This window comes from Oncorhynchus clarkii, chromosome 5, assembly GCF_045791955.1.
Source record: "Oncorhynchus clarkii lewisi isolate Uvic-CL-2024 chromosome 5, UVic_Ocla_1.0, whole genome shotgun sequence".
Lineage (NCBI taxonomy): Eukaryota > Metazoa > Chordata > Actinopteri > Salmoniformes > Salmonidae > Oncorhynchus > Oncorhynchus clarkii.
In genome coordinates this window covers 90,562,018-90,633,419 of record NC_092151.1, presented here as the reverse complement: position 1 = coordinate 90,633,419, position 71,402 = coordinate 90,562,018, and the positions used below count along the sequence as shown (strand labels likewise).

The 71,402-nt window shown below is 45.4% G+C and overlaps 3 protein-coding genes and 1 non-coding gene across 5 annotated transcripts; 1 reads left to right on the top strand and 3 right to left on the bottom strand.

Annotated features, from left to right (window-relative positions):
- Positions 1–17,950: 17,950 nt before the first annotated feature.
- LOC139409554 (ectodermal-neural cortex 3) lies at positions 17,951–34,256 on the bottom strand. 2 transcript variants are annotated; one of them, XM_071154866.1, is made up of 3 exons: positions 33,987–34,256; positions 27,934–29,753; positions 17,951–19,107 (listed from the first exon to the last, which is right to left on the bottom strand). In XM_071154866.1, the coding sequence occupies exon 2, from the start codon at positions 29,744–29,746 to the stop codon at positions 27,977–27,979; it is 1,770 nt and encodes a 589-aa protein (XP_071010967.1). In that variant the 5' UTR covers positions 29,747–29,753; positions 33,987–34,256; the 3' UTR covers positions 17,951–19,107; positions 27,934–27,976. The 2 variants fall into 2 exon arrangements, with proteins under 2 accessions (XP_071010967.1, XP_071010968.1); XM_071154867.1 differs by having other exon boundaries at positions 17,951–19,104; positions 33,987–34,250.
- Positions 34,257–44,157: 9,901 nt separating this feature from the next.
- On the top strand, positions 44,158–59,721 carry LOC139409552 (lon peptidase 1, mitochondrial). The gene is made up of 18 exons (XM_071154864.1): positions 44,158–46,675; positions 47,377–47,465; positions 47,844–47,963; positions 48,096–48,378; positions 50,285–50,346; positions 50,671–50,800; positions 51,005–51,088; positions 51,283–51,503; positions 51,891–52,029; positions 52,200–52,378; positions 52,502–52,589; positions 52,721–52,843; positions 53,882–53,998; positions 54,945–55,085; positions 55,507–55,672; positions 57,428–57,654; positions 57,915–58,079; positions 59,035–59,721. Exons 1-18 carry the CDS (start codon positions 46,115–46,117, stop codon positions 59,182–59,184), a joined length of 3,045 nt encoding a protein of 1,014 aa, XP_071010965.1. The 5' UTR covers positions 44,158–46,114; the 3' UTR covers positions 59,185–59,721.
- Positions 59,722–60,000: 279 nt separating this feature from the next.
- Positions 60,001–63,182, bottom strand: LOC139409553 (large ribosomal subunit protein eL36-like). The gene is made up of 4 exons (XM_071154865.1): positions 63,052–63,182; positions 61,234–61,328; positions 60,554–60,688; positions 60,001–60,141 (listed from the first exon to the last, which is right to left on the bottom strand). The coding sequence occupies exons 2-4, from the start codon at positions 61,324–61,326 to the stop codon at positions 60,052–60,054; spliced, it is 318 nt and encodes a 105-aa protein (XP_071010966.1). The 5' UTR covers positions 61,327–61,328; positions 63,052–63,182; the 3' UTR covers positions 60,001–60,051.
- LOC139410319 (small nucleolar RNA SNORA63) lies at positions 60,814–60,943 on the bottom strand. Its single transcript, XR_011634482.1, has one exon. It is a non-coding gene; the product is annotated as a small nucleolar RNA SNORA63 (small nucleolar RNA).
- Positions 63,183–71,402: the final 8,220 nt, after the last annotated feature.

The following is a 71,402-nucleotide window of genomic DNA, read 5'->3' as shown; positions in this document are numbered from 1 at the left end:
ACTGGCTGACTGGCTAGCTGACTGACTGACTGGCTGGCTGACTGACTGACTGGCTGGCTGACTGGCTGACTGGCTGGCTGGCTGACTGACTGGCTAGCTGACTGACTTGGCTGGCTGACTGACTGGCTGACTGGCTGGCTGGCTGACTGGCTGGCTGACTGAGGGTTCAGGGAGAGGTGGTGGAAAGGACACCTTTGAAGCCTTTTGGGGGTCTGTTCCTTTCTGGGGGTCTGTTCCTTTCTGGGGGTCTGTTCCGTTCTGGGGTCTGTTCCTTTCTGGGGGTCTGTTCCGTTCTGGGGGTCTGTTCCTTTCTGGGGGTCTGTTCCGTTCTGGGGGTCTGTTCCTTTCTGGGGGTCTGTTCCTTTCTGGGGGTCTGTTCCTTTCTGGGGGTCTGTTCCGCTCTGGGGGTCTGTTCCGTTCTGGGGGTCTGTTCCGTTCTGGGGGTCTGTTCCTTTCTGGGGGTCTGTTCCGTTCTGGGGGTCTGTTCCTTTCTGGGGGTCTGTTCCGTTCTGGGGGTCTGTTCCGCTCTGGGGGTCTGTTCCGCTCTGGGGGTCTGTTCCGCTCTGGGGGTCTGTTCCGCTCTGGGGATCTGTTCCGCTCTGGGGGTCTGTTCCGCTCTGGGGGTCTGTTCCGTTCTGGGGGTCTGTTCCGCTCTGGGGGTCTGTTCCTTTCTGGGGGTCTGTTCCGTTCTGGGGGTCTGTTCCTTTCTGGGGGTCTGTTCCGTTCTGGGGGTCTGTTCCGTTCTGGGGGTCTGTTCCGTTCTGGGGGTCTGTTCCGTTCTGGGGGTCTGTTCCGCTCTGGGGGTCTGTTCCGCTCTGGGGGTCTGTTCCGCTCTGGGGGTCTGTTCCGCTCTGGGGGTCTGTTCCGTTCTGGGGGTCTGTTCCTTTCTGGGGGTCTGTTCCTTTCTGGGGGTCTGTGCCTGTGATTGGAGAGCCAAATCTTTGTGTACTCAGCTGTGCCCTGGGGCGAGACTGTAGAGCCCTCCCTCTGAGCCTGTTCAGCCCAACTGGGAATCCTTCCCTGTTTTATTAATGAAACTCACAGAGGAAATGTCAATTAAAGCCCACACTGCTTCCCAAAACAAAGGCTTTTACTGTGGCTTTGTGACAAACGGGAAGGAAAATAGTTTGTGCCACACTCAAATAAGTCCAAATACGCCCAGCTTGCCTGGAATGTATGTTTGCAATGCTAGTCCATTTGGTTAGTAGCATGAAACCCTTTGTGATGTCAAGTCTTCATATCAATGATGCTACCTCAAAACTCCACCACCCCCCCCCCCCCCCCCCCCCCCCCCCCCCCCCCCCGTCACATCACTCTTAACTGTATTTCATCTGGTAAGAACACATTCTGTTTCACGTTAACGACGTGAACATAGAAGAGATGTGAAGACTTTCTGCGGGATGTGTTCTAGTGCTTTGTTTTACAAACTTGTTTACTGGGTGGATTTGCAAGGCAGGTATTCCATCAGCTCTCCGATGATGAACTTCTTATTGGGGCACGGACGAGGAATGTGAATCTAGAGGCAAATTGTAGTAAAATCACAAGGGTTTGTTTTTTTTTCTGGACTGACTTGACAGTAATTGCTCTGAGAGCACCAGGGCTAAAGGTGTGTGTTTTAAAGTGCAGCCAGCCAGCCAGCCACGCCCAAACCTGAGGCCATTAAACTGTAACACAGAGCCGGCTCCATCAAAGACATGAACCAACACAATAAACTCCCTGTTAGTACGTCTGTCAGCAGGGCTTTGCCTAGCTACCCTTTCGCTCTCTCTCTCTCTCCTCCCCCCTTTTCCTCTCTTTTCTCTGCAATTTACTGAGTAATTGCTCCATTGTGTAAACAGCGATTACCGTTGCCAAACGTTGCTTGGCCTGAAAGCTCCTTCCTGTCACAACTCTCCTACATTACTCCTCCTGCGCCTCTGTTCAAAGCCCAGGCTGTTGCCTGCACAGTCAGATTTTAAAAATAAAAACCTCTCCAGTTCCTCTGGCCAAGACGGAGGCTGTTTGAACTAGCTTGAAGAAGCGGCAGGAAGACACACAAACCTCCCTCTGTGTGTGTGTGTGTTTCTAATGCAGATTTGATTGCTTTTTTTTACTGCTCTGAGTCAAGCTTGAATGACACAGCATTACCTTTGTTTAGACAGTGGGAGAAACATTTGTGGGCCGTGCAGGTTGTTTGGAGAGAGAGTCCTTTGCTGTAAAGGAACCGTAAAGGAACCGTAAAGGAACCGTAAAGAAACCGCAAAGAAACCGTAAATGTTTTTATATACCAGACCGATATGAATAAGGTTGAGACCACTGGTGCACACATGTCCACATCCTGATTCAACCCAAACCCTAACCATAACTTCCTGTCCACATCCCGACTCAACCCTAACCCTAGCTTCATGTCCACATCCCGACTCAACCCAAACCCTAACCCTAGCTTCCTTTCCACATCCCGACTCAACCCTAACCCTAGCTTCCTTTCCACATCCCGACTCAACCCTAACCCTAGCTTCATGTCCACATCCTGACTCAACCCAAACCCTAACCCTAGCTTCATGTCCACATCCTGACTCAACCCAAACCCTAACCCTAGCTTCATGTCCACATCCTGACTCAACCCAAACCCTAACCCTAGCTTCCTTTCCACATCCCGACTCAACCCTAACCCTAGCTTCCTTTCCACATCCCGACTCAACCCTAACCCTAGCTTCATGTCCACATCCCGACTCAACCCAAACCCTAACCCTAGCTTCCTGTCCACATCCCGACTCAACCCAAACCCTAGCTTCCTGTCCACATCCCGACTCAACCCAAACCCTAACCCTAGCTTCCTGTCCACATCCCGAGTCAACCCAAACTCTACCATACCTTCATGTCCACATCCTGACTCAACCCAAACCCTAACCCTAGCTTCCTGTCTACATCCCGACTCAACCCTGACCCTAACCCTAGCTTCCTGTCTACATCCCGAACTAACCCTGACCCTAGCTTCATGTCCACATCGACTCAACCCTGACCTTAACCCTAGCTTCCTGTCCACATCCCGACTCAACCCTAACCCAAACCCTGACCCTAACTTCATGTCCACATCCCGACTTAACCCTAACCCTAGCTTCCTGTCCACATCCCGACTCGACCCTAACCCTAACCCTAGCTTCATGTCCACATCCCGACTCAACCCAAACTCTAACCCTAGCTTCCTGTCCACATCCCGACTCAACCCAAACCCTAACCCTAGCTTCCTGTCCACATCCCGACTCAACCCAAACCCTAGCTTCCTGTCCACATCCCGACTCAACCCAAACCCTAACCCTAGCTTCCTGTCCACATCCCGAGTCAACCCAAACTCTACCATACCTTCATGTCCACATCCTGACTCAACCCAAACCCTAACCCTAGCTTCCTGTCTACATCCCGACTCAACCCTGACCCTAACCCTAGCTTCCTGTCTACATCCCGAACTAACCCTGACCCTAGCTTCATGTCCACATCCAGACTCAACCCTGACCCTAACCCTAGCTTCCTGTCCACATCCCGACTCAACCCTAACCCAAACCCTGACCCTAACTTCATGTCCACATCCCGACTTAACCCTAACCCTAGCTTCCTGTCCACATCCCGACTCGACCCTAACCCTAGTTCCTGTCCACATCCTGACTCAACCCTAACCGTAACCCTAGCTTCCTGTCCACATCCCGACTCAACCCAAACCCTAACCCTAGCTTCCTGTCCACATCCCGACTCAACCCAAACTCTAAACATAGCTTCATGTCCACATCCCGACTCAACCCTAACCCTACCTTCCTGTCCACATCCCGGCTCAACCCAAACACTAACCCTAACTTCATGTCCACATCCCGACTCAACCCAAAGTTTAACGTCATGTCCACATCCTGACTCAACCCTAACCCTAGCTTCCTGTCCACATCCCGACTCAACCCAAACTCTAACTATAGCTTCATATCCACATCCCGACTCAACCCTGACCCTAGCTTCATGTCCACATCCCGACTCAACCCAAACCCTAACCCTAGCTTCCTGTCCACATCCCGACTCAACCCAAACCCTAACCCTAGCTTCATGCCCACATCCTGACTCAACCCTAACCCTAGCTTCCTGTCCACATCCCGACTCAACCCAAACTCTAACTATAGCTTCATGTCCACATCCCGACTCAACCCTGACCATAGCTTCATGTCCACATCCCGACTCAACCCTGACCCTAGCTTCATGTCCACATCCCGACTCAACCCTAACCCTACCTTCATGTCCACATCCTGACTCAACCCGAACCCAAACACTAACCCAAGCTTCATGTCCACATCCCGACTCAACCCTGACCCTAGCTTCATGTCCACATCCCGACTCAACCCTAACCCTACCTTCATGTCCACATCCCGACTCAACCCTAACTTCATGTCCACATCCCGACTCAACCCTAACTTCATGTCCACATCCCGACTCAACCCTACCTTCATGTCCACATCCCGACTCAACCCTAACTTCATGTCCACATCCCGACTCAACCCTAACTTCATGTCCACATCCCGACTCAACCCTAACTTCATGTCCACATCCCGACTCAACCCTACCTTCATGTCCACATCCCGACTCAACCCTACCTTCATGTCCACATCCCGACTCAACCCTACCTTCATGTCCACATCCCGACTCAACCCTAACTTCATGTCCACATCCCGACTCAACCCTACCTTCATGTCCACATCCCGACTCAACCCTACCTTCATGTCCACATCCCGACTCAACCCTAGCTTCCTGTCCACATCCCGACTCAACCCAAACCCTAGCTTCATGTCCACATCCCGACTCAACCCGAACCCAAACACTAACTATAGCTTCATGTCCACATCCCGACTCAACCCTAACCCTACCTTCATGTCCACATCCTGACTCAACCCGAACCCAAACACTAACCCTAGCTTCATGTCCACATCCCAACTCAACCATAACCCTAGCTTCCTGTCCACATCCCGACTCAACCCTAACCCTAGCTTCATGTCCACATCCCGACTCAACCCAAACCCTAACCCTAGCTTCATGTCCACATCTTGACTCACTCCTAGTTTCATGTTCACACCCCGACTCAACCCTAACTTCATGTCCACATCCCGACTCAACCCAAATTCTAACTATAGTTTCATGTCCACACCCCGACTCAACCCTAACTTCATGTCCACATCCCGACTCAACCCAAATTCTAACTATAGCATCCTGTCCACATCCCGACTCAACCCAAACACTAACCCTAGCTTCATGTCCACATCCTGACTCAACCCAAACTTCCTCACCCCTGGATCTAAATGGAATGTCCCTTCCAAAACATTATACATTTTCCTACGCTTACCTTACAGTACCTACTAGCATTGTTGTAGTACTCGAGTCCAGGATTTAGACTTATTGCGGACTTGAGTCATAATTTTCATGACTTGTGACTCGACTGGGACTGGACCAGTGGTGAATCTCTCTCTTTTGCATAATTCAACATACTAGCTACAACAGCAAATGTTAGATAGCTGTATTATCTATTGAGATGTGCAGATGTGCAACACTGTTATGAAATGTATAAATGGTTAGACTGCTACTTTTGGGACACCGCAGGGACTTGTGACTCGAGTATGTAGGACTCAGACTTGAACACTAGGGACTTGTGACTCGAGTATATAGGACTCAGACTTGAACACTAGGGACTTGTGACTCGAGTATATAGGACTCAGACTTGAACACTAGGGACTTGTGACTCGAGTATATAGGACTCAGACTTGAACACTAGGGACTTGTGACTCGAGTATATAGGACTCAGACTTGAACACTAGGGACTTGTGACTCGAGAATATAGGACTCAGACTTGAACACTAGGGACTTGTGACTCGAGTATATAGGACTCAGACTTGAACACTAGGGACTTGTGACTCGAGTATATAGGACTCAGACTTGAACACTAGGGACTTGTGACTCGAGTATATAGGACTCAGACTTGAACACTAGGGACTTGTGACTTGAGTATATAGGACTCAGACTTGAACACTAGGGACTTGTGACTCAACTATAAAGGACTTAGACTTGAACACTAGGGACTTGTGACTCGAGTATATAGGACTCAGACTTGAACACTAGGGACTTGTGACTGGACTTAGACACAAGGTTTAGTGACCTGACTACATCACTGACTCCTAGTACCTACTTGACTAGATCACTGCCTCCTAGTACCTACTTGACTACATCACTGCCTCCTAATACCTACTTGACTACATCACTGCATCCTAGTACCTACTTGACTACATCACTGCCTCCTAGTACCTACTTTGACAATGGTGCTTCCAGCGGTTTGAAAAATGGTGGATATGGGTTTGAAATGAAGCAGGTTTGGAGACCGCTCCTCTGCTCCTGCGGTTAGGCCGTCTCAGTCAGACACTGTTTACTTACCCAGCCCCACAGAAGCCAGAGGGGAAGAACAGACAGACACACAGACAGGGAGGGGGAGAGAGAGAGACTGAGATGATCGGAGGAGACGAGGGCCACAGACAAACCTCTGACATTTGAATGGTTTTGATACCTTATGAATCCTTATGCGACCCCAACAAAGTTCTCCAAGCCACCTCTATAATCACGACACACACATACCACTCATACTCCAACCACAGACTCACCTAGGAATTCAGCCCAGAGCTCCTTGTAACAGTAGACTGGAGACTGTGGTTCAACACACCGCCTATCTTCTCTCTAGCCCCGTTTACATCTGGTGGTAACATGCGTCCTTCGTTCTGATCTCTGTACTGATCTTGTCCGTTTACACTTCATAACATCTGATCGTAAATAAGTTCCCAATGCATATTTTAATTGTCTACACCTGTCTGAAAATGTGGGCACAACCAGATACAGGGAGAATGTTAGTGCCAGGTATTAATGGGGCCTTGTGTGTGCTCTGCAGCCAGACTACCTTACTAGCCACATCAAGCTCACGGGCCAGCTCAGCAGACAAACATTGGCGTCAAAATATGGCCCTGCAATTATATTTTTGTATATTATAAAACAACAGACAATCCTGCAAGTACTTTGGAATAAAACACATTTCCCTGCACCGATCCGGTGTATGTGACAATAAAACACATTTCAAGACATTTTGGTGCAAAAGGATATGAACAGACAGTCTTCCTTCCTGTTGGGTCTAACTCTGAACCCCCCCCCCCCCCCCCTAACCACTTACAATTGGGCAAACATTCGCCATAGCAATATTACAATGTTGAGATATTGCTCAAACTGAACCTTTCTGACTGTTTCAGAGAGACATGAAGTGTGTAGGCGCTAGGGAGGTTTAGCAGAGGGGTCCATTTGATTGGCCGTCTCGCAGTGGGGGCCCTCAGTCTTGAACGCAGGGGCACCCAGGGGAAATGAGTGGAAGTCCATTCTGAACTAATTTGTGGCCTTTGTGCCTGGCGAGGCTACCCCAGCTGTGTGTCTCAGGCCAGCAGACACACGCCGATATTTGTTGTGGAGAAGCTGAATATCCCCACCATGTCAGTTCCAGCTCACTGCCCCCATTCTTAGGAAGGCCACAACAAGCTCTAAACGCACGCACACGCACACACGGACACACACACACGGACACACACCCCACCGTCCAGATTGGGGCGACAGTTTGCATTCTTAATCTCCTCCCTCCCTTTCATTCTTTGGCAGCCAGTGAGAGACTTTTGTCTCTGACCGAATTTCAAACGTCTATTTATGCGACGCGGTTTAATGGTGTCGTCGGGCAGAATCTGTTTGAAATGTAAAAAAAAAAACATTTTACATGACAATGGGTCCATTGAGTAGCCCTGCTCATCCCGCTAGCCTCTGCCAGATCCCCTTTTCAGAGCAAGATGTTTCATCTTCTTATGCATGTTTGCATTGTGTTAGGAAATCCATAAATGTAAAGGTTGATCCAGCATGATGCCACAAACATGTCCATGAGAGAGCAGCCAAACATGACTGGACAGGTTTTGAGAGAGCAGCCAATCATGACAGAACAGGGTTTGAGAGAGCAGCCAAACTTGAGAGAGCAGCCAAGCATAACGGAACAGGGTTTGAGAGAGCAGCCAAACATGACTGGACAGGGTTTGAGAGAGCAGCCAATCATGACAGAACAGGGTTTGAGAGAGCAGCCAAGCATGACAGAACAGGGTTTGAGAGAGCAGCCAAACATGAATGGACAGGGTTTGAGAGAGCAGCCAAGCATGACAGAACAGGATTTGAGAGAGCAGCCAAACATGACAGAACAGGGTTTGAGAGAGCAGCCAAACATGAATGGACAGGGTTTGAGAGAGCAGCCAAGCATAACGGAACAGGGTTTGAGAGAGCAGCCAAACATGACTGGACAGGGTTTGAGAGAGCAGCCAATCATGACAGAACAGGGTTTGAGAGAGCAGCCAAGCATGACAGAACAGGATTTGAGAGAGCAGCCAAACATGACAGAACAGGGTTTGAGAGAGCAGCCAAACATGAATGGACAGGGTTTGAGAGAGCAGCCAAGCATGACAGAACAGGATTTGAGAGAGCAGCCAAACATGACAGAACAGGGTTTGAGAGAGCAGCCAAACATGAATGGACAGGGTTTGAGAGAGCAGCCAAGCATAACGGAACAGGGTTTGAGAGAGCAGCCAAGCATGACGGAACAGGGTTTGAGAGAGCAGCCAATCATGACGGAACAGGGTTTGAGAAAGCAGCCAAGCATGACGGAACAGGGTTTGAGAAAGCAGCCAAGCATGACGGAACAGGGTTTGAGAGAGCAGCCAAGCATGACAGAACAGGGTTTGTTGAGGATAATGTCATATCTAGTAGGCACAGTTTTTTTTGTGCTGTTGTTGTTTACATAGATTTGTGGGGTTCGTTTTGAAGTTTTTCATTGGCTTTGAAAATAATTCATGATGTTGTGTCACATGTATGTGAATGTCTGTCTCATATCTCTAGACATTTTATTCTGGATGTTCTTAAGAGCAATATGTTTTGTACAAACAAAGGCAACTGTTTTTATGGAATCATTTTCTGGTCAAATACCTTAAATGTTATTTTAGATTATTTTGTAGTTTATGATAGAATTATGTTTGAGGGGTATTATTTGATAATAAAAACTGAATTAAAATCACCGGAATGATGATGTTTTGAGTTTCAAGATAGATGCAAAATAAATCTAGACAGCTGCACCAACTTTGTCTGGTCTGCCCTCTCTCCTCTCCCTCTCTCCTCTCCCTCTCTCCTCTCCTCTCCCTCTCTCCTCTCCCTCTCTCCTCTCCTCTCCCTCTCTCCTCTCCCTCTCTCCTCTCCCTCTCTCCTCTCCCTCTCTCCTCTCCCTCTCTCTTCTCCTCTCCCTCTCTCCTCTCCCTCTCTCCTCTCCCTCTCTCCTCTCCCTCTCTCCTCTCCCTCTCTCTTCTCCTCTCCCTCTCTCCTCTCCCTCTCTCCTCTCCCTCTCTCCTCTCCCTCTCTCCTCTCCCTCTCTCCTCTCCCTCTCTCTTCTCCCTCTCTCCTCTCCCTCTCTCCTCTCCCTCTCTCCTCTCCCTCTCTCCTCTCCCTCTCTCCTCTCCCTCTCTCTTCTCCTCTCCCTCTCTCTCCTCTCTCTCTCCTCTCCCTCTCTCTTCTCCTCTCCCTCTCTCCTCTCTCTCTCTCCTCTCCCTCTCTCTTCTCCTCTCCCTCTCTCCTCTCCCTCTCTCCTCTCCTCTCCCTCTCTCCTCTCCCTCTCTCCTCTCCCTCTCTCCTCTCCCTCTCTCCCCTCTCTCTCCTCTCCCTCTCTCTTCTCCTCTCCCTCTCTCCTCTCCCTCTCTCCTCTCCCTCTCTCCTCTCCCTCCCTCTCTCCTCTCCCTCTCTCTTCTCCTCTCCCTCTCTCCTCTCCCTCTCTCCTCTCCCTCTCTCCTCTCCCTCGCTCCTCTCCCTCTCTCTTCTCCTCTCCCTCTCTCCTCTCCCACTCTCCTCTCCCTCTCTCTTCTCCTCTCCCTCTCTCTTCTCCTCTCCCTCTCTCCTCTCCCTCTCTCTTCTCCTCTTTCCTCTCCCTCTCTCCTCTCCCTCTCTCCTCTCCCTCTCTCCTCTCCCTCTCTCCTCTCCCTCTCTCTTCTCCTCTCCCTCTCTCCTCTCCCTCTCTCCTCTCCCTCTCTCCTCTCCCTCTCTCCTCTCCCTCTCTCTTCTCCTCTCCCTCTCTCCTCTCCCTCTCTCTTCTCCTCTTTCCTCTCCCTCTCTCCTCTCCCTCTCTCCTCTCCCTCTCTCCTCTCCCTCTCTCCTCTCCCTCTCTCTTCTCCTCTCCCTCTCTCCTCTCCCTCTCTCCTCTCCCTCTCTCCTCTCCCTCTCTCTTCTCCTCTCCCTCTCTCCTCTCCCTCTCTCTTCTCCTCTTTCCTCTCCTCTCCCTCTCTCCTCTCCCTCTCTCTTCTCCTCTTTCCTCTCCTCTTCCTCTCTCCTCTCCCTCTCTCCTCTCCCTCTCTCTTCTCCTCTCCCTCTCTCTTCTCCTCTCCCTCTCTCCTCTCCCTCTCTCTTCTCCTCTTTCCTCTCCCTCTCTCCTCTCCCTCTCTCCTCTCCCTCTCTCCTCTCCCTCTCTCCTCTCCCTCTCTCTTCTCCTCTCCCTCTCTCCTCTCCCTCTCTCCTCTCCCTCTCTCCTCTCCCTCTCTCTTCTCCTCTCCCTCTCTCCTCTCCCTCTCTCTTCTCCTCTTTCCTCTCCCTCTCTCCTCTCCCTCTCTCCTCTCCCTCTCTCCTCTCCCTCTCTCCTCTCCCTCTCTCTTCTCCTCTCCCTCTCTCCTCTCCCTCTCTCCTCTCCCTCTCTCCTCTCCCTCTCTCCTCTCCCTCTCTCTTCTCCTCTCCCTCTCTCCTCTCCCTCTCTCTTCTCCTCTTTCCTCTCCTCTCCCTCTCTCCTCTCCCTCTCTCTTCTCCTCTTTCCTCTCCTCTTCCTCTCTCCTCTCCCTCTCTCCTCTCCCTCTCTCTTCTCCTCTTTCCTCTCCTCTCCCTCTCTCCTCTCCCTCTCTCTTCTCCTCTTTCCTCTCCTCTCCCTCTCTCCTCTCCCTCTCTCTTCTCCTCTTTCCTCTCCTCTTCCTCTCTCTTCTCCTCTTTCCTCTCCTCTTCCTCTCTCCTCTCTCTTCTCCTCCTCTCCTCTCTCCTCCTCTACTCTCTCCTCTTCCTCTCTCCTCTCTCTTCTCCTCCTCTCCTCTCTCCTCCTCTACTCTCTCCTCTTCTCCTCCTCCACTCTCTTCTCCTCCTCTCCTCTTTCCTCTTCTCATATTTTCTCCTCCTCTCCGGGGAGATAACCCAGCTGTTTTAGGGAGAGGAGGAAGGGAAGGATGATGAGGGGGAGGAGGATTCTCCCAGCTGGCAGTTCCAATGCCCCTCTCCCTCTGCAGCCGTCCATCAGGGCTGGGCCACAGCCTCATATCCTCCTCCAAACGCCCCCAAAGAGGAGCATCTCCACTGCGGTACACACCCGGCAGTGCCCCTTTACCCAGAGCAGGCCCTTAGGGCTCCAGGCAGCGTAGCCTCAAACAGCATCTCAGACAGAGTCAGGAAAGGGAAATGGGGATATGGATGAAAGACTGTGGGTGTCAATCAGAAATCTACAAGTCAAATGTTTCTCTCTAAGGAACTGAATTCACAGTTCTCACCCAGACTGTAGTTAGGGAGGCGTTGATTTATTCGTACAATCTGTCCTCCATAGAGAGGTGTCAACAATCAAGCACAGCATACTGTACAGGCCAGGCCGCCCACAGCTTTTCTCAGGAAGTAGTTCTCAGTAGGCTGCCTTTCAATGAGGCTGTCAACCACACTGTCCACGCACCACTGATCTGAGAACAGTTCCACAGGCCTGAGTCCTCTCCTGACCACTGAGAATAGAATCTGAGTAACTCTATGCCTGACCTACAGTTGAAGTCGGAAAGTTTACATACACTTAGGTTGGAATCATTAACACTCGTTCTTCAACCAGATTATTTCACTTATAATTCACTGTATCACAATTCCAGTGGGTCAGAAGTTTACATACACTAAGTTGACTGTGCCTTTAAACATTTTTAAACACTTTGAAAATTCCAGAAAATGATGTCATGGCTTTAGAAGCTTCTGATAGGCTAATTGACATCATTTGAGTCAATTGGAGGTGTACCTGTGGATGTATTTCAAGGCCTACCTTCAAACTCAGTGCCACTTTGCTTGACATCATGGGAAAGTCAAAAGAAATCAGCCAAGACCTCAGAAAAGAAATTGCAGACCTCCACAAGTCTGATTCATCCTTGGGAGCAATTTCTAGATGCCTGAATGTACCACATTCACCTGTACAATCAATAGTACTCAAGTATAAACACTATGGGACCATGCAGCCGTCATTCCGCTCAGGAAGGAGACGCGTTCTGTCTCCTAGAGATGAATGTAATTTGGTGCAAATCAATCTCAGAACAACAGCAAAGGACCTTTTGAAGAAGCTGGAGGAAACAGGTACAAAAGTATCTATACCCACAGAAAAACGAGTCCTATATGAACATAACCTGAAAGGCCGCTCAGCAAGGAAGAAGCCACTGCTCCAAAACCGCCATACAAAAGCCAGACTATGGTTTGCAACTGCACATGGGGACAAAGATTGTACTTTTTGGAGAAATGTCCTCTGGTCTGATGAAACAAAAATAGAACTGTTTGGACATAATGACCACCGTCATGTTTGGAGGAAAAAGGGGGACGCTTTTGCAAGTCGAAGAACACCATCCCAACTGTGAAGCACGGGGGTGGCAGCATCATGGTGTTGGGATGCTTTTCTGCAGGAGGGACTGGTGCACTTCACAAAATAGATTGCATCATGAGGATGGAAAATTTATGTGGATATATTGAAGCAACATCTCAAGACATCAGTTAAAGCTTGGTCGCAAATGGGTCTTCCAAATGGACACTGACCCCAAGCATACTTCCAAAGTTGTGGCAAAATGGCTTAAGGACAACAAAGTCAAGGTATTGGAGTGGCCATCACAAAGCCCTGACCTCAATCCTATAGGAAATTTGTGAGCAGAACTGAAAAAGCGTGTGCGAGCAAGAAGGCCTATAAACCTGACTCAGTTACCCCAGGTAGGTGTTTGTCCCCCTGTGTGCTGAGGGTGTCGGGTTCTTGTCCAGTTCTGGCATTTAGGTTGCCATAGACTAGTACATGTCCCTGGGCCTGGAAATTATTGATTTCCCCCTCCAGGATGGAGAAGCTGTCTTCATTAAAGTATGGGGATTCTAGTGGGGGATGTAGGTAGCACACAAGAGGACATTTTTCTCTGTTGAGATCATTTCCTTTATCATTTCTAACCAGATGTCAAATGTTCCTGTTTTGACTCATTTAATAGACTGGGTTTGGTCATCTCTATACCAAATTAGCATACCCCCGGAGTCCCTTCCCTGTTTTACACCTGGTAGTTTGGTGGATGGGACTACCAGCTCTCTGTATCCTAGAGGTCAACCAGTGGGTCCATCTCCTCTATACAATTTTTCTTGTAGGATGACGATGTCTGTATTTCCGATTTCTTTGATGAAGTCCAGGTTCCTGCTCTTTAGGCGAAAGGCAGATGACCTCAGGCCTTGGATATTCCAGGATAAGATGGTGAAGGCTTTGTGTTCCATAAAGGCAGATGACCTCAGGCCTTGGATATTCCAGGATTAGATAGAGAAGGCTTTGTGTTTCATAAAGTGTCCAATGTTAGTTGTGTGGTTTGGCCTCATACCAGTAAGTGTGAGTAGAGCCTGCTGAGCATCTGGTACATGCCATTGGCCTGGGCTAGTGTAATAGTGGGGGTTGGGCCTGTTTGCCTGCTCACGGCCTGGGCGTATGTGTGACTTTCATGTTGAGGCCCTCTTTGCGGAAGTGGGGGGACATGAGGTGGGCAGAAAGGGCATAGGTCTGATCTGAGGGGGTCTAAATGGGGTGTGGGCGTTGTAGTGCCGTTGGATTGATTAATGTGACGACTGCTGTTCATCGAATGATAAACAGTTTATAATTACGTGATTAAATAAATCAGGTAATTATTAACTAAGTAACCTGGGGCACCATGGGAAAAGTTTGGCTTTATTGAGTCAAAGATTTTACAACAGTCGCTAATTAATTAATTTCCTCTACAGTCTCATTTTACAACAGTCGCTAATTAATTAATTTCCTCTGCAGTCTCATTTTACAACAGTCCCTAATTAATTAATTTCCTCTACAGTCTCATTCTGAACGTTGAATAATCCAGGAATATGCACAAACCAGAGCCCAATTAAATACGTCCGTATCACACCAATCGAGTTGATTATTTATTTACTAACAAGTAAATAACTAATAACAACTAATGATAATATAAGATACACATACAAGAACACACAGTCTAGGCTATTGATTAGAACTTAGTACAATGAAACAGGTCCCTAATGGACCAACACAATATGACACGTGCTACCCAAAATGGGGATTTAAAAAGAGGGAGAGAGAAAAGCAGACCTGGGTACATTTGTAAACTTGCCCTGAACTGCCGCTCTTATGGGTCAGAGTATAATGATGTAATTACAGGTCAAAGGTCTCCGATGGGCTGTCTTCGTAAGACCGGGTTTCGGCTTCTCCTCTGATGGCGCCACTTCTTCGGTTACCGGTTGTAACTCTCTTCATTGTCCTCACGCTGTCCGTGTCCTTTGTTTTAGTGGTCTGTTTCCTTGCCCTTGTTCTGAAAAGGGGTCTTCTGAGGACAGCCAGCCGTATAGACCAGGGCTCCAGCATAAGAATTAAAGCAGTGTAGAAACACGATTCCTTGGAGAGTGGTAACCGGGTGGTCCTGCTTGAATTCACCCTCTTAGACACAGCTACTCAACAGTAGCATTGATTGTTAAAAGGTACCTTTGTCTTCTTCAACCTCGTGTTGCATTTTGTGGTTATAAACTAATCGGACCTTGGCTGCAGCTCGTGGTCACCTAGTCGTGATAATTCTTAACTCACGTTTTATACCCTTGGGTCAGAAATGGGCGTTTCTGCCTTTAGGGCAAGTTCTCTGAGTGTAACTAGTTACGAGGCTGGAGGTCTGGACTTTACTCAGATCCAATTTAGACAACTAACGTCGCATTTCATCTTTACAAAAACATTCTCTTTGATCTGGATATTTTCCACACAATGTACAAAATGCAAACATCAGGTTGTGAAACAATGTTTTTGTTATAACGTCGTCATTTAACTTTTAATAACATAACAAAAACGACATTCATTTTCATATTCCATCTATCGTCATTACTACCATGTTGGCTGACGAAACATATTGTCCCAAAGCCCATTTATTGCATGTTACTGTTCCCGAGGTAGGTTCTCCATAGGCCCATCATACGTTCCATTCCTCCACAGTGAGAGGACAAAGGGATTTTGTGTGCTACCTTCAGATTTACAATGGGTGTGAGGTGTCATAAAACCCCCACCTCCATATCTCTCCCCCTCTAGCGGGTGTGGCACGGAACCCAAACCGGCTGCGCGCACGTGCGCCATCGTGCATAATGTATTTTGTCCCCCCCACACCAAACTCGATCACGACACGCAGGTTAAAATATCAAAACAAACTCTGAACCAATTATATTATTTTGGGGACCGGTCGAAAAGCATTAAACATTTATGGCAATTTAGCTAGCTTGCTGTCGCTAGCTAATTTGTCCTGGGATATAAACATAGAGTTGTTATTTTACCTGAAATGCACAAGGTCCTCTACTCCGCCAATTAATCCACACATAAAACGGTCAACCTAATCGTTTCTAGTCATCTCTCCTCCTTCCAGGCTTTTTCTTCTCTTGACTTTATATTGCGATTGACAACTTTCATAAATTAGGTGCATTACTGACTATGTTCATCTTTCAGTCACCCACGTGGGTATAACCAATGAGGAGATGGCACGTGAGTACCTGCTTCTATAAACCAATGAGGAGAAGGGAGCGCGATCTGCGTCAGAAATAGAACTGACTTCTATTTTAGCCCTTGGCAACGCAGACGCTCGTTGGCGCGTGCAATAATTGAATAACGTAGATTTCTAAATGTATTTTGCAACGCTCGCGCACCCGACGCGTCAGCCTGGGAGAGGTGTAGTCAGCCTGGGAGAGGTGTCTCTTGTAGGAGTGTGGTCCACATGGTAACCTGACCAGAACAGGCCAGGCATGGCAGTCATGGGGGGGTTGATTGGTTTGGGGGGGGGGTGCTGTGGTCTGTAGGTCCTCTCGGCGTGGGGTTCGGCGGTGGAATATTAGAGCTGTCAAACCCACAAGCGGCTCTTGGCATTGCCGTTGGCTGCATAAAGTCGCATTAAGAGAAATCCCATGTAGACAAGTTTGACCACTGGAATGTAAAATGTACACTAATCGATTAGGCTGATAACAATCCTCATTTCATTTTCAATTTGAGCTGAATTATTTCTACACTTTCTCATTCTAAACATCAGCTATGATGCGGGTGTCGGCAGTTAACGCTTGATCCGATTGAGGGCTCTACTCGATCCGTATTGCTGAAGCGTTATAGATTTTGCACAAAAAAAAAGTAATTCCCGATTGAGCCTACATGTGCAGCGTTTAACATGAATTCCATCGCTGAATTTCCACGATTACGGATTGAATAGTCCGTAAATCTAGGTCTAAAGATTCAGGCAACCCAATCACCCTCTGTCTGTGGTATTGTGTGCCATCCGCTGTTAAGCGCGTTCTTCTACAAGGACTCATCCCTGTTGCTGTATGAGAGGAGAGGTATGAGGTCTAGCAGCTGATTACTGCGCTACATTAGATATTCTCTAAAGGTACTAGCTAATGATGCATTATGGTTGCAGATGCCAGGGAGTTTCAGACCACATACCTCGCAGCCAGCCATATAGAGTAAAATCATACCGGGGGGGGGGGGGGGGCAAGAGATGTTCCTGTAACAAAGAAAGGGCATCTGTCATCTAAGGTTCAAGTATGTTGACATCGCACCATGTGATCGTTCTCTCCATGCAGAACCAGTCCTCAGGTAACACAACCTCATGGCAACAAGGGTTCATGACAAAAAAGGTGGCTTGGTCTCACCAATCTTTGTGTCCCTGTGAAATGCCTTTTGGGGGGGGGGGGGGGGGGTTACTTGATTAACTACAGCGATCTGAAAAGGCACAGACCATCTTTTGGAGCCACAATTTACTCTCAAACTACAAATTGTTTGAAAGTATGTAATTTGACTTAGTTTGTGTGTACACATTGATATGGAGACAACGTGTGCCTTCAAATAAAAAATAGTTCTGTCATTGAGCTGTTCTGTGTGGACCCCAGGAAGAGTAGCTGCTGCTTTTGCAACAGCTAATAGGGATCCTAATAAAAATGTAGTTGATTTAACAGCTCAGGTATTTGACCCAGCTGTGACTGTTAGTTTGAGCCCAACCCACTGTTGAGACGAATGGAAACAGGGCATCCCTGTTAAAACACAAACTTCCTGGAATTTCCATTTGGAAAATGTTCCAGACGTGCCCTTAGACAACTATATAATCAGGCAGGTACTATGCTGTTCACTTCACAGCTGTAACATTCTGTTCATTCCTAGAAATAAACTTGTGTTTTTCAACCAGATTAGTATGACATACAGTGAAGTATTAAAACTACAGCGTTGAAAGTAAACGGTAGAAAATGCCATTCTTTAAAACAGTTGGTTTCACAGGTATAGACTTTTCTGACGTACATCTGTCTGTTTTTGTAGAAAGAGGAACAGCGTGCATGTAGCTTAGCGGTGAAGCGCATTGGGCCAGTAACTGAAAAGTTGCTGGTTCAAATCCCCGAGCTGACTAGGTGAAAAAATAAATTATGTCGATGTGCCTTTGAACAAGGCACTTAACCTCTAAATAACATGAATGTTTGCTGTCAAAATTAGAAGAAAAAAAACAAGACAATTCCTTCTGTAAATCATACACTGTTTAAAAACCTCAACAGGCCGAAATATTAGGGTCCGGCGCAAATACTACTGAGATCGGAGTCATGGTAAAGGGTCACTTTTATAAAAGATGTTTCAGTTGACAAACGAACATGAAAGACAACTTGGCAAAGCATAGCTGTGAAGACACCCTCGGGTAGATACGAGTTTAAACTTCAAGACAGATCCTAAAAATGGGTCTAATTGCATTCGAGCCATCCTGTGAATGTTCTGTTAGTGAGACAGTCTGTACAGTCAGAGCTCAGTTTAACATCCTCTTTCAGGCCATTTCCAGGGACCGAAAACACACACACAAAAAAAGGTTGCAACAGGGGGTACATCCAAACTACGCACAAACACATAATTGCATAAACCCTGAGACATACAACAGGCAATTAGTCAAATTGTGATTTTTGTATCTTCAGCCATGAGTCACATTCCTTGCAGTGTGTTTTAAGTTGAGAAAGAAGATACAAATTTAGTTGACCAAAATTGAGGGAAGTTCGAGTCCAAGTCTAAAAATAAACAGGAAGATTGTTCTATGCACAAAATCATACACTTCACTTCCCAAAATTAACTCCCTCCTAACGTGGGCAAGGCCTCCTTGAGTTTGTCACTAGTTCAACAAATGCCACCTGAGGAACACAGTCAATAACCCAGTGTTTGGAGGAGCCCAGTGGCTCAGACCCCATGCCCTTCTCTGTCAGAGCAGGAGAACCAATGTCACATCACAATCAGTCCTGTCCTCGGCTGCAGTCATTCTGGAGTTGATAAGTCTCTGAAACGTAGAAATAGAATCCATAGAACAGATTCTGTTTGTATGCTCTGATCATAGTGTCAGTCGATCAGTCATAAACACACTATGAGCCCCAGGACTCAGAGGGATGTACAGTACGGCATCCATGTTCCTCTGTAGTACAGTCCCAGCCTGGCATTCCTTAGGCTGCAGCACCCCCCCTTCCCCAGTGGTCTGGTGCAGCTCAGGCCAGTATCTCGATGGAAAGTTACTCAGCAGAGGAAACATCAGATTAGGCGGGCTGGGAGGGACAGGCCGCTCCTCTCCTCACCCGACCTTAGGCCCAGTTTAGCCACACTCCTGCTCTGCAGCTGGGGACATGTGATTCTCTTCTGACTGCAGGCCTGGAGGGCAGGGTTGACAACCCCTCCACTGCATTCCACAGCCACCGAAGGGAGACAAGCCTGCATTCCAGACACCACTGCTGAGAGAGAAAGAAGATAAGCGTTAGGCATACCAAGAACTGAGTTTGTCCATGAGAATCATTCACATTTCTGTGAACACTTGCCACATGTCTAGCAACAGCTCATATACAGGAAGTGATAATGCAGATACTGCAGTGTGGACCATTATAACAGCTCATCAGTATAGTGTCTTATCATGCTCATCAACATACCATTATTCATGCTTTATGATGGAGAGAAATTCCCACAAAATGTAGGATTGGAGTTGTTCCCATTACAAAAAAATATATTGTATTGCTGTAATATTATTACAAATAAAAATAGAAAAAATAAAATTGTATGCCTTAACCCTAATTTTGGCATAAACCAATACACATCCAGGCTTATCATGATTCTAGACTGACAAGTCTCATCGCAGAGCAGAACCTGGGTATCCTCTCATCTCAGAGCAGAACCTGGGTATCCTCTCATCTCAGAGCAGAGCAGAACCTGGGTATCCTCTCATCTCAGAGCAGAGCAGAACCTGGGTATCCTCTCAGAGCAGAGCGGAACCTGGTAATACAGCAGGAGCCTGAGTCTCCTCAGTATCTGCTACTGAGGCTACAATCTCACATCACAGCTACAAAGGCCTGTACCCATTTACCACGAGGACTAGAGAGCGGCTGCTGTTCTCATACTATAGTGCAAACATATTACACAACACATGTAAAAACTGTTTTGTTTATGTTGACTAATATGCTAATAACACCACATCAGCAGGCCTGATGAGACTTTCCACTGCAGCAAGTGTTTGTGTGTGTCACTGTGCGGGTGTCCTGGCACAGTCCCTGCAGCTCTTTTTAATAAAACATTTTCCACTAGTGTAGACGACGAAAGCCGGCACCGCCAGGGTAGACGATGAAAACGGGCACCGCCAGGGTAGACGACGAAAACGGGCACCGCCAGCACCACCAGGGTAGGCGACGAAAGCCAGCACCACCAGGGTAGACGATGAAAACGGGCACCGCCAGCACCACCAGGGTAGACGACGAAAGCCGGCACCGCCAGGGTAGGCGACGAAAGCCAGCACCACCAGGGTAGACGAAAGCCGGCACCGCCAGCACCACCGGGGTAGACGACGAAAGCCAGCACCGCCAGCACCGCCAGGGTAGACGACGAAAGCCGGCACCGCCAGGGTAGACGACGAAAGCCAGCACCGCCAGGGTAGACGACGAAAGCCGGCACCGCCAACACCGCCAGGGTAGACGACGAAAGCCGGCACCGCCAACACCGCCAGGGTAGACGACGAAAGCCAGCACCGCCAACACCGCCAGGGTAGACAACGAAAGCCAGCACCACCAGGGTAGACGACGAAAGCCAGCACCACCAGGGTAGACGACGAAAGCCAGCACCACCAGGGTAGACGACGAAAGCCAGCACCACCAGGGTAGACGACGAAAGCCAGCACCACCAGGAGTACTACCCTCTGCTGCCAGCCACCCTATCACTGTTTCACAAGTACGGCACCTTTAAATATAGTTCTCTTTCTATTTAAAGTCAGGTTTCACATTGAGCTGCATTCACATTGCAAAGCAACTAATCTCAACTCGGTCCCAATGAGGTGAAGTACACTCCCAAACCTCAGAGATCCACGATCAGACAGGCTCGTCTGTGTGTCTCAGCCCGTCTCTTCTTCATGTTAGTAAAGGGTCAAACAGCCATAAACTCTCCTCTGTGTTACCTCACAGTTGGCTTTTCACCTATTTCCTAACACCAGCCCATACCAGTGAGTCTGGTTAGTCCACTGCAGACAGTAAGCCAGAGAGTCTGCACCCTTTTCTCTATATAGTGTACATCACTTTTGGGCTTGGCCTGAGTGTACACAGAATCAGGAGTTGACTGTAGTTCCAGTCCCGGGCGGAAGGATGTATTTTCACCAAAACCCTGCAGCCTCTACTGTCAATACTGCTACCCCACAATGCACTGGACCATGGCCCATCATTGCTCCGTCTCTGTCCAGTTCCTTGGTCTCCATGTTAAATCATTGTTAGCTACAAAGAAAATCTCCAGAACAAGCACGTGTTTAATGATAAGAAATGCATCAAAAGGCTCCACACCCCCCAGTCATAAAAGAAGTCACATAAATCCAAAAGGACACCCGCTGCGTCAAACTGAAGTAATCAAGTGGCTAGTTTCAGTTTGGCAAAGTGTCCCTCTCCCTTGAAAAGATCTGCTCATTAGACACCACCCCCCGACCCCTTGTCTGTGAGGTAAAACAGTCAGACAGCATACTAATGCAAATGAGCACATCGTCTTACCAGAAGTTGAGCCTGACAAATTCTAACATAAAACATTGTTCCTAGCAGACGCTGGCCTGAGACTAACAGTGGGACAGAGAATACAGCTGTGGCAGACCAATGATACATGCTTCTGAGGGATACATCGTGTAAAGGGTTCGAAGAAGCCCTACAGCGCTGCCGACTCATCTGTTTTAAAGTGATCATCAAATTATAGTCTGAGGATTAGTCGGCCATTTTAAGCACATCCTCCCTTTGTATTCCGCACCATGGAGAAAAGGCCAATAAAAACCCTATTAGTTTTATGCAAATGATGCTGCGCCAAGGGCCATAAACGTGACAGATTGATTACTCTGGAGACTCAAGACAGTGTGGGCACGTGCCCCGAGTTCACCCTCGCTCTCTCCGGGGGGGGGGGGGGGGATGCTGAACACAGATGCCATTATAAAAAGGCTCATTCAGAGCGTTCCTGGTGGGCTTTAATAAAACATTAGTATTGAGCCTCTCTCCTCCCTCCCTCCATCTATCCTCTCGGCCCTTTCTTTAAAACAGCAGTCTGGGGAGGCCCACTGAAGCCTGCCCACTGGCCTATGACCCAGCCCAGGTGTGCCCCATCACAGAGCCGCCCCACCGCCTCAGGTTTCAGTTGGAACAGTTCAAATGGGCCTCTGTTTCTGGGATGTTTGTGAGAGGGGGAGCAGAGAAAGAAGAGGGGAGACAGGAGGGGGAGCAGAGAAAGAAGAGGGGAGACAGGAGGAGGGAGGGGGGGGGTGAGAACAAACAGCCATTGCTAGGCCTGTTGGGTTTTCCGGGGAAAGATCTCCGGTTACATTCTGTCTGCCTATAGTCCTACACCAGCACAGTGTTGGGGCTAAGCTAGGATACCCCCCCCCCCACATATGTCAGCTAAGACCCAACTCATGATTAACTACTCTAGGGTGCTATACAAGCACAAGGGAAAACAGAACAAATCCACAGGAAATAATGTCATTACAGCAGAGTTCCTATTCTTTTACTCAAAAATAGCTCAATTAACTCTGTGGTGTAGAATAAGGGTTGAGTGTGATTGTGTCATTCTTACTGTGTAGAATTTAAAAACAAAACACTCAAAACCACACCCATCATTATATTTTCCTGCATGCTCTATTGCAGTTGCAAAATATGTTTGTTTAAAAATCTAATGTTTTTGCATTAATCTTATGCAACACAAAGATAAAAATAACATACATTTTTCTAAACTAATCCAAATCTGTTTAACTTATTTCACCTGTTACTGAAATGGTTGTTCCAGTTTAGACAGTCATTTATTCATCTTCCTAACCCGTCCTTCTGAGGTGAATCCAGGAGGGGTTTCTGTTTTGAGTCTGGCGTTTACCTATTCTTTTCCCTTTCATACAGTATTCATTTTGTTGCACTGTGTTAAAACGGTTGCACTGGTTCCTTGCTGTAATATTACTGGTGGAATTGTTTGCATGTTCCTGCTGCCATGTGTGATTAACGGAGCTCACTCAACAAATCTACACTTTGACCTCTGCTCTACAATAAAACAGATTGTTTCTCGTCTAGACTAGGAGTCTACGACAAACCATAATACGAGTGTTTACAGTCACAAATTGTTTTTTTCCCATCAACAGTGAGTGAAAGGATTGTAGCCTGAATCTGTGGTCAGACCCATCTGGAGAGAATACAACTGAAAACTAGCTGATCATTACACTAGAAGAAACCGCCAAGACAACTCAAATCTCCCCACTCCAGCTCAAATCTCCCCACTCCAGCTCAAATCTCCCCACTCCAAATCATTACCAATGGAACTGAAAGCCACACCTTTATTCCTCTAGAATTAGAAGGAAACGGGTGGTGTGTGTGTGTGTGTGTGTGTCATAAGCATGTAAAACACAGTAATAATAATTTTCACTTGTATAAAGGCTTTTCATAACAGAAAATAAATCTCAAAGTGCATTAAAAGCTAAACAAATAAAACATTTATAATTGGAGATGGAACGTCTCCATCTGGCTTGGGATGAAAGGCTCGGAGTTGAGACCGTTTGTATTGGAAAGGCCTCGTCTCTTCAGAGGAGGAAGCATCAATAGTACAGCCAGAGAGAAGCAGTGTGACAAATTGACCCAGAGCGCCTCGCAGGCGGTCAGTTCCTCCAAAGGACCCGCTCCTCTGTAGGTACTGGTCCTCCATTGCCGAACATGTAGCACCCACCTGTGTGCACTTTTTAGCAGCCGTGGTGTCACAAACAGCCACCACATTTTGGCAGTGGTTAAACGTCGCCTTGGAACTTTTTTTCGTGCTCAAACTCCTCCTCTTTCTCTATTTTTTCTAAACAGAAACAGGGTGGGCCTTTGGTGTTTCATCGATGTGTCATTCTGGTCGCGACCGACGTAGTTAGTTGGTTAGCTGTAGCGAGCCAGCCAGCTGTAGCGAGCCAGTAAGTCCTCCAGTATGTGTTGATGTTATTTCACAGAATTTGTTTTTGAACAGAAGCTGTAGAGAGCGGTAAGAAATGGCCCTTCTGTAGGAAAAAATAAAACGTATTCATCCATTTTCTTTTGTTTTAAAGCGTTAAATGACCTGGTATGATGGTGCATTGATCAGTTATACCGTTTAAAGACCCCCAAAATATTTTTACTACAAATGTGTAGTGAACTCTCTAGCAGCCAACTGGAGTGTTGTCGACACGAGGGAGAGAAAACCCTATGTTTTTTTCTACCCTGGTTGAAAGTTTTCAGCCTTGGGAGCAACATATTCTTGTTACAGCGAGCGGCTCCTGGCTGCCAAGCATTGCAAAATATATCTCCTCATCTCAGTTTCGCTCTCACTCGCCATCTCCCCTCCACACTGCCTTTCCCTTACTACCCTGTTCTGTAGACCGCTGACATGGTTTAGATGCAAGCGTCGTGTGTGTGTGTCAGTGGAGGCTGGCACATAATGTCTGGAACTGAGTAAATAGAATCGAACACATGGAAACCATGTGTTTGATGCCATTCCACTAATTCTATTCCACCCGTCACCACAAGCCCATCCTCCCCATTTAAAGTGCCACCAACATCATATGGTGCACACACACACACACACACGTTCAAAAGTTGAGTCACTTAGAAATGTCCTTGTTTTTGAAAGAAAAGCCTATTTTTTTTTGTCCATTAAAATAACATCACATTGATCAGAAATACAGTGTAGACATTGTTAATGTTGTAAATGACTATTGTAGCTGGAAACTGCTGATTTTTTAATGGAATATCTACATAGGCGTACAGAGGCCCATTATCAGCAACCATCACTCCTGTGTTCCAATGGCACGTTGTGTTAGCTAATCCAAGTTTAGCATTTTAAAAGGCTAATTGTTCATTAGAAAACCCTTCTGCTATTATGTTAGCACAGCTGAAAACTGTTGTGCTGATTAAAGAAGCAATAAAACTGGCCTTCTTTAGACAAGTTGAGTGTCTGGAGCATCAGCATTTGTGGGTTTGATTACAGGCTCAAAATGGCCAGAAACAAAGTACTTCCTTCTGAAACTTGTCAGTCTATTCTTGTTCTGAGAAATGAAAGCTATTCCGTGCGAGAAATTGCCAAGAAACTGAAGATCTCGTACAACGCTGTGTACTACTCCCTTCACAGAACAGCGCAAACCGGCTCTAACCAGAATAGAAAGAGTGGGAGGCCCCGGTGCACAACTGAGCAACAGGACAAGTGCATTAGTGACACCTCACAAGTCCTCAACTGGCAGCTTCATTAAATAGTACCCGCAAAACACCAGTCTCAACGTCAACAGTGAAGAGGCGACTCCGGGATGTTGGCCTTCTAGGCAGAGTTTCAAAGAAAAAAAACATCTCAGCCATATCAAAGATTAAGATGGGCAAAACAGACACTGGACAGGGGAACTCTACCTAGAAGGCCAACATCCCAGAGTCGCCTGTTCACTGTTGTTTTGCGAGTACTATTTAATGATGCTGCCAGTTGAGGACTTGTCGGCCTACTGCCAGTCATCCTCCCAGTTTGGTTTCATGTCAAGTCAAAAACACTAGTTTACCTACAGCCATCTTTACCTCGGCACTGTTTTGAGAAAATGTTGAGCCGCTCACTGCAGCTGCATCGATAAAGCCAGCCAGCCATACAAACATCCTTCCCTCCCGCTCCCAGATCCTCCACATGGTCCTCAAATCAGCCAACACCGCTAAACTGCATTTGTTATTTAATTTGTCATCAGGATTGGAATGATTTTAGTAGCGTATTTTATACTGAAAATATAAAAACGCAACATGCTAAAATTAACAATTTTACTGAACTACAGTTCATATAAAAGGAAAATCGGGCATTTAAAATAAATTCATTAGGCCTTAAAAATGTGATTATCTATGGATTTCACGCGACTGGGAATAGACAGACAATAGACATCTGTTGGTCAAAACAAAAAGTAGGGGAGTGGATCAGAAAAACTGTCAGTAACTGGTGTGACCACCATGCAGCGCGACACATCTCCTTCACATAGAGTTGATCAGGTTGTTGACTGTGGCCTGTGGAATGTTGTCCCACTCCTCTCACACGCTGCATGGTGCATCCCACACGCTGTCATACACATCGATGCAGAGCATCCCAAACATGCTCATTGGTGACATGTCTGGTGAGTATGCAGGAGGCCATGGAAGAACTGGGACATGTTCAGCTTCCAGGAACGGTGAACCAATTTTTGCGACATGAGGCTGTGCATTACAATGCTGAAACATGAGGTGATGGATGAATGGAACAGCAATGGGCCTCTGGATCTAGTCACGGTACCTCTGTGCATTCCAACTGCCATCAATAAAAGCTTATTTCTGCTCATACCATAACCCCACCGCCACCACACAGCGTTGCCATCAACAAACATATGTTCACAACGTTGCCATCAACAAACCGCCATACATGCTGTCATCTGCCCGGCCCAGTTGAAACTGGGATTATTCCATTAAGAGCACACTTCTCTAGCAGGCCAGTGGCCATCGTAGGTGAGCATTTGCACTGAAAAAAAATATAATAATAATATTTTTTAATTGGTTACGACGCCAAACTGCAGTCAGGTTAAGACCCTGGTGAGGGCAACGAGCACGCAAAAATTATTCTTCTGCTGTCTGGGTGGCTGGTCTCTGACGATCCCGTCCCATTGGAATACTGACAATTTCTCTAAAATGACGGCTTATGGTAGAGAAATCAACATTCAATTATCTGGCAACATCTCCGGTGGACATTCCTGCAGTCAGCATGCCAATTGAATGCGCCAAAAACTTGCGACATCTGTGGCATTGTGTGGTGAGACAAAACTGCACATTTTAGAGTGGCCTTTTATTGTCCCCGGCACAAGATGCACCTGTGTAATGATCACGCTGTTTAATCAGCTTCTTGATATGCCACACCTGTCATGTGAATGGATGATCTTGGGCAAAGGAGAAATGCTCACAAACAGGGATGGAAACAAATTAGTGAGAATTGTTTTTTCGTGCGTACGGAACATATCTGGTATCTTTTATTTCAACTTGTGAAATATGTGACCAACACACTTTGCATGTTCATTTCTATTTCTGTTCAGTGTAAATTGTGGTTGCGACTGCCATACCAAACTGACGCCCCTGTTGCCACATCCTAGGACCTAGAGGATAGAGCCTGAGGCCAGCTCGCAGATATTGCACACTCCTCACCAAGGGACTGTAGTGTATTGCAAGCACAGGCCTGAACTCTAGGTCTTGCTCCTGTGCTGAAAGTGATTGAGGGCTAGAGCGACGTGGAGCGGCTCTGTGTCTCTGTAATTACTGCCAGGCTGACATTCATATTTCCTACTGCTCCATAAACTACTGACTTCTCCATGTTTATCATCCAACACCCAGCCAGAGACCCAGCCAGAGGCCCCGATTAGATAATGTTGTAGTCATCGGCAACCATGACAACCATGACAACAGAGGACTGAAACGGTTTGTCGGTCCCTTCGATGTCCACCTGTGCCTGGGGTCACTGATACCGGACTGACAAGAGAGGACAAATGACTGATCTCTGAACCTTGTCTTTAGGGAGTGTTGTAAAGTCCTCGAGCACCTGGAAAGCTCAGTCAACTATTTGTATTAAGGCCATAGTGTAGTAAGGGTTGAACAACTATGAAGGAGAGTGATGCTTTAATATCGACTGAGACCAGAGTGGAACAAAGTGACTTGACCCTCTTCCTACCAACTGTCCTCCAGATTTATAGGATTTGGGTCAATCTAGAGGGGGACGGATGCGTTACCAATTCATTTTTTTTTTCTCCCATTAGTTTGTTTCCATTGCTGAAGTTCGATTTTAAACACATGGATTCGTTTTGTCTGTGATTCATCTCTTTAATAGCTCTGCGGAGACAAACCGTCTCCTCATTTGCATGTTTAAAAAAAAAAAAAAAAGATATGTCCTTGCCTGTGCCGCCCTCTTAATATGGTTTATCAATTTTATCTCCCCAACGACTTTGAGACACTGCAATTTCCATTCTTATTGTTTTTAAGAGTTTAACCTGGGTCTGTGTGACCTGTTATGTTTTGTCCGTGTTTGAAGAAGCAACTCACCAATGATCCTAACAGCCATTTCTTCCTGTTGCCCCGTCCGTCACTACGCTGAGAGGTACTTCCAGGTGCTGACGAAAGCTGTGGGAATCAACGAGTAGGGCACGCTGGTCACGCTGTCCCACGAGTCTGTAGAGGGGTCGTAACAGTCCAGGGTCTTGCACCTCTGAGCCCCAAAGTATCCCCCCACCACGTACAGCCGATTGCCCGACGCCACCGCGTGACAGCTGATCCTCTTGGCCATCACATCCCCGAACTTGGACCACTGGAACGTCTCACTGCTGAAGCGGTAGGCCGAGCTGGCCGAGAACTCTGTGTCTCCACCGATCACTACGACGTGGTTGCCTACGACAGCCGCCGCCGTGTAGCGCCAGAGCTGAGGGCAGGAAGCAGGCACCGTCCACCTGTTCTGGACCGGGTCGAAGCACTGCACCTTGGGAAACTTATCTCGGTTGACGCTGGTGCCCCCGAAGACAAACAGCTTGTTCTTGGCCCCCACCACTGCAGCATTGCTAACCCCCTCTCTGAGAGGAGCTACGAGGATCCACTTGTTGGTCTGCGGGTCATACTGCTCCACCTGTTTGAGAGAGACTGACGGAGAGGCCGGGAAGGAGCCGGCCAGAGAGGTGTGTCCACCTACAACGTACAGGATGTGGTCGAGCTCAGCTGTCCCGTGTCCGAACCTGGCCACCAGCATGGGCGCTGCTTTGGACCACTCATCATGCAGGGTGTCATAGACCCACATGTCTTTGGAGGCTCCGTTCTCAGAGCCTCGCCCCCCTGTCACATAGACCTTGCAGCCAATGGCACAGGCGCTGCACTCCTTACGGGGGCTGGGGATGTCCGTTTTGGGGGTGATCTCCTTGGTCTTGTTGTCAATCATGTACACCTTGTCACACATGAAGGTCTGACCTCCCAGGAGAAGCAGGGCCTGGCTGACCTTCCTGGGCCTGGCGCAGAACCCCGTCACAATGCCGTCGTTCTGGAGGATCCTCATCTTACATCGCACTGCATCCTCCACGATCTCCCGGCCCACTTTATGTCCCATCACCAGCTCCTCAGAGGCCACGTTCTTCAGCAGGTATGTCTCGGGCAGCAGGGCCAGACGCACACAGCGCAGCAGCTCCGGAAGATCACCCAGCCTCCTCTCTATGTCCGCCTTTACCCAGTCTATCACAGCCTCGTACACCAGGCTCTCATCCTCCACCTCCAGTTCCTCGCTGAACACAAGCTCCTGAACCTTGTCTTTAGGGAGACTAAGGAAGTCCTCCGTCTTGTTGAGGGTGGCAAAGTTGGCCAGGCACATCCTCCAGGAGAGCTCGTAGAGCCGCTGGCACTGGTGGGCGTCCGACAGCAGCATCATGCCCAGGCAGTTGGACGGTGCCAGGTTTTTCTCTAGGAACTCAGAGCAGGCGTCTCGGATGTCATGAAACTGGAGCATGTCCCCGGCCTCCAGAAGGGACTCCGCGTTCTCCTCGTTGATGATGACGCGGGCCGAGTAGGCATAGTCTAACAGCAACTCCAGCACCTCTGGGTGCAGCGAGTCGTGGAAGTTGACCTCGGCATCGCGGCTCTCCCTCAGGCCTCCGTTAAACATGGCTTCAAAGTAACGGCTGCAGGAGGCCAGCACTGCACGGTGGCAAGGGAAAACCCGGTTCCCGGCCCTCAGGACCACGTCAGTGAAGACTCTTCGCTTACGGAGCAGGTTGAGCTGGGTCAGGAGGCTGTCCGCATGAGACGTCTTGTGGAATAGCTGGATGTTCATGGAGCCAGAGCTAGAGCGGGACTTCCTGTTTTCGTGGTTGCTCACAGACATCTTGGACCTGGAGGGCAAACAAACACAATGTTAGTAAATATATCTATATATATTGGTCTAAAATGTCATTATGAATCATCAATTTCTTTAGCTTTACAGGCTTTACATATTGAAATATATTGAAATATGTTCCGCTCTCATTACAGACTTTACACACATTCCTGTTTCATGTGTGAGTAGTTTTGGGGTGGGGGTGCTGTACTTTTTATTTTGACCTTTAACTAGGCAAGTCAGTTAAGAACAAATTCTTATTTTCAATGAAGGCCTACAGTGGGTTAACTGCCTGTTCAGGGGCAGAATGACAGATTTGTACCTTGTCAGCTCGGGGGTTTTGAACTTGCAACCTACCGGTTACTAGTCCAACGCTCTAACCACTAGGCTACGCTGCCGCCCCCCCACTCTAACCACTAGGCTACGCTGCCGCCCCCCCACTCTAACCACTAGGCTACGCTGCCGCCCCCCCACTCTAACCACTAGGCTACGCTGCCGCCCCCCCACTCTAACCACTAGGCTACGCTGCCGCCCCCCCACTCTAACCACTAGGCTACGCTGCCGCCCCCCCACTCTAACCACTAGGCTACGCTGCCGCCCCCCCACTCTAACCACTAGGCTACGCTGCCGCCCCCCCACTCTAACCACTAGGCTACGCTGCCGCCCCCCCACTCTAACCACTAGGCTACGCTGCCGCCCCCCCACTCTAACCACTAGGCTACGCTGCCGCCCCCCCACTCTAACCACTAGGCTACGCTGCCGCCCCCCCACTCTAACCACTAGGCTACGCTGCCGCCCCCCCACTCTAACCACTAGGCTACGCTGCCGCCCCCCCACTCTAACCACTAGGCTACGCTGCCGCCCCCCCACTCTAACCACTAGGCTACGCTGCCGCCCCCCCACTCTAACCACTAGGCTACGCTGCCGCCCCCCCACTCTAACCACTAGGCTACGCTGCCGCCCCCCCACTCTAACCACTAGGCTACGCTGCCGCCCCCCCACTCTAACCACTAGGCTACGCTGCCGCCCCCCCACTCTAACCACTAGGCTACGCTGCCGCCCCCCCACTCTAACCACTAGGCTACGCTGCCGCCCCCCCACTCTAACCACTAGGCTACCCTGCCGCCCCTCCACTCTAACCACTAGGCTACCCTGCCGCCCCTCCACTCTAACCACTAGGCTACGCTGCCGCCCCTCCACTCTAACCACTAGGCTACCCTGCCGCCCCTCCACTCTAACCACTAGGCTACGCTGCCGCCCCTCCACTCTAACCACTAGGCTACCCTGCCGCCCCTCCACTCTAACCACTAGGCTACCTGCCGCCCCCTTCTTCACTATTTATATTTTGAACAACTTTTACTCCACTACCACTCCTAAACAAAATTATTTACTTTTTACATTTTCCCTGACATCCAAAAGTACTTGTTACATTTTGAATGCTTAACAGAACAGATTTTTTTTTTTTTTTTTTAATTCACACACTTATCAAGAGAACATCCCTGGTCATCCCTCTACTGCCTCTGATCTGGCAGACTCACTAAACACAAATGCTTGGTTTGTACATGTTGGAGTGTGCCCTTGGCTATCTGTACATTTTAAAAACAAGAACATTTGTGCAGTCTGGTTTGTTTAACATCAGGAATTTGATTTGTCTTATACTTTTGATACTTAAACATATTTTAGCAATTACATTTACTGTTGATACTTCAGTATATTTTAGCAATTACATTTACTGTTGATACTTAAGTATATTTAAAACCAAATACTTTTACTCAAGTCGTTTTTTACTGGGTGACTTTCACTTTAGTCATTTTTATGAAGTTATCTTTACTTTTTACTCAAGTATGACAATCGGGTACTTTTTCCACCACTGCTGATATGCTGGGTGCTCCGCTTCCGCATCCTTGATCGCCTTTGTCTGGTCACTTGTTTAGACTACAAACTTCATGTTTTACACCAAACTGTTCTTACTATTGCATCACCTCACTAGGCTTTTAATAAGCACAATGTCATGTTCTTTCTTTTTCAGGAGGGGAGTAGGCTACATGCAACTATTTACATTATCAACATATTCGTACAAACTTTGCCGTCAGTATTTCAAACATAAACACGATACAAAACAGTCAGTCTAGTGATTTCATGTTCTTAGATGCTGAGTTACATGCAGCTATTAACTCTCACCGCTATATCAGCATATGGCCTAACTATGGTACGGAGCGATGCATAACGAATGCGCCCATTTTCAGACTATTTTTACCGGTCTGGATGGGTACAGATATACGTTCCGCTGCAAGACAGACACGCAGTCTAATTGGCGACTGTACATTACTTTTCCCATCATCATTGAATAAGATGCGCAGTAGGCAGACAAGTCGTGTTTTTGTTCTTCTTCCAGGAACTACGATATGGCAGCAACTATAAAAAGATTAGCCCGCATCACACAAAACGCGTCCAAACTATACGGGACTGGGTCTTGCTTGTGCAACTACAATATCAGTTAAAACAGACAGAAGGTTATAGCCTTCATAATATACATGTTTTGGATTTTCGTTCAAATCGCCAAATGTTGTATTTTATTTAAGCTGTGCAGAAATATGAGTCAGAGAGACATAAGCTACATCATCGTGGTTAAAACGAGAGTGCGTAAAGAGATACACGTGAAGAGGAGGAGCAGCTACGAATGCGTAAAATAACGTGTGCAGAACGTGATCCGGATCCGAAGTTTTAACAGAGGTTTCTGGAAGGGACCGGGCGTGGGCGAAAACGTATCTGTAGCCACGGCCTTGTCTTTACACTGTAACACTCAGAGGGGGTATGTGGTATAGATGTGGTAGAACTCTCTTGAGCAGATCTTTCAAAGGTGCACTAGGGAGATATCTCTCGGCAATTTCCTGGTTCCTAAAATTCTAATGCCCAATTTCAGTTTGTTACAAAACAATAAAGTGTTGTGTAGATAAATCATTGTACCATCTAAAACGTATTTTTTTAAAACGTAAATTTAAGTATTGAAATAGCGCACATAGAACAAATCTGCTTCTTAGACTTGCTTTCAATGAGAGTGACAGATCTATAACACACATGTACGTCTATGTGAATTTGGTCAGGTTGCCCAAAAGTGTATTATTGGACCTAGTTTGTGTTGTCAAAGTGGTGTAAAGAAGCTCTTACCCTGCCAGCATAGATGTTAAAGCATTGAAAATTAACCCTGACACTCCCATCCTGAATAAATACAAGCCTGGCCACAAAATGTCATTAGTCTATAAAGCTATCATCTCTTATCAGTAGGATGGATCCGGAAATGAACTCTGGACTTGGAAGATGAAAGGATACATGATAAGGTTTGTGTTTACACACTGGCAACAAGGGAATCAAAAATCTGTCAAAATCTACCAGTAATCAATTATTTACTGGCAAATGAATAAAAATATAATTTAATTCTCATTAAATACCTAGTTATATTACATAACCAGGTGAGGTGAATAAGCATGCTACCTGGGTGTGGACATCCCTTTCGTGGCTTTTATCAGCAGTTTACGCCTATGAATCACCGTGCCGACCTCCCATGACTGTTCCCTCCGTAACTCGCTCATTTTAGACGGTGCCATGGGCAACGCATTCACGTCCCTGTGTAAAACCGAACACCTTATAGAACATCCCCTTCAGGCTATAAATTGTCCGAATTGTGCAACACTAAAAGCAAATTATGTAACTTTAAAAAAATATTCATTCATAATATTGTTTGATAGCCAAAATGCAATTCAGAATCACTGAATTTCTTCAACAAATGATATACAATTAAATTGTAGTTATTTCAGAAAACATTTCATCGCTTGACGGCAGAGGGAACTGTTAAATAAATTGAAATATTCATACTTCATGCGGCTGTCCCAAAAACACCTGCAAATCAATACATTAATAGAATAAGGGATAAGAAAAATACAAACATTGTGCTTAACCAAACGACCGAGGAGCAAGGACTCCAACACGACACAGTGAAATCCCATTCGTTTCGCGCAGTCTTTTGTGCATACTTATTAGTAGCCGCCAAAGATCTGGACAGTCGTTAAATGTAAACCATGTCCAGCATGCGCTCAGTTTCTTCCGAACTTAGATCAGCCTGGCAAACATACACGGCTACAATTGCAAGCTCCGGATCAACGGATCGGATGTTACAAGCAGATAGTTATATTTCGGAAGTACAAGAAGTGTCAAACAAGAACGTATCTCTGTGATCGAAACAAATCCTTACCTAAATCGTCTTGGAGCAAAGCAGGAATATCCGACCGAAACACAATGCAATGGGCACCCAACTTCTTCGTGAGTTTAATGTATTAGTTCACGAAATAGCTTTCTAAGTAACGAAGTTCAGACGATGTTTCTCCTAGAAAGCTGAAACACTGGTAACCCATCTGTTTTATTTCTCTGTGTTTTTAATACACAATAAATGTAAACGTTTGCAAAGTTGTTCACAGTGCGTCTGCGTTGTAGACCATATCTACAGCTGTAACGAAGCACAAGTTACAGCTCCATACGCACCTCCTACTCATGTATGCTCTCGTCCAATCACAGCAGAGAAGAAAGTTTGAGATTCCCCCCCCTGAACAATTGAATAATAGACTAATATTCTGCTATTTTTTAAGTGATATCTTTTTTATTTAATCTTTATAGGCAACTAGGCAATTACATATCCATTTTGTGACAGATATTGATAGAAAACATGACCAATACTTAGTCAAGCTGTTTTTATCATTGTTTATTTAATATATATGATTTATTTAAATGAAACAGTTTTATAGGGGTTTGCTATACACTTCACCAATATGCTTGCATGTCTACAGACAAAAAAAGAGGGCTATTGTACTACTACCCACTTACATGTACAGTACACATTGTAATGTGAGGTTGGTCAAAGTCCAGTAATACAGACTATGGCTCATTGTTTTTTGGGAAATTCTTGTAATTTTCTGAAGGATTTAGTATGGTAATCAGGGATGTAGATTAGGGGAATTAGAAGTTATTACTGTGCCATTTAGCACACATTTTTGTTACAACACTGAATGGATTTATGCTCAGAGAGTAATCTCTGGAATGGTACATTAATGCCGAACTCAAAATTCCCCAATAGTATGCCATACCAACAAAACAAATGTAAGCACATAGAGAGAGAAACCCAGATAGAGGCAGCATCTATCAATCACATTTATTTTATTTAGACCTTTTTACATCAGTAATTGTCACAAAGTGCTTTACAGATACCAAACATAAAAGAGCCAGCAATGCAGAGGTAGAAGCACAGTGGCTAGGAAAAACTCCTTAGGCAGCATCAGACTGTCCCAATCCAGAGGAGGAGAGGATCCCTCACCTTCCTCCCTGTCTACCTGCCTGCCTGTCTGCCTGTCTACATGTCTGCCTGTCTACCTGCCTCGCTGTCTACATGTCTGCCTGTCTACCTGTCTACCTGACTTTCCTAGTTAAATAAAGGTTAAATAATAACATTTACAAATAAGAAAATACCTGCCTGCCTCCCTGTCTACATGTCTGCCTGTCTCCCTGTCTACCTGCCTGCCTCCCTGTCTACATGTCTGCCTGTCTCCCTGTCTACCTGCCTGACTCCCTGTCTACATGTCTGCCTGCCTGCCTGCCTCCCTGTCTACATGTCTGCCTGTCTCCCTGTCTACCTGCCTGCCTCCCTGTCTACATGTCTGCCTGCCTGCCTGCCTCCCTGTCTACATGTCTGCCTGTCTCCCTGTCTACCTGCCTGCCTCCCTGTCTACATGTCTGCCTGTCTCCCTGTCTACCTGCCTGACTCCCTGTCTACATGTCTGCCTGCCTGCCTGCCTCCCTGTCTACATGTCTCCCTGTCTACATGTCTGCCTGTCTCCCTGTCTACCTGTCTACCTGCCTGCCTCCCTGTCTACATGTCTGCCTGTCTGCCTGTCTCCCTGTCTACCTGCCTGCCTCCCTGTCTACATGTCTGCCTGTCTCCCTGTCTACCTGCCTGCCTCCCTGTCTACATGTCTGCCTGTCTCCCTGTCTACCTGCCTGCCTGTCTACATGTCTGCCTGCCTGCCTGCCTCCCTGTCTACATGTCTGCCTGTCTCCCTGTCTACCTGCCTGCCTCCCTGTCTACATGTCTGCCTGTCTCCCTGTCTACCTGCCTGACTCCCTGTCTACATGTCTGCCTGCCTGCCTGCCTCCCTGTCTACATGTCTCCCTGTCTACCTGTCTACCTGCCTGCCTCCCTGTCTACATGTCTGCCTGTCTCCCTGTCTACCTGCCTGCCTCCCTGTCTACATGTCTGCCTGTCTCCCTGTCTACCTGTCTACCTGCCTGCCTCCCTGTCTACATGTCTGCCTGTCTGCCTGTCTACCTGCCTGCCTGACTACATGTCTGCCTGTCTACCTGCCTGCCTGTCTACCTGTCTACCTGACTTTCCTAGTTAAATAAAGGTTAAATAATAACAATTACAAATAAGAAAATACCTGCCTGCCTCCCTGTCTACATGTCTGCCTGTCTCCCTGTCTACCTGCCTGCCTCCCTGTCTACATGTCTGCCTGTCTCCCTGTCTACCTGCCTGACTCCCTGTCTACATGTCTGCCTGCCTGCCTTCCTCCCTGTCTACATGTCTGCCTGTCTACCTGCCTCCCTGTCTACATGTCTGACTCCCTGTCTACATGTCTGTCTACCTGCCTGCCTCCCTGTCTACATGTCTGCCTGCCTGCCTGTCTCCCTGTCTACCTGCCTGACTCCCTGTCTACATGTCTGCCTGTCTACCTGACTGCCTGCCTGCCTCCCTGTCTACATGTCTGCCTGTCTCCCTGTCTACCTGCCTGCCTCCCTGTCTACATGTCTGCCTGTCTCCCTGTCTACCTGCCTGCCTCCCTGTCTACATGTCTGCCTGTCTCCCTGTCTCCCTGTCTACCTGCCTGCCTCCCTGTCTACATGTCTGCCTGTCTACCTGCCTCCCTGTCTACATGTCTGCCTGTCTCCCTGTCTACCTGCCTGACTCCCTGTCTACATGTCTGCCTGTCTACCTGACTGCCTGTCTACCTGCCTGCCTCCCTGTCTACATGTCTGCCTGTCTCCCTGTCTACCTGCCTGACTCCCTGTCTACATGTCTGCCTGTCTACCTGACTGCCTGCCTGCCTCCCTGTCTACATGTCTGCCTGTCTACCTGCCTGCCTCCCTGTCTACATGTCTGCCTGTCTACCTGCCTCCCTGTCTACATGTCTGCCTGTCTACCTGCCTGCCTCCCTGTCTACATGTCTGCCTGTCTCCCTGTCTACCTGCCTGCCTCCCTGTCTACATGTCTGCCTGTCTACCTGCCTGCCTGACTACATGTCTGCCTGTCTACCTGTCTACCTGACTGCCTCCCTGTCTACATGTCTGCCTGTCTACCTGACTCCCTGTCTACATGTCTGCCTGTCTCCCTGTCTACCTGCCTGCCTCCCTGTCTACATGTCTGCCTGTCTACCTGACTCCCTGTCTACATGTCTGCCTGTCTCCCTGTCTACCTGCCTGACTCCCTGTCTACATGTCTGCCTGTCTCCCTGTCTACCTGCCTGACTCCCTGTCTACATGTCTGCCTGTCTACCTGACTACCTGCCTGCCTCCCTGTCTACATGTCTGCCTGCCTGCCTGTCTCCCTGTCTACCTGCCTGCCTCCCTGTCTACATGTCTGCCTGTCTACCTGCCTCCCTGTCTACATGTCTGCCTGTCTACCTGCCTGCCTGCCTGCCTGTCTCCCTGTCTACCTGCCTGCCTCCCTGTCTACATGTCTGCCTGCCTGCCTGCCTCCCTGTCTACATGTCTGCCTGTCTACCTGACTGCCTGCCTGCCTCCCTGTCTACATGTCTGCCTCCCTGTCTACAGGTCTGCCTGTCTACCTGACTGCCTGCCTGCCTCCCTGTCTACATGTCTGCTTGCCTGCCAGCCTCCCTGTCTACATGTCTGCCTGTCTACCTGACTGCCTGCCTGCCTCCCTGTCTACATGTCTGCCTGCCTGCCTCCCTGTCTACATGTCTGCCTGTCTACCTGCCTGCCTCCCTGTTTTACCTGCTTCTCTGTCCGTCCGTCCGTCCGTCCGCCCGCCAGCCTGCCTGTATTCTCACCTCACTGATCTTTCGTAATAAGAAAATACCTGCCTGTCTACCTGCTTCCCTGTCTTCCTGCCTGTCTTCCTGCCTGTCTTCCTGTCTGTCCGTCCGTCCGTCCGTTCGTCCTGCCTGCCTGCCTGTATTCTCACCTCACTGATCTTCAAAGAGACCTGGGACCTGTGTTATGTTCCCCACCAAAGAGACCTGGGACCTGTGTTATGTTCCCCACCAAAGAGACCTGGGACCTGTGTTATGTTCCCCACCAAAGAGACCTGGGACCTGTGTTATGTTCTCCACCAAAGAGACCTGTGTTCCCCTCCACCAGCTGCCTGGGGTCTGATACTCTGATACGACACCGGGCTCACACATTTCCATCTGTGTCCCTCTTACTGTCAGTCAACAGCTGCATTTGAAGATTGCCAACTGTTCCGGCTGTAATTCAGATCCCATCACTTCCTTTGTTGATGGGAGTTTCAACAATCTTGGAATCGCTCTTTGATTCCCTCAAAGGATTCTCTAAGAGAACTCTAAAGGTTGTTTATGTTAGATGCACTCATAAACATACCTCTTGGGTAGGGGGGGGGTTACATTTTCAAACCCTTGTTTTCAGTTATTCTTAAAAATATATATTTTTACAAATTTAACTAGGCAAGTCAGTTAAGAACAAATTATTATTTACAATGACCGCCCACATTTTTACCTTGTAAGCTCAGGGATTCGATCTAGCAAATGTTCGGTTACTGGCCCAACGCTCTAACCACTAGGCTACCTGCCCCCCCCCCCCCCCCCCCCCCCCACAAGCATGCCAGTAAGAGATTAGCCAATAAGCAGACTACTTTAATGAACTCATCTAGGGTAAATTTATGTTCTGCACTTACTGTCATCCAATGTGAAGGCTGTTGTGATGGAGACGGAGAACCCCCCCCCCCCCCCCAGAACGTGTGTATGTGTGTGGTGGGGGGGGGGGGGGGGGGGTTCTCCGTCTCCATCACAACAGCCTTCACATTGGATGACAGTAACATTCTATTGTGGCCCCTACTCTACTGTACTACATACCCATTCACTTCTAGCAGGTGCTGTCTCCAGTGAGGTCATCCTGTCTGAAACAGAGGAGGTGTTCTATAAGGTTGTATGGACACACCAAAACAATGCAGACTTTAGTGAGAGGGTATTAACATATGGAGCTGCAGTCCTCTGTCAGTCTGTCTGTTATGGTTGACTGGACTGGGCTGATTCACTTATTTTTTTAGACAGTAATTGTTGGACCACTGTTACTTGTTGGTATAGAGCAGACCATGCACTATAATCATACTATCTAGATAGGATATTGTTTATTAAGCTGTTTCACAAAGTCTTGTTGTTGTTAATCACCTGACACACGGCAAACAAGATGATATTTGTGAAAAAGGAGAACAGTAACCCTATTGTAAGGTGTTGTATGTCGTTGTAAGGTGTGTTGTATGTCGTTGTAAGGTGTGTTGTATGTCGTTGTAAGGTGTGTTGTATGTCGTTGTAAGGTGTGTTGTATGTCGTTGTAAGGTGTGTTGTATGTCATTGTAAGGTGTGTTGTATGTCGTTGTAAGGTGTGTTGTATGTCGTTGTAAGGTGTGTTGTATGTCGTTGTAAGGTGTGTTGTATGTCGTTGTAAGGTGTGTTGTATGTCATTGTAAGGTGTGTTGTATGTCATTGTAAGGTGTGTTGTATGTCATTGTAAGGTGTGTTGTATGTCATTGTAAGGTGTGTTGTATGGTGTGTTGTATGTCATTGTAAGGTGTGTTGTATGTCATTGCAAGGTGTGTTGTATGTCATTGTAAGGTGTGTTGTAAGGTGTGTTGTATGTCGTTGTAAGGTGTGTTGTATGTCATTGTAAGGTGTGTTGTATGTCATTGTAAGGTGTGTTGTATGTTATTGTAAGGTGTGTTGTATGTCATTGTAAGGTGTGTTGTATGTCATTGTAAGGTGTGTTGTAAGGTGTGTTGTATGTCATTGTAAGGTGTGTTGTATGTCGTTGTAAGGTGTGTTGTATGTCGTTGTAAGGTGTGTTGTATGTCGTTGTAAGGTGTGTTGTATGTCGTTGTAAGGTGTGTTGTATGTCATTGTAAGGTGTGTTGTAAGGTGTGTTGTATGTCATTGTAAGGTGTGTTGTATGTCGTTGTAAGGTGTGTTGTATGTCATTGTAAGGTGTGTTGTATGTCATTGTAAGGTGTGTTGTATGTCGTTGTAAGGTGTGTTGTATGTCGTTGTAAGGTGTGTTGTATGTCATTGTAAGGTGTGTTGTATGTCGTTGTAAGGTGTGTTGTATGTCATTGTAAGGTGTGTTGTATGTCGTTGTAAGGTGTGTTGTATGTCGTTGTAAGGTGTGTTGTATGTCGTTGTAAGGTGTGTTGTATGTCGTTGTAAGGTGTGTTGTATGTCATTGTAAGATGTGTTGTATGTCATTGTAAGGTGTGTTGTATGTACCATGACAATATCAAATTGTACCACCCTAAACCACGTGTTGCTCTGACTGACATGATGTGAGTTGTGATTCCCTGCTGGATTTCAGGGCAGAAAATCATTTCATCAGCAAGGATAATCATAACATTTCGATGCCCTGCATTGAACTGGATTATAGCACCCCCTTGTGGTAAAGAAAGGCAGTGATTCATGAAGAAAAATGGACTTGTCTTTATTTGAGTAAATGACTGAGGGATCTTTGTTTCAATCAATGTATACATCAAGACAATAAAGACAATGATATTTGATGGAGGAACAAAATTATTGTAAAAAGTCACTTCAAAGGGTATTGGGCCAACCTATGCATGTTTGTACTTCATTGACAAAGTCTCTCAGACCATGAGAAACAAGATTCTCTGGTCTGATGAAACCAATATTGAAATCTTTGGCCTGAATGCCAAGCGTCACGTCTGGAGGAAACCTGTCATCATCCCTACGGTGAAGCCTGGTGGTGGTGGCAGCGTCATGCTGTATATGGCAGCATCATGCGGTCTCTACCTTCTTGCCCTTTGTCTGTGCCCAATAATGCTTGTACCATGTTTTGTGCTCCTACCATGTTGTGCTGCTGCCATATTGTGTTGCTACCATGTTGCTGTCATGTTGTGTTGCTTCCGTGCTGTATTGTCATGTGTTGCTGCCATGCTACGTTGTTGTCTTAGGTCTCTCTTTACGTAGTGTTGTGTTGTCTCTCTTATCGTGATGTGTGTTTTGTCCTATATTTTTATTTAATTTATTTAAATTTTTAATCCCAGGCCCCGGCCCCACATGAGGCCTTTTGGTAGGACGTCAATGTAAATAAGAATTTGTTCTGAACTGACTTGCCCAGTTAAATAAAGGTTAAATAAATATAATAAAATGCAGGAGTGTCTTCAGGACAAGTCTCCCATTGTCCTTGAGTGGCCCAGTCAGAGCCTGGACTAGAACCCGATCGAACATCTCTGGAGAGACCTGAAAATAGCTGTGAAGCGACACTCCTCATCCAACCTGACAGAGCTTGAGAGGATCAGCAGAGAAGAATGGGAGAAACTCCCCAAATACAGATGTGCCAAGCTTGTAGAGTCATACTCAAGAAGACTCAAGGCTGTAATCGTTGCCAAAGGATCTTCAACAAAGTACTGAGGAAAGGTTCTGAATACTTACTGTATGTACAGTTGAAGTTGGAAGTTTACATTCACCTTAGCCAAATACATTTAAAATCAGTTTTTCACAATTCCTGACATTTAATCCTAGTTAAAAGTTCCCTGTTTTAGGTCAGTTAGGATCGCCACTTTATTTTAAGAATGTGACAAATCAGAATAATAGTAGAGAAAATTATTTATTTCCGCTTTTTCTTTCATCACATTCCCAGGGGGTCAGAAGTTTACATACACTCAATTCGTATTTGTTAGCATTGCCTTTTAAATTGTTTAACTTGGGTCAAACGTTTTGGGTAGCCTTCCACAAGCTTCCCACAATAATTTGGGTGAATTTTGGTCCATTCCTCCTGACAGAGCTGGTGTAACTGAGTCAGGTTTGTAGGCCTCCTTGCTCGCACACGTTTTTTCAGTTCTGCCCACAAATGTTCTATGGGATTGAGGTCAGGGCTTTGTGATGGCCACTCCAATACCTTGACTTTGTTGTCCTTAAGCCATTTTGCCACAACTTTGGAAGTGTGCTTGGGGTCATTGTCCATTTGGGATACCCATTTGCGACCAAGCTTTAACTTCCTGACTGATGTCTTGAGATGTTGCTTCAATATATCCACATAATTATGTTTCCTCATGATGCCATCTATTTTGTGAAGTGCACCAGTCCCTCCTGCAGCAAAGCACCCCCACAACATGATGCTGCCACCCCTGTGCTTCACGGTTGGGATGGTGTTCTTCGACTTGCAAGCCTCCCCCTTTTTCCTCCAAACATAACGATGGTCATTATGGCCAAACAGTTATATTTTTGTTTCATCAGACCAGAGGACATTTCTCCAAAAAGTACCATCTTTGTCCCCATGTGCAGTTGCAAACCGTAATCTGGCTTTTTTATGGCTGTTTTGGAGCAGTGGCTTCTTCCTTGCTGAGCGGCCTTTCAGGTTATGTCGATATCGGACTCATTTTACTGTGGATATCGATACATTTGTACCAGTTTCCTCCAACATCTTCACAAGATCCATTGCTGTTGTTCTGGGATTGATTTGCACTTTTCGCACCAAAGTACGTTCATCTTTAGGAGACAGAGCGCATCTCCTTCCTGAGCGGTATGACGGCTGCATGGTCCCATGGTGTTTATACTTGCGTACTATTGTTTGTACAGATGAACGTAGTACCTTCAAGCGTTTGGAAATTGCTCCCAAGGATGAACCAGACTTGTTGAGGTCTGCAATTTATTTTCTGAGGTCTTGGCTGATTTCTTTTGATTTTCCCATGATGTCAAGCAAAGAGGCACTGAGTTTGAATGTAGGGCTTGAAATAGATCCACAGGTACACCTCTAATTGACTAAAATTATGTCAATTAACCTATCAGAAGCTTCTAAAGCCATGACATAATTTTCTGAAATTTTCCAAGCTGTTTAAAGGCACAGTCAACTTAGTGTATGTAAACTTCTGACCCACTGTAATTGTGATACAGTGAATAAGTGAAATCATCTGTCTGAAAACATTTGATGGGAAAATTACTTGTGTCATGCACAAAGTAGATGTCCTAACCGACTTGCCATAACTATAGTTTGTTCACAAGAAGCGTGTGGAGTGGTTGAAAAACGAGTTTTAATGACTCCAACCTAAGTGTATGTAAACTTCCGACTTCAACTGTAAATGTGAAAATTCTGAACCAGTTTTTGCTTTGTCATTATGGTGGTATTGTGTGTAGATTGATGAGGTCGGGGGGGAACAATTTAATACATTGTAGAATAAGGCCGTAAACAAACAAAAGTTGGATAAGGTCAAGAGGTCTGAATACTTTCTGAAGGCACTGTACTGTATGAAACTGAGGTACAGGAACTGGTATTAGGATTGGTCCACTTAGAACAGCATCTATACCCACTACTGTTCAACCAGTATTTTACATTGAGAGAACATTATATGCCTCAACAGCTTGGTTCAAATCGATAACTAAATGGTTTCATTAATTTTCATTTATTTGCTCCACCCTGTGACCTGTAAATATGTGCATCATCTAACCTTCTATTTTTTTTGGCATAACATCATTTTTTTTTGTTGTCAATTAAGTTTCCAGTAACATTATGCTTTGCGTATGCTTTTTCTCTTTGTCTATGAAACAATTAAATCTCAAAGAAATCATTTTAAAATAAGACAGTCAATTACGTTTATTGGATGCAGTATTCCCTGCCAGCATAAAGATAGAGTGGGATGGTGGTTGGAAGAGCGCGCTTGTTTGAAATGTACAAGCATAGCGCTAAGCTATTGATAAAGAAGAACATCAAGACCAAGCAGCTGCTTTTACAAGTGGGATACACTGTTGAGCGCTACATCCCGAGGGTTCCTGCTGATTGTACTGTGATTGTGACAGACGGTTAAATTGGCGTCCCTTGAGAAGGCAAGAACAAGATGTATGTTAGGAGAAGTGCAGTATTATCATAAGGATAAGTATACTTTGGATGATAACGGATGAGGAATGGAGGGAAAAGGAGGTCTAAGAGAGAGAGACCGAGAGAGAGAGAGTCAGAGAGAGAGACAGAGAGAGAGAGACAGAGAGAGAGACAGAGAGAGAGAGAGACAGAGAAAGAGACAGAGAGAGAGAGAGACAGAGAGAGAGCGAGAGAGAGACAGAGAGAGAGAGAGAGAGAGAGAGAGAGAGAGGAAGTGGGTGAGCTTGAGTCGGTTAAAAATGGCGGGGAAAAGGGAGATGGTTTGTTAAAGAAGAATGGTAGAAAGTGTAAGCAGAGGGAGCTGAAGACAGGAAGAGAAATGGAAGTGAATGAGGGCGACGTATCGGGTGTGGTGAAGTTCTCGGAGCCCGAGGCTAGCACCAAGGGCCAGGATAAAGATGAGTCTGTGACAGTAGGATTTACGTTTTTGGGAAAAAGTGGACCCTTGCCTTTTTGGCTGATCCATTTGTGGTTTCAGGGTGAGTGAAAACAGAGTTGGGTGCTGTGGAATCGGTGAGGGTAACCAGAAGTCGTCTTGTGATAATTGTTTGTGTTTCTGCTGGTTATAGGGAGGAGGCACTCTGCGTTAAACGAATGGGGGCAATTGTTTTGTTCTCAAGGAAAGGGAGCCATTAAAAGAAGTGATTACTGGGGTAGCGGTAAATGTAAAAGTTGACCAACTGAATGGGAAGAGTCCCGGTGTTTGTGATGCTTGCCGTTTGGTGCGACGCAGACAGGGTGGCGTGAGTGGTGAAACACAAGAGTTGTCTGTTCTTTTGAGTTTTGATGTTGTCTCTTTGTCCTACAAAGCGATGTTAGAATATATAAGTTATCCTGTGTGAGCTTTTGTGCCGAATACATTACATTGTTACAGGTGCCAAGCTTATGGTTATGTGGCAACAGTGTGTAGGAGGTGTGAGAAGTGTGCAGAGGGGCATGAGAAAGGAATGTATAGCATTGGGGAAAGTAGTGGTATGGGTAAACTGTCGGGGAGCCCATGGGGATCAGAAGTGTCCCGTGCAAGAGAGGCAGGTTTAGGTTTCCAGATTTAGAGTAGTGAGGAAGTTGCCATATGCTGAGGCAGTGAAGAAAGTAGAGGACGATGGGTCAAGGGGGAGGGATCCTGAAAGGAGTGGTGTGAGTAGTAGATCTGTACCAGTACAGAGGGATAAACCAACAAGTGATATATGTTTCAGTAATATTGGATTTTTAGCATTTATAGCAATGGTTGTCAACTATACTGCAGGGATGGAACGTAAGTCGCAGAAAATTGAGCTTGTGGTGGCAGCTGCAGAGAGGTATTTGGGTGTGTGGGACTTGACGTCAACGGGGTGTGTTAAGTGGTGGTGTCCCATCCTTTCAGGCTGTTGGCCTGAAGTATATTATTTTATTTAACTTGACGAGTCAGTTAAGAACAAATTCTTATTTTCAATGACGGCCTTCCCCGGCCAAACCCTAACGACACTGGGCTAATTGTGTGCTGCCCTATGGGGCTCCCAATCATTGCCAGTTGTGATACAGCCTGGAATCAAACCAGGGTCTGTGGCACCTCTAGCACTCAGATGCTGTGCCTTAGACCGCTGCGCCACTCAGGAGCCTTAACGTAGGGCTAAATAGATTTAAATAGTAGGTAGTAGGGTGATGTTTTTTTTTATTATTATAATTTTTGGTGTGAATGTAGTGTTAGATGGCATGGTATTTGGGGTTTTCAAGCAAAGTTTAAGGGAGTTGTACTCCAGTCTAATAGGTGGCGGTAATGCAACATTTATTGGATGCCAATCGCCGTTAAACTTAATCGAAGAGGAAACACATGGTTGACGATCATGTCAGGGAGCTTGTGTAAAAGGGGGTGGAGATTTGTGTAACTATTATTTCATTTATTTTTCATTGTATTCACAGGAATGTCCCTGTATTGATGTGTAATGTTGTTATTATTGTTGCAAAATATAAAACTTTTTAAAAACACTGCCGGAAGAAGGAAATGTGACGTATTAAACGGTTTCCACTTGATTGCACAGCCACAAAATTTACTATATCATAACAACTTAATTTAAGGTTAGGAATAAGGATAGCAGTGTGGTTAAGGTTAACGTCAAGGTTAGATTTAAAATCATATTTAAAGACGATACATTTTAGAAATGGGCGGGGTTTATGACTTTGTGGCTGTGGTAACGAGTGACGACAGTAGAAAGCCCGAGATTCAACATGGCCACTTACATGATAATGCTGGGTGCTTGCAAGCAGACTTCTAAAAACGGCGCAATCTTGTCGAGAAATTACTCCAATATGTTTACAACGGGGACCGTGCGATCTCTCGTTAGCGAGTCATCTAACTGGACTGGAATGGTGGCCAAAAGATCTTATTCTACAAACGGTACGCTTAGGAAAACATTATGCAACGCCCGCTCTGGGAACGTTGTTACATCAATGACAGGAGCCGGGAGGCTAGCGAAGCTCAACCGATGGACAAGGGTCACCGGTTTTTATTCCGGGGAAAGAGCGATTCTCGGCTGCGGGGCTTCTACCAGCTACAACCAGATAAGATTGTTTGGCAACCGAGGCAGCGGCGCTGGCTTCTCGGGGGAAGACGGGTCGGAGAGCAGCGGGTCTGGGGGAGACGAGTCGGGGGGAGATGGAGGAACACCGTACAACTCCCCCCAGATGACAGCTCTCACCCCCATGCTGGTCCCTGAAGTGTTCCCCAACGTACCACTGATCGCCGTCAGTAGGAACCCGGTTTTCCCAAGGTTTATCAAAATTATCGAGGTAAGCAGCGCCGACTCATTAGACACAGAGGTCTCCCAAGGACACATCTGGATGATGCAATATTCAGAATGAGAAAATTCACTTATTTTGAATGACTAGTGTCTCTCTACCAGTGTGTCAACTTAAAGTTGCAACACTTAACTTTTTAGGAGACCTGACAAAACGCACATAGAAATGGGAGTTATAAATCTGTCATTCTCATTTAAAGCAAATCTAAAAGAGCTCTGTTCTATGATATTTCTATGATTCCTGTTTTAATTTTTTTTTTGCTTTACACCAGCTTCAAACAGCTGAAAATAAAATATTTTTGGTTATATAAAATACAATATTTTTGGTTATATAAAATATATCTCACAGTGGTTTAGATGGTACAATGATTCTCTACACTATACTTGCTTGTTTTGCCACACAAACTGAAATTAGGCAAACTATTAGCATTTTAAGCAACAAGGAAATGGCAGTGCGATTCATGCATAGTGGGTCTTACATTTTAGTGCCTCCAATCTAAGTCTTGCATGGAATTGCATCATATTCAATGCTAGTACTGTATGTGGTCAGCGTTGCTGTAGATCTTTTCGATCTAACATCTTTTTTTTAGGGGAATCATTTTGTTTTTGTTAATGCATTAGTTGCATTTTCTAACATCTTGTTGTTGTGCAAGTACTCTAATCATTACACATGGTGGTGTGTTTCATTTGTAGGTGAAGAACAAGGGGCTTATGGATCTTCTGAGGAGGAAAGTCCGACTTGCCCAACCGTATGCTGGAGTGTTCCTGAAGAAAGATGATGCGTAAGGGACATCTTTCTTCAACTGTAACCTCTACGGCCTGTGATGATAGCATTATAGCATTTATTTATTTTTTACATGTCAAAAATGATAACATGAAGCAGACCAAACTCTTTGGTTCTTTAAAAACCTGCAGTAACATATTGTGTGCTATATCTAGGAAAATAAATACATGTGACTCTGGATGACAACATAATGATTTCCAACATTAGGGCTGTTTTCCTAAAGAAGTTAAATCCACTTTGTTTTGTCTCACTTGCCACAATACTAAGGAGTATCGCGATACTGGTATCATCCTGGATCTAGTACTTGCCCTTTAGACAGCTCCTACTGTATTCTCTCTGTTGACATTCTCTCTCGTCTCTCTCTGGGGTTCTTCAGTAATGAGACTGATGTGGTGGAGAGTCTGGATGCCATCTACAACACAGGAACTTTTGTACAGATCCATGAGATGCAGGACCTTGGTGACAAGCTGAGGATGATTGTTATGGGCCACAGAAGGTAGGGGTGAAGAAGAAGAAGAAAGAACTTACTATGCATGTTGTTACCTTTTTGATACTTCATCTGTACAGTATGTGTTAGTGTCCGTTGGAAACATACGCACTGTACGAAATACTCCTTTCTCTCTGGTAGAATCCGCATCACCAAGCAGATGGAGGTGGAGCCGGATGAGCCTGCCTCTGCTGCCTCTGAGTCTGCCTCTGTCACTGAACCAGGGAGCCAGCCCAATGTCTCACGCCGGAAGCCCAAGAGAAAAGAGCGTAAAGAGCCAGCGATCCTGGCCGAAACGATGGAGGAGAAGGTGCAGGAGGCAGACGTGACAGTAGAGGCGCTCCCGCTGCCCTCCTCTGATATCCTCATGGTGGAGGTAGACAACGTGGTGCACCAACAGTTTGAGGTCTCAGAGGAAGTCAAGGTAGGCATTTGGATTCTACAGTGCCTTCGGAAAATATTCAGACCACTTAAATTTTATCACGTTTGGTTACGTTAGTCTTATTCTAAAATTGATTAAATATACCTTTTTTTTCTCATCAATCAATTCACAATACCCAATAATGACAAAGCAAAAACAGATTTGTAGATTTATTGTTTTATTTTTTTCAAATTTAAAAACAGATACCTTATTTACATAAGTATTCAGACCCTTTGCTATGAGACTTTAAATTGAGCTCATGTGCATCCTGTTTCCATTGATCATCCTTGAGATGGTTCTACAACTTGATTGGAGTCCACCTGTGGTAAATTCAATTGATTGGACATGATTTGAAAGGCATGCACCTGTCTATATAGGTCCCACAGTTGTCACATTTGACAGTGGATGTCAGAGCAGAAACCAAGCCATGAGGTTGAAGGAATTGTCTGTAGAGCTCCGAGACAGGATAGTGTTGAGGCACAGATCTGAGGAAGGCTACCAAAACAATTCTGCAGCATTGAAGGTCCCAAGAACACAGTGGCCTCCATCATTCTTAAATGGAAGAAGTTTGGAACCACCAAGACTCTTCTTAGAGGTGGCTGCCCGGCCAAACTGAGCAATCGGGGAAGAAGGGCCTTGGGTCAGGGATGTGACCAAGAATTTGATTGTCACTCTGACAAGAGCTTCAGAGTTCCTCTGTTGAGATGGGAGAAAATTCCAGAAGGACAACCATCTCTGCAGCACTCCATCAATCAGGCCTTTATGGTAGAGTGGCCAGACGGAAGCCACTTCTCAGTAAAAGGCACCTGACAGCCCACTTGGAGTTTGCCAAAAGGCACCTAAAGACTCTCAGACCATGAGAAACAAGATTCTCTGGTCTGATAAAATCAAGATTGAACTCTTTGGCCTGAATGTCGAACGTAATGTCTGCAGGAAACCTGGCACCATCCCTACGGTGAAGCATGGTGGTGGCAGTGTCATGCTGTGGGGATGTGCTCGTATTTCTTGGCCCAAGCAAGTCTCCTTCTTATTGGTGTCCTTTAGTAGTGGTTTCTTTGCAGCAATTTGACCATGAAGGCCTGATTCTCGCAGTCTTCTCTGAACAGTTGATGTTGTGATGTCTGTTACTTGAACTCTGTGAAGCATTTATTTGGGCTGCAATTTCTGACGCTGGTAACTAATTAACTTATCCTCTGCAGCAGAGGTAACTCTGGGTCTTCCTTTCCTGTGGCGGTCCTTATGAGAGCCAGTGTCATAATAGCACTTGATGGTTTTTGGGACTGTACTTGAAGAAACTTTAAAAGTTCCTGACATTTTCCATATTGACTGACCTTTATGTCTTAAAGTAATGATGGACTGTCATTTCTCTTTGCTTATTATGGCAAGAACAGCTCATATATGGACTTGGTCTTTAACCAAATAGGACTGTCTTCTGTATACTACCCCTACCTTGTCACAACACAACTGATTGGCTCAAACGCATTAAGGCAGGAAAGAAATTCCACAAATTAACAAGGCACCCCTGTTAATTGAAATGCATTCCAGGTGACTACCTCATGAAGCTGGTTGAGAGAATGTCAAGGGTGTGCAAAGCTGTTATCAAGGCAAAGGGTGGCTACTTTGAAGAATCTCAAATATTATTTTGATTGGAATAACACTTTTGGTTACTACATGATTCCATATGTGTTATTTCATAGTTTTGATGTCTTCACTATTATTCTACAATGTAGAAAATAGTCAAAATAATGAAAAAACCCTGTAATGAGTAGGTGTGTCCAAACTTTTGACTGGTACTGTATATAATTCATTTATAAGTCCGAAAATGTTTTTTAGCAACTGCAGATTTCCCCTTTAACCACGCATTGTAGCGTGATGCCTTGATAACAGAGTGCATTTGCTTTGTTTGAAGGCCCTGACGGCAGAGATCGTGAAGACCATCCGTGACATCATCGCCCTTAATCCACTTTACAGGTAAGGACATCTTTTCTTTACAAATGCATAATTGTCATTCAAAATACCTAGGAAAGTGATGTCTCTTCCATTGTCTAGATGGCGGTAATTATGAATGCATCAATCGTCCAGAACTCGTATGTTTGTTTTTGTTTTTTTGAATGACTGAATGTTACTGACTATTTAAGGTTTTACTTCAAATGCCCACACATGTTTCAGCCTCCTCCCCCCTTTTTTTTTTTTTTAGTACACGAGAGTGTCAAATGACTAACGTGTGTGTGTGTGTGTGTGTGTGTGTGTGTGTGTGTGTGTGTGTGGTGTGTGGTGTGTGGTGTGTGTGTGCAGAGAGTCTGTTCTTCAGATGATGCAGGCTGGGCAGAGAGTAGTGGACAACCCCATCTATCTGAGTGACATGGGAGCCGCTCTCACAGGGGCCGAATCACACGAGCTGCAGGACGTACTGGAAGAGACCAATGTAAGTGGACAGGGATTGTCCTCACTAACAAACATGATCAGTTCTGTACAATTTAATTTTTCCCCTTTTTCTCTCCATGGATGTTCAAGCTAAAAAAAAATAAGATTACCCATAAGTAGATTGTCAACATAATATTCTTTGTGCTTTTAAAAAAATATATATATATATATATTTTTTTCAATAACTCACTCACTCTCTCCTCAGATTCCCAAACGTCTCTACAAGGCTTTATCACTTCTGAAGAAAGAATACGAGCTGAGTAAGCTGCAGCAGCGTCTCGGCAGGGAGGTAAAGTAACGCTGTCCTCTTTACACTATTTTGAGATGTACAGTATCTCTTCAAAAACCACCATTACCTCAAACTCTTTGCAAAAATGTAATGACACATTGTACAGTAAAATAGTCACTTAAATGAATGACGAAGATGGTCCGGAGAGCCACCAATCCAGTATGACGACTTTCCCGTTCCTAATTCTCTGTCAGGTGGAGGAGAAGATCAAGTTGACCCACAGGAAGTACCTGCTCCAGGAGCAGCTGAAGATCATTAAGAAGGAGCTGGGCCTGGAGAAGGAGGACAAGGATGCCATAGAGGAGAAGTTCAGGGAGAGGCTGAAGGAGCGCACCGTGCCCCAACACATCATGGACGTCATCAACGAGGAGCTAAACAAACTCGGCCTGCTGGACAACCACTCCTCAGAGTTCAAGTCAGTCCCTGATCCCCAAATCAACCCCTAGTCCATCCCTGCCCCCTGGATGTGGAGATCTGAGTGGATTGGATAGGTGTACTGTAAGCAATATGGCGACAATTCCACCTGGCCTATCAGAGGGCAAAATAAAGCTCTTACCATACTGCTTAAACCTATCCAATCCTCACAGATCTATATGTAATTGCTGTGTGGGTAGGGGCTAGGGGTTGATTTGGGAATCAGGGACTGACCTCAGCATCTGCCTCACCTTTGAACTATCACTCAGAAAGAGCATATTTATTTTGTTACATCTCTCCTATTTTATACAAACTAAATACAAATAAACTATTGAACAAGTACGTAATGAACATGCCTCTTGTATTAAACTGTTGGTTCTGTGTGCAGTGTGACCAGGAACTATCTGGACTGGCTGACCTCGATGCCCTGGGGAACTAATAGTGAGGAGAACCTGGAACTCAAACGGGCCAAAGAGGTGCTGGAGGAAGACCATTATGGGATGGACGATGTCAAGAAACGCATTCTGGTGAGAGAATTGTACTGTGGGATCACCATGGTTACAATCCGACTAGTGGTTGACGGTTGGACTTGTGGATGTGAAAAATCTAATCTGTTGGGCGACTATTAACTTTTTATTAAAGTAAATACAAAGTTTCCTCTTGACCTCACGCAATCTTCCTCTCTTTCTTCCTGCAGGAGTTTATTGCGGTGAGTCAGCTGAGAGGCTCGACCCAGGGAAAGATCCTGTGTTTCTATGGTCCTCCTGGTGTGGGGAAGACCAGTATCGCCCGCTCCATCGCCAGAGCACTCAACCGAGAGTATTTCCGCTTCAGTGTTGGTGGAATGACCGATGTCGCTGAAATCAAAGGACACAGGTATGAGGCACGAATCAGCTGCTGTTCATTGCTCAATACATCCATTCTGTTAGCATTCACGTTCTATACAATCCAACGTTGAGAGTAACTAATTATTTACTGTACATTTGTGTTTGTTTTCAGGAGAACATATGTGGGAGCCATGCCTGGAAAAATCATTCAATGCCTCAAGAAGACAAAGACAGAAAACCCACTGGTCCTTATTGACGAGGTGAATAATACATGCTATGTAGTCACCTCTAGCTCTTATTTGGCTGACAGAAATGTAGTTTCATGCGTTTTGTTTGTATTATCAGTGAACTCGGTGATCGACTGTTCTGCCTTTTTTTTTTATTCTTCCAGGTTGACAAGATAGGTCGTGGTTACCAAGGCGACCCGTCCTCAGCTCTGCTGGAGCTTCTGGACCCGGAGCAGAACTTCAACTTCCTGGATCACTACCTGGATGTGCCTGTTGACCTGTCCAAGGTAGGTGGACACACCTGTTAGGATGGACCTGTCCAAGGTAGGTGGACACACCTGTTAGGATGGACCTGTCCAAGGTAGGTGGGCACACCTGTTAGGATGGACCTGTCCAAGGTAGGTGGGCACACCTGTTAGGCTGGACACACCTGTTAGGATGGACCTGTCCAAGGTAGGTGGACACACCTGTTAGGATGGACCTGTCCAAGGTAGATGGACACACCTGTTAGGATGGACCTGTCCAAGGTAGGTGGACACACCTGTTAGGATGGACCTGTCCAAGGTAGGCTGGACACACCTGTTAGGATGGACCTGTCCAAGGTAGGCTGGACACACCTGTTAGGATGGACCTGTCCAAGGTAGGTGGACACACCTGTCAGGATGGACCTGTCCAAGGTAGGTGGGCACACCTGTTAGGCTGGACCTGTCCAAGGTAGGTGGACACACCTGTTATGATAGACCTGTCCAAGGTAGGTGGGCACACCTGTTAGGCTGGACACACCTGTTAGGATGGACATGTCCAAGGTAGGTGGACACACCTGTTAGGATGGACCTGTCCAAGGTAGGTGGGCACACCTGTTAGGCTGGACACACCTGTTAGGATGGACCTGTCCAAGGTAGATGGACACACCTGTTAGGATGGACCTGTCCAAGGTAGATGGGCACACCTGTTAGGATGGACCTTTCCAAGGTAGGTGGACACACCTGTTAGGCTGGACACACCTGTTAGGATGGACCTGTCCAAGGTAGGTGGACACACCTGTTAGGATGGACCTGTCCAAGGTAGGTGGGCACACCTGTTAGGCTGGACACACCTGTTAGGATGGACCTGTCCAAGGTAGGTGGGCACACCTGTTAGGATGGACCTGTCCAAGGTAGGTGGACACACCTGTTAGGATGGACCTGTCCAAGGTAGGTGGGCACACCTGTTAGGCTGGACCTGTCCCTGGAGGGATTTGAGGTGTCCAGACTCTTACAGTCCAGCACTAATAATGAATAGGTCCTGTTCTTGAATCTAACCGTTTGTGTCCTTGTTCTCTCCAGGTTCTGTTTATCTGCACCGCCAATGTGACTGACACCATCCCAGAGCCCCTCAGAGACCGTATGGAGATGATCAACGTGTCTGGATACGTGGCCCAGGAGAAACTAGCCATCGCTGAGGTAATGTGTCATCACACAAGATTCAATCGGACAGTCAACAAACATGATTTAACAAAACACCCACTCCGTCTTACGGCAAACATTGGCTCATTTAACATGTTTCCATCCAAACATTTTTATGCGAGTAAAGTACCTGTGAGATATAAAAAGGCCTGATGGAAACAATTTGTTGGTAACTTTTCCTTAAAACGTTTCCAATGCCATTTGTTGCATGATCTATTTCATCGACCCAAATAATGATCCCTTTAACCACCACCATGTTTGACGGGTGGATCATATTTTGGGTCGATGAAATAGATCATGTGACACCGGCATTGGAAACGTTTATTTATTTTATTGCTCAATATTTGATAAAAGTAAACTGCAGTCATGTGACGATGCTTGGTCCCAGGCTCCTCCCCCTAGGTCCCAGGCTCCTCCCCCTCGGCCCCGGGCTCCTCCCCCTCAGTCCCGAGCTCCTCCCCCTAGGTCCAGGGCTCCTCCCCCTCGGTCCAGAAAAATCATGAACAGTTTATTAGCTTCAGATGATTTCAGGTTATGATGAACGTCACAGGGTGGTGAAAATGCACGGTGATGATGAGCTTGACTCTATAATCATGCTGGTGACACGATGATTGGTGCTTGGCTGCCAATTTAACCAATAAAACCAGTATGGGCAAATTTGCTATTTATCGCAAGACTTGTGGCAAAACTATCAACAGAGCTGAAAATGGGAGGATAACATTTTAAATGAAAAGTTATACTTTTTAATCACAACAAGCTAGTTTAGTTGAATTCTGTTGGTAACATTTTTGTGTGAATATTAGCATATGAAAATCTTTTGACAAATGGATGGATGACCTAGCTATTGGAGGTATCTCCATCTGACCGTAACTCTCTCTGTCTCTCTCACTCTCTTTCTCTCTCTTTCTCTCACTCTCTTTCTCTCACTCTCACTAACTAACAGAAGTACCTGGTACCTCAGTTGCGTACTCAATGTGGACTGACTGAGGATACGACCAACATCTCCCCAGAGGCTCTGAACCTTCTCATCAGACAGTACTGCAGAGAGAGTGGAGTCAGGAACCTACAGAAACAAGTGGAGAAGGTTAGGCCAAACTTCACCTTCTGACTGCTTGTATTAGTGGCAAATCTATATCACTGCCAAAGGTGCTTCAACAAAGTCATGAGTAAAGGGTTTGAATACTTATGTATGTTTTTTATATATATTTTTATATATACATTTGCATACAATTCTAAAAACCTGTTTTCACTTTGTCATTATGGGGTATTGTGTGTAGATGAGGGAAAAAAAACAATATTTTAAGAATAAGGTTGTAACTATGTAAATATGGAAAAGGTTAGGGGTCTGAATACTTTCAGAATGCACTGTGTACACTATGGGGTTAATCTTGACTTTTGAAGTCTCATTTTCACTCATTCGATTTAAGTGGAAATTAGGATTCTCCACTATGAAAGGAAATAATTTGACTTTAGGATGTTGCTGATGTTTTTGATTATGTATCCAGGTTTTCCGGAAAGTGGCGTTCCGTATCGTGAGTGGAGAGGAGACTGCGGTCCAGGTTACCCCTGACAACCTGCAGGATTACGTCGGCAAACCCATCTTCACTGTGGATAGGATGTATGATGTCACACCGCCTGGTGTTGTCATGGGCCTGGCATGGACAGCCATGGGTAAGAATGACCTAGAGATGTAGAAGAGAGGTGTGTTTTACAACCAGCATTATGCATAGACAACAACACAAACACCGCTCTGATCTTAACCCTCTGGAATGTAAGCCTGGGGATCATTTAGCTATTTGATTTAGAATTTTATTTAAAAAGATATATACAGTACCAGTCAAAAGTTGGGACACCTACTCATTCAAGGGTTTTGCTTTATTTTTACTATTTTCAACATTGTAGAATAATAGTGAAGACAACTATGAAATCGCACATATGGAATCTTGTAGTAACCCAAAAAAGTGTTAAACAAATCAAAATGTATTTTAGATTTGAGATTATTCAAAGTAGCCACCCTTTGCTTGGTTGACAGCTTTGCACACTCTTGGCATTCTCTCAAATAGCTTCACCTGGAATGCTTTTCCAACAGTCTTGAAGGAGTTCCCACATATGCTGAGCACTTGTCGGCTGCTTTTCCTTCACTCTGCAGTTCAAACCATCTCATTTGGGTTGAGGTCAGGTAATTGTGGAGGCCAGGTCATCTGATGAAGCACTCTATCACTCTCCTTCTTGGTCAAATAGCCCTTACACAGCATGAAGGTGTGTTTGGGTCATTATCCTGTTGAAAAACAAATGATGGACCCACTAAGCGCAAAACAGATTGGGTGGTGTATCGCTGCAGAATTTTGTGGTAGCCATGCTGGTTAAGGGTGCCTTGAATTCTAAATAAATCACAGAGCGTGTACCAGCAAAACACCACCACGCTTCACTGTGAGAACCACACTTACGGAGATCATCCGTTCACCTACTCTGTGTCTCAAACACGGCGGTTGGAACCAAAAATCTCTCATTTGGACTCATTAGACCAAACAACAGTTTCCACCAGTCTAATTTCCATTGCTCGGCCCAAGCAAGTCTCTTCTTATTGTTGTCTTTTAGTAGTGTTTTTTTTGGGCCTGATTCATGCAGTCTCCTCTGAACAGTTGATGTTGAGATGCGTCTGTTACTTGAACTCTGAAGCATTTATTTGGGCTGCAATCTGAGGTGGAGGTAACTGTAATGAACGTATCTTATGCAGCAGAGGTAACTCTGGGTCTTCCTTTCTTTTGGCGGTCCTCACGAGAGCCAGTTTCATCGTAGCGCTTGATTGTTTTTGAGACCCCACTTGAAGAAACTTAAGAAATTCCTGACATTTTCCGGAATGACTGACCTTCGTGTCTTAAAGTAATGATGGGCTGTTGTTTTTCTTGTACCTATTTCAGTTGTTCTTGCCATAATGTGAACTTGGTCTTTTACCATCTCCATCATGCATCTTCTGTATACCACCCTTACCTTGTCACAACACAACTGATTGGCTCTAACACATTTTAACACGGAAAGAAATTCCACAAATGAACGTTTAACCAGGCGCACATGTTAATTGAAATGCATTCCAGGTGACTACCTCATGAAGCTGGTTGAGAGAATGCCAAGAGTGTGCAAAGCTGTCAAGGCGAATGGTGGCTTACTTTGAAGATTTATCACTTTTTTTTGTTGGTTACTACATTTTTTTTGTGTGTCTCCTGGTCTGACAAACACCGCCGTAGTTCTGCCTCTGTGGATGCACAGAGCTGACATCGGCGGATACAGTGGATTGAGATGCAGCCCATGCAGATATCTCTAGCTTAAACAGATGGATTTTTGACAGGGGATGTTTATATTATGCTAATTAGATTTAGCGGACATCGCCTCCTAAAGGGGTTGTTAAAGTCCATCTCTCCTCTCCAGGTGGCACCACGCTGTTCATCGAGACGTCCCTGAGACGGCCGCGGGACACTGGGGGTAAGGATAAGGACGGCCCCAGGGACGGGTCCCTGGAGGTCACAGGGCAGCTGGGAGATGTGATGAAGGAGAGCTCTAAGATCGCCAGTACCTTCGCCAGGACCTTCCTCATGAAGCAACAGCCGGACAACGACTTTTTCTCTGGCGCCCACCTCCATTTGCACGTCCCCGAGGTAAAGGTTGATGACATGACACTGTCCTCACAGACAGCATTAAAAAATATATATAATGTGTGTCTTGTATACTATACCCCTTCCGTACAAACTGGCAGTTTGGTGTTTTTCCATCGATGTCCACATTCCAACCAACCATTGTAATCTGATCTCTTTAATCACTCAACGTATTACAGTTTTCTATGAAACGGGACCTTGGTTGTACCAAACAAACAGTTTCTCCTCCTCTCTCCCTGTACGGCTGCTGTGGTTATCGACAGGGTGCTACTCCCAAGGACGGCCCCAGTGCCGGCTGCACCATCGTCACGGCCCTGCTGTCCCTGGCCACCAACACGCCAGTGCGGGAGAACGTGGCCATGACTGGAGAGGTGTCCCTGACCGGAAAGATCCTGCCTGTGGGAGGCATCAAGGAGAAGACCATTGCTGTGAGTCACGTCACTCTTAATAACACTGTTTTAGTTACCTGGGAGCTTAATTTTTTTATGAGAACGAAATGTAGTTCAAGTAGGCTGATCCTTCTTTGCATATGACATTCATGTTTAATTTATGGTTCAATTTTAGAGGTGGCGTATAGTTGTGTATGGGAGAGCTCATGTTCTGAAACTTATCTGAACTTTTTATTATACTGAACAAAAATATAAAAGCAACAATTTTACTGAGTTATAGTTCATATAAGGAAATCCTGCCATAATCTATGGATTTCACACGACTGGGCAGGGGCGTAGCCATGGCTGGGTATAGGCCCACCCACTGGGGAGCCAGGTCCAGCCAATCAGAATACATTTTTACCCACAAAAGGGCTTAATTACATACAGAAATACTCCTCAGTTTCATCCGCTGTCCAGTTGGCTGGTCTAAGATCCCGCAGGTTAAGAAGCCAGATGTGGAGGTCCTGGGTTGGCGTGGCTTCACATGGTCTGTTGTTGTGAGGCCGGTTAGATGTACTGCCAAATTCTCTAAAATGACGTTGGAGGCGGCTTATGGTAGAGGAATGAACATTAAATTCTCTGACAACAGCTTTGGTGGACATTACTGTTGTTGGCATGTCCATTGCATGCTCCTTCAAAACTTGAGACATCTGTGGCATTGTAGAGTGGCCTTTTATTGTCCCCAGCACAAGATGCACCGGTGTAATGATCATGCTGTTCAATCAGCTTCTTGATATGATCTGTCAGGTAGGTGGATTATCTTGGCAAAGGAGAAATTATCTCTAACAGGGATGTAAAAAAAAAGTGGGAAGCTTTTTATGGATATGGAACATTTCTGGGATATTTTATTTCAGCTCGTGAAACATCGGACCAACACATGTCACGTTTTATATTTGTGTAGTTTTAGTACCAGTGACATAATGAATATTGAACATTCCTCCCTTATCTCCAGGCAAAGCGTGCAGGAGTGACCTGCATGATCTTACCAGCAGAGAACAAGAAGGACTTCTCTGACCTGCCGGAGTTCATCACAGAGGGCCTGGAGGTTCACTTTGTGGATCATTACAGCAAGATGTACCCCATAGTCTTTCCACAACAATGAACACTGAATTATGACTCTATGAAACTGGCACCTGAGCTGCTACCAGTGTTGGGGACGATTCAGGAAGAACAATGAAATTCCAATTCTCTTCAATGTTGAATTGTAATTTGTTTTACTTTAAGAATTGACTGGAAATCACCCCAACCCAGATGGATAACGAGTTAGATCAGACATCCTGAACTATGAAAGCAGATTTTTCTGATCAGCATTGTTTTTATTTGGTTGTACATTCTCACCTGTTGTTAAAAGCCCCACGTCTGACCGTGTGAGACAGCTGTGTCATGAGAGCGGAACTTTAGAAATGTATGATGTAGAACATATCATGTATTAGAGGGACATTTGAGGTCTAAGTTGCATTTCTAATTACTGATGTCCAATCCTTAACCCCCCCCCGGTACAAATTCCCCAATCAGATGGGTCATGTCGCTGCTACGCAGCCTAGACTATTTGACCAAACTTTGCATGTAACTACTGATAAAACTTGCATATTATAACTTTACCTTTTTTTATAAAGTTTATTCCCACTTGATCAATGGTTTCATGACACCTTCGCCATTTATTGCCTATTTCTACAGCAAGTACACAGGCTACTTACTGGTAAGACTATTGGCTAGCCCATCATTGGCATGTCTAAAAATGCAGATGACCGCTCATGGCATACTGTAAAGTACACTAACCAGACAGCGTAGTCAATTCTCCGGAATATTTACACAGGTGTTCTGCAGGACCTATTCTAATACAGTATAAATGGGTCTCTGCAGAGTAAAGTACAGTACCACTTCCATCATTCTAAAATGAGAAACAATGAAAGAGTACTTTTTGTTGTTGTTTTGAAATACAAATATTTATTTATTTGCAAGAACAGCTTTAATCCTTCTTGGCAGCAGCCTTCCTCATGGCAGCCAGGACATTGCTGAGCTCCTCCCTCTTTCTCTTGGCGCGGATGTGAGTGCCAATCTGGGAAGAAAACACAAAAGGTACATTTACAATGGGAACCTAACACACACGATGCAGGTAAACTACCATACTCAGGGTGACAACACTAAAGCATGTCTCTGGAACAGGTAAGTCAGGGACAAGTTCAGTAATCAACATGTACAGGGATAGCAGTTCCATAATGCAAAACTTGTCTTTGAGAATTACCTGATTGGACAAACTACATGTCTAATCCAATAGTTTATGAATCTTTCCATATATGCTCCATGATGGAAACGTTTAACATCATGTGGGTGCTACAAAATCTGTTTTGTTCAGTTTTTGATACACAAGAAAGCAGCTTCACAAACAAACCATCTGACATGAGCAAATGCCTTCATGCTACCACCACCAATACACCCAGCCATTTTGGTAAGCAGGGGAGTTTACATACCCTCTTCTTGATGAACTTGAGGGCACGCTTATCCTTGGACACCTTCAGCAACTCCATGGCGCGCCTCTCGTAAGGGGCGAAGCCGCAGACCTCACGGATCATGTCACGCACAAACTTGCTGTGCTTGGTCAGACGCTGAAATTAAAAAAATCAGCAACTGTTTGTCAAACAACCAGTTCTAAAGTCACTGTGGAAATATAGATCGTTAACCATGAGTGGAAAAAAGCGTGTATTCAGATAGCTACTATTTATATTTAAAAGTGTCTGAGACCAAGCGTCCCTGTCAGTCGTGGGATGCAGACAGACAGGGATAGTAGGAAACCTAGTTGATGTGTGCAGGGGGAACGACAGAACAGCACTGAACAAGCTGCACTGTAACTTATCCTGCTTTTGTACCAGTTTATTGGATCACTGATAAAGTTAAATTGTTGACCTATAATCTGATAACGGGGTGCAAAGCCTGACCACTTCCCATCACTACAGGTGCGGCAGCTATGGGAATAGAACCCAAACTATAAAATCAGAGCCAGAGCGGGGCTTGACCCAGCAATTCTAGGACAAGAAAAAACAACCTCCTTTGACAAAGTGTCCAGAGTCCTAGACCCTTTACCGGAGGACATGGGCTCTACCAACACCACACTACCTGAAATGGTTGTCATGTTTCTATCAGATTAACTCACCCCTCGTCTACGGCCGTGTTTGGGTGCGGTCACATTCTTGGTTACGGGGTGGCCTTTGCTAAGCCCCACAGCCATAGGATACCTGATAGCCATGTCTGTAGAGAGAAAATGTATATATAAGTTTAGTTACATGTAATTCAAAGCATGAGACTTTAACTGGCTAGCTAGTTGCTGACCAACTAACTTACATTGCAGTGTCAGTACGGGTGCATCAAAGCAGGGACAGAGAATGAAAAACAGCTTCTATCTCAAGGCCACCAGGCTGTTAAAATAGCCGTCCCTGGCTGGTACCCTGCCCTTAGCCAGAAACCAACTGTTTAATAATTCCTGTACCTTAGAGGTGGCAGGTAGCCTAGTGGTTAGAGAGTTGGGCCAGTAAAAGGTTGCTAGATCAAATCCCTGAGCTGACAAGGTAAAAATCTGTCATTCTGCCCCTGAACAAGGCAGTTAACCCGATGTTCCCAACAATTTCAATGATTTTACTGAGTTAGGACCCATGAGGAAATCAGTCAATTCTAATAAATTCACTAGGCCCTAATTTATGGATTTTACATAACTGAATACAGATGTTGGTGAGATACCTAAATATTTGATTTGCACATTTAAAAAAAAAAAAAAAAGGATATCGTCACGAGTATTTCGGTGCATTCAAATTACCATCGATAAAAGGCAATTCTGTTTGTTGGCTGGAGCTTATGCCTGCCAAATTCTTTAAATAACGTACGAGGCGGCGTATGGTAGAAAACAGCACATTCCTGCAGTTAGCATGCCAATTGAACGGTAACACAACCTGAGACATCTCTGGCATTGTGTTGTGTGACAAAACTGCACATTTTAGAGTGGCCTTTTATTGTCCCCAGCACAGGGGGCATCTGTTTAATCAGCTTCTTGATATGCCACACCTGTCAGGTGGATGAGAAGTGCTCACTTATTTGAGATAAATAGGGGGGGGGGGAACACGAGACCAGGCACTGCTCATCCTAATATTTCTTAATTCCATTATTTTGCTTTTAAAAATGTGTGTACCGTTGGTGATATTACTGCAGTTGGTGCTAGGAACACAAGCATTTCGCTACACCAGCAATAATTGTTACGCGTGTATGCGACCAATAACATTTAATTTTAATGTTAACTGTTACGGGTGTGGCCTTGGCAAGATAGCCAGCTAACTAACGTTACTGGTGATTTCTTACAACGCTCATTGTATTTTTATTTCACCTTTATTTAACCAGGTAGGCTAGTTGAGAACTAGTTCTCATTTACAACTGCGACCTGGCCAAGATAAAGCACAGCAGTGTCGTCAACTGCAATGTATATTTAACTAGCCACACTCCAGTCATGTAATAAACTTCTTTAGGTGTTAACGTTAGAACTATTGATTCAGCAAGGTAGCCAAAAATGGTCGTGACAGAATGCTGGTTAGCCTCTAACCGTGAACAATGTTAGCTAGCAAACGTAGACAACTAGGTAATTACTCTTACTACTGACGATAGAAGTACGGGTTTGCATTAGAGCAAATTTTTTATTTGTCAAGGACATGCATATTATCTGTAGTCATTGTAAAAAGAGTCTCGTTACGAAGCTCCAGCAATAACAAGCCGATGTGATTCACATGTGTAGGGAAAGAGGCCAAAAGAAAGAGGCAACTTTAGGTTGATGTTTACCGTGAAAATCTTATATTTATCGCGGCAATATTGAAAGCATCCTTTAAGAAATAAGTATACATTGTGTTGGTTTTATTCAAATTAGTAAAAAAGGAAGGATGTCAAAGATTTTATAAAGATTTTAGATGATATAAATTCTTCATCAAATTCTTACCTGCTTTCTTTAATGGCGCACAAACCGGAAGGAAAGCTTGGCGGTGGATGTTGGGTAATGAGGGTTTTCCCAAAATAAAACACCAGTGAAATCTCTGTAGCGCCACCTGTGGGTGCGGACCATTTAGATTCAGCAGTCTCTTTTTTTTCAAGATAAATGCTTTGCACAAGTGAATCGTTTAGAATATACCTTAGCAGACATTTGTAAAATCAGATAGGAAGAGCGATTCTAATATAATTCATGTCCATTTCCATTTTGTTCCCATAATAATAATATTGTTGTAATGTTTAGGCTACAGGCCTATGTATCATCATATTAGCTTAATATTAAAAGAAAAACATCTCAGACTTCAGTGCGTACAAACCAACTGGGGGGGTCGATTTGAACGGTCATCCAACTCATAATTCCAACTCGGGCCTCTTTCTAGAGCTCCGATTTCACAACCTGAAGACGTCATGATTTGACCTCATATTTTTCTGAGTTCCCAGTTGTTTTCAACGCGCCAAGTAGCCGCTGGTAGCGTCACATATGATCAAAAACTCACAGATTGGCTAGTGAAACGCACACTCAGCCCTCTGATTGGACTGTCAATCACATGCCTGGTGCGCTAGCACAGTGGATTAAGTTCTGGGGGGTCACGAGTATGAAACTGAATGGGGAAAAATACATATCTTTCATATTTGTATTTTAGATGTATTCATTTGCCTATTTTATCTGGTTTCTAACATAAGCTAACGGTATTGAGTACCACAGTTGTAATCGTTTTTCCGCCATTAATTTTTCTATAGGGTAATTTAGAACTACTTCATATAAAGTGGACAATGACCCGAAGCATACTTCCAAAGTTGTGGCAAAATGGCTTAAGGACATCAAAGTCAAGGTATTGGAGTGGCCATCACAAAGCCCTGACCTCAATCCTATAGAAAACGTGTGGACAGAACTGAAAAAGCGTGTGCGAGCAAGGAGGCCTACAAACCTGACTCAGTTACACCTGCTCTGTCAGGAGAAATGGGCCAAAATTCACCCAATTTATTGTGGAAGGCTACCCGAAACATTTGACCCAAGTTAAACCATTTAAAGGCAATGCTACCAAATACTAATTGGGTGTATGCAAACTTCTGACCCACTGGGAATGTGATGAAAGAAATAAAAGCTGAAATAAGTAATTCTCTCTACTATTATTCTGACATTTCACATTCTTAAAATAAAATGGCGATCCTAACTGACCTAAGACAGGGAATTTTTATTAGGATTAAATGTCAGGAATTGTGAAAAACTGAGTTTAAATGTATTTGGCTAAGGCGTATGTAAACTTATGACTTCAAATGTACATGTGCAAATGACCTCTAACCTGTACCCCCGCACACCCTCTGTATATAGCCTCGTTATTGTGTTACTTTTAATTATTTTTACTTCAGTTTATTTGGTAAACATATTTGGAACTCTTCTTGAACTGCACTGTTGTTTAAGGGCTTTTAAGTAAGCATTTCACGGTAAGGTCTACACTTGTTGTATTCGGTGCATGTGACAAATTAAGTTTGGTTTGATTTGACGATTGGGTGTTGAGGGAACACTTGTCACATTGTCTATCATAACACAAACCCCACCTTGGACAATGTGGTGTTTGTCCAGATAAAGATGCTGATACGGCCCTACATACCACTGACCAAATGTCCCTTTTGTTTTCCAGTCCAACAGGAGTGCATGTGTCGGATCATCCGGTGCATCGACATCTTGTGCCAACGTGATCCGAGCAAGATGTCTTTTACATTTAGTTTTTAACAGAGTTGTATTTACTGGGTTTTTTTGTGTGTTTTTTTTACAGCAAATTCCTCTCAATGTATGTTTAGTAGGACCTGCTTTCCCCAGTTGTGGGGACCACAGCACATCGAGCCTGTGGACAGACAGCTCAGTAACATATTAAAAAAATATACAATATTGTGTAAAACAGAATTTGTAGATGCACCTATGTTTTTACTCTGTCCCCCTTTCTCCATGTTTTAGACATGCGGAACGGCAGACTCACCCCACGAGAAGCAGTGCACGATCAACGCCATCCTCAGCAAGGTGATCTGCTGGAAGTGATGTACTCTCTTTCATTCTGGGGGTAAGACATCATTTACACATCACCGATATAAATTCTCACTGTGACCATGATAAAATACAATGTGAATTGTGTTGTACTACTGAATGCAACTGTGAGGAGATGCACTTCAGACCAGTCTTTGTGATTGAACTTACTTTAACTACATTACTTTGGTTGGCTGCTTTGAGCAGAACGTGTATGTTATATGACCTATTCTGGGAGGTGTGTGTGAGAACTGTGGAATATTTTTGGACCATTGGCTTCCCTGATAACAGGAACTAACAGGAGGAGCATTATGAGCATGTCAGAGGTCGTCCCGCTGGATGGAGACGGAGGCTTTGGTTGTCCACGACAATGAAGAAGCAGGTGTCCCTTCCAGTGATGTGTAGCTGACCTTGGTGCCAGTAAGGCTAGTCTTCACGGAGGCGTTAAGACCCTCCCTTGATAAAGAAATCCTTCGACTTCACTGCCTCCTCAATGTTAAGGTCCCTTAGGCACCATAGGGACACTCGCCAGACCAACCGGCGAGGCACCCGGCCCCCGTGACCAAAAACCATGAAATCCTGCACATCCATCCCTGTAACCATATTGAAAGCCTTGATGCCAATCCTCTTTGTTTTCTGTGCCCAAACTTTACAGACAACACTCCATCCAACGACTGTGATCTAAAGACCCTTTTAACCTGCGACAGAGTAACGCGCTTGATCCTAACTGCTGTCTCCATCATTGCTGTGCGCCAACCTCCCTCTCCTCGTTGTGTGCCAGTTGAGGGTTGGTGCGCCGCCCAACTGTTGCTCTCCTTTTAGCATCGTGCTGCTCCACTGACAGCGCCACGGCAGTCAGGATACCTGCCTACCCCATTTAACAATGTCTGGTACAAATAGGAATGACTGAGGGTAGCAGTTCTGGCTCAGGTTCAAGATGACATGCCATTCTGCTGAACCTGCCCCAGAGACGGTTCCTTAACCTCCTCTGAGGGCTCTCGGGACAGAGGGTTGGTGTCTTCGGGCCGGGTACAGGTCCTCCACTGACTGTACCTGGTTGTGGATACGGTTGGCTTCCTCCACTCGCATTCCACATCCGTATGGATGATATGGTCAACCGCCAAGATAGGCTACACTGATGAGCTCCATGGAGGCAAATTCACATGTTGTTGAGAAAATCCCCTGGTTCCTGCCAACAGGAAGGATGTTAAGTGCTATATGCCATATGCATGACTTTGAACATCTTAAATGCATTTGTTGTAAGAAATGTGCAACAAAGTTTGATTTGATTGATGACTTTACAGCTGTAGAATAATAAATAAACTGTCGTTTTCACATGAGAAGTGCAGACTTTCCGTGAGCTTTTAATTGATAACTGGGGATTTTTATCGCTTGCCATCTAGTTGGAAGGATCCTTTAAACCAACACTGTACCACTCCAAATCAATACTGTACCACTCCAAATCAATACTGTACCACTCCAAATCAATACTGTACCACTCCAAATCAATACTGTACCACTCCAAATCAATACTGTACCACTCCAAATCAATACTGTACCACTCCAAATCAACACTGTACCACTCCAAATCAATACTGTACCACTCCAAATCAATACTGTACCACTCCAAATCAATACTGTACCACTCCAAATCAATACTGTACCACTCCAAATCAATACTGTACCACTCCAAATCAATACTGTACCACTCCAAATCAACACTGTACCACTCCAAATCAATACTGTACCACTCCAAATCAATACTGTACCACTCCAAATCAACACTGTACCACTCCAAATCAATACTGTACCACTCCAAATCAATACTGTACCACTCCAAATCAAATACTGTACCACTCCAAATCAAACACTGTACCACTCCAAATCAACACTGTACCACTCCAAATCAAATACTGTACCACTCCAAATCAAATACTGTACCACTCCAGAGACGGTTCCTTAACCTCCTCTGAGGGCTCTCGGGACAGAGGGTTGGTGTCTTCGGGCCGGGTACAGGTCCTCCACTGACTGTACCTGGTTGTGGATACGGTTGGCTTCCTCCACTCGCATTCCACATCCGTATGGATGATATGGTCAACCGCCAAGATAGGCTACACTGATGAGCTCCATGGAGGCAAATTCACATGTTGTTGAGAAAATCCCCTGGTTCCTGCCAACAGGAAGGATGTTAAGTGCTATATGCCATATGCATGACTTTGAACATCTTAAATGCATTTGTTGTAAGAAATGTGCAACAAAGTTTGATTTGATTGATGACTTTACAGCTGTAGAATAATAAATAAACTGTCGTTTTCACATGAGAAGTGCAGACTTTCCGTGAGCTTTTAATTGATAACTGGGGATTTTTATCGCTTGCCATCTAGTTGGAAGGATCCTTTAAACCAACACTGTACCACTCCAAATCAATACTGTACCACTCCAAATCAATACTGTACCACTCCAAATCAATACTGTACCACTCCAAATCAATACTGTACCACTCCAAATCAATACTGTACCACTCCAAATCAATACTGTACCACTCCAAATCAATACTGTACCACTCCAAATCAACACTGTACCACTCCAAATCAATACTGTACCACTCCAAATCAATACTGTACCACTCCAAATCAATACTGTACCACTCCAAATCAATACTGTACCACTCCAAATCAATACTGTACCACTCCAAATCAATACTGTACCACTCCAAATCAACACTGTACCACTCCAAATCAATACTGTACCACTCCAAATCAATACTGTACCACTCCAAATCAACACTGTACCACTCCAAATCAATACTGTACCACTCCAAATCAATACTGTACCACTCCAAATCAAATACTGTACCACTCCAAATCAAACACTGTACCACTCCAAATCAACACTGTACCACTCCAAATCAAATACTGTACCACTCCAAATCAAATACTGTACCACTCCAAATCAAATACTGTACCTTTTTTAAAGATTTGTCTCTGGTCATGCAACTACAATACAGGCCAGATGTCTAAACAAATTAAATGTATTTATAAAGCCCTTCGTACATCAGCTGATATCTCAAAGTGCTGTACAGAAATCCCCAGCCTAAAACCCCAAACAGCAAGCAATGCAGGTGTAGAAGCACGGTGGCTAGGAAAAACTCCCTAGAAAGTCTGGAACCTAGGAAGAAACCTAGAGAGGAACCAGGCTATGAGGGGTGGTCTCTTCTGTCTGTGCCTGGTGGAGATTATAACAGAAGATGGCCAAGATGTTCAAATGTTCATAGATGACCAGCAGAGTCAGATAATAATAATCAGTGGTTGTCACAGGGTGCAACAGGTCAGCACCTCAGGAGTAAATGTCAGTTGGCTTTTCATAGCAGATGATTCAGAGTATCTCTACCACTCCTGCTGTCTCTAGAGAGTTGAAAACAGCAGGTCTGGGACAGGTAGCACGTCTAGTGAACAGGTCAGGGCTCCATAGCCGCAGGCAGAACAGTTGAAACTGGAGCAGCAGGTGGACTGGGGACAGCAAGGAGTCATCAGGCCAGGTAGTCCTGAGGCATGGTCCGAGAGAGAGAGAGAGAGAGAGAGAGCGCCTTCTGGATCTCACAGACAGACAGACAGAGTACTTACATTCACACAGGACACCAGATAAGACAGGAGAAATACTCCAGTTATAACAGACTGACCCTAGCCCCCCAACACAAACTATTACAGCATAAATACTGGAGGCTGAGACAGGAGGGGTCTGGAGACACTGTGGCCCCCTCCGACAATACCCCTGTATAGGGCCAAACGGGCAGGAAATAACCCCACCCACTTTACCAAAGCACAGCCCCCACACCACTAGAAGGATATCTTCAACCCCCAACTTACCATCCTGAGACAAGGCCGAGAATAGCTAAATGTAATACATTTTTAAATTCAGGCTATAACACAACAACAACGTGAAAAAGTCAGAGTGCGAATACTTTCTGAAGGCTCAGTATGTCCTCTGGACTTCTGTAATATAGGATGGGGTGCAGAGCAAATGTCAAATTGTACATAGAGAGGATTGACAAATATGCAAGCTCAAAAAAAAAAATTGGTGATCAAGAATTTGCAAGCTCAGCAATGGGGAATCAAGCAACAATAACTAGCATAGGCCTACTGTTCTTTTGGTATGAAATTGCATAAAATGAATAATTTACTTATGAAGCTTGCTTTGGGAATTTGTTCAAATGAATTATTACAAAGGCCTAATTATGTAGACAAAATAATGAAAAGGGCTGTCTGGTAGCCTCAATCAATAGACACATATTTGTAGTTGAACAAGTCATTGCATGTATAAATTTTAGTTTAATTGACTTGAAAAAGCTTGTGACTTGACTTGCACCAAAGATTATGGATATACTGACAAGATGCGTCTCTACACCCTAACAATGGGAGTCGTTGTCCACAAAGCGGTCTAGCTCCCGCCGATCCTTTCTTTGGATTGGGTTGTTGATGTCAACTGCCTGTATTCAATGGAGAGAGAGGCTATGCTACTAGCCTCATGTCAAGAATATGCATAACCATCTCGAGACAACTCCTCTATAAAGTGTTTTTTCTCAAAGTTGCCGGTATGTCACGTGTGATACTTATATCAGTACACTCGTGACAACTTAAGCATTTCAAAACTTCTATTAGATCAAGTAAACCTCACGTAGCAAATAAGCCATTAATTGTTTTATTGACCAAATTCAACACTCTCATTGACCTCCATACAAAAAAACACCACCTCGTAGAGGGAGACAGATTTTCCTCTGAGTTGGGCCTCTCTCTTCCTCTCTGCTTGGACTTAGAATGCATGACTTGGACTCGGCTCGAGACTCGACCCGTTCTACTTTGCACTCGACATAAGACTTGAACCTTGTGACTCGAATAATAGTGACTTAGTCCCACCTCTGGTAATTCCTAGTGGGAAACTTGTCGATCATCCCTGAGCTCCGACTTCTCTCACATGCTAACCTCTAAGGAAATTAGGTCACCTACTAAGGAAATTACCTTGATAACGGCAGTTAAATGCAACATCAAAACATTATTTATAAAATATAATCTATTAAAAGGATACTTCGGGATTTTGGCAATGAGGCCGTTTATCTACTTCCCCAGTGTCAGATGAACTTGTGTATTCATGGATGCCAAAGGAAGCTAGAAGTAGTATTCTTATGTTAACCTCATGGTTGTCCCATGAAAGGAAGCTAGGCTAGCAAGCAAGCATTTTAGCCAGAGTTGTGTCTTTGGCTATGCCGGATTAAGTGATTTGACATGCTATTCAATAAAATCATTTCTCTGTAATTAATATTACCTGATTGAGCTAATCAGGTAAATAATTAACTAGAAATTCGGGGCACCACAAAATAATGTTTATAGAGCTGTTATCTTTCAAATATTCTCTTAAAGACCTAGTCATCTTTTATTTCAATATCAGTCAATATTTAATCGTCACCTTGTTAAGTCTCATCTGAAAGTTGTAAATTCTTGGTTATCTTCAGGAACTCTGGCTAACAAGTTGAATCAGCAATACAAAATGTGGTTTCATTATTTATTGACTAAATACCTAAATCATCACACAGAATGGATCATGCATTGATTACAAATTATGTCATAAAGAAAACGTCCCTGGTGGACGGAATAGATACGACGGCTGGTTTCACAAAGAGAAGGGGTTGGGTTTGAGTGAAAGAGCGGGAAGACTGAGGAACAAAGGCAGAAGCTACGCTATCGTAAATACAGAATCTATTGCATTCTAAATAACCGCCCATTTGAAAAAGGAGAATGCAATAAATATTTACTCTGAGCTGCGCTTCAGTAGATGGGAGGCTGGGTTGTCCTTTATGGATCTCTGGTCCTCTGAAGAATGTCTAGGGGTGAACTGGAGCGTGGTAGAATGGGTACGCTGTCCGTCCTCTCCTAGCCTATGTTGAGCGACTGCTGCTATCTCAACGGCTAGGAAGTATCACTTCTGGAGTGAATAAGAGTTAAAAGTTGCCAAGTTATATGCTCATGCTATATTATGGCTGGTATAGTCGAAATTCATCCTTCCGGCATGTAGGTCGTCACCTTCACATTGAAATTCGATGCTAATTAGTTCTGTAGGTGGTCTTTGTCCTTTCAACGTAGGGACCTCAAGTCCACACATCCTTGGAACAGCTTAGTATCTGAGCCCTTTTAAAGTAGGACTGTCGCCCTAACGTCCTCGGAACAGAAAGTTACATTTCCGTCAAGGGCTTTATATATAGGAGGGGAGAAAAGGGCGTGTTTCATAGT

Bases quoted from the DNA above. Each gene is read 5' to 3' on its own strand.
- LOC139409554 (XM_071154866.1), bottom strand. From the start codon at position 29,746: ATGTCTGTGAGCAACCACGAAAACAGGAAGTCCCGCTCTAGCTCTGGC.
- LOC139409552 (XM_071154864.1), top strand. From the start codon at position 46,115: ATGGCCACTTACATGATAATGCTGGGTGCTTGCAAGCAGACTTCTAAA. The intron at 46,676-47,376 runs GTAAGCAGCGCC...TTTCATTTGTAG, and splicing joins GGTTTATCAAAATTATCGAG to GTGAAGAACAAGGGGCTTAT. The intron at 52,030-52,199 runs GTGAGAGAATTG...TTCTTCCTGCAG, and splicing joins ATGTCAAGAAACGCATTCTG to GAGTTTATTGCGGTGAGTCA.
- LOC139409553 (XM_071154865.1), bottom strand. From the start codon at position 61,326: ATGGCTATCAGGTATCCTATGGCTGTGGGGCTTAGCAAAGGCCACCCC. The intron at 60,689-61,233 runs GTGAGTTAATCT...TTTTAATTTCAG, and splicing joins AACACGGCCGTAGACGAGGG to CGTCTGACCAAGCACAGCAA. The intron at 60,142-60,553 runs GTATGTAAACTC...TTTTCTTCCCAG, and splicing joins TCAAGTTCATCAAGAAGAGG to ATTGGCACTCACATCCGCGC.